This window comes from Camellia sinensis, chromosome 14, assembly GCF_055761805.1.
Source record: "Camellia sinensis isolate YWXY chromosome 14, ASM5576180v1, whole genome shotgun sequence".
In the NCBI taxonomy this organism is placed as follows: domain Eukaryota; kingdom Viridiplantae; phylum Streptophyta; class Magnoliopsida; order Ericales; family Theaceae; genus Camellia; species Camellia sinensis.
Window position 1 is genome coordinate 19,790,539 of NC_138974.1, and position 72,089 is coordinate 19,862,627.

At 37.9% G+C, this 72,089-nt stretch overlaps 1 protein-coding gene across 1 annotated transcript; it reads left to right on the forward strand.

The window, feature by feature from the left end:
• Window positions 1–4,849: 4,849 nt before the first annotated feature.
• Window positions 4,850–33,078, forward strand: LOC114257572 (hydroxymethylglutaryl-CoA lyase, mitochondrial). Its single transcript, XM_028197353.2, has 9 exons — window positions 4,850–5,122; window positions 8,590–8,782; window positions 19,434–19,629; window positions 20,042–20,224; window positions 23,280–23,360; window positions 23,453–23,616; window positions 24,695–24,831; window positions 32,258–32,373; window positions 32,478–33,078. Exons 2-9 carry the CDS (start codon window positions 8,616–8,618, stop codon window positions 32,727–32,729), a joined length of 1,296 nt encoding a protein of 431 aa, XP_028053154.1. The 5' UTR covers window positions 4,850–5,122; window positions 8,590–8,615; the 3' UTR covers window positions 32,730–33,078.
• The last annotated feature ends 39,011 nt before the right edge of the window (window positions 33,079–72,089 follow it).

The window sequence follows — 72,089 nt, forward strand, 5'->3', positions numbered from 1 at the left end:
CATCAAACTTTGTTTGACCAAACTAAAGCAACCCAAGCCAGCCTCTACGAAAATCAACTCAAAAATCGAACAGGTGCAGTGCAGTTCTCCAGAGTCAGAGAAGGTAATAAATAGCAACACTCATTTAGATAAATAGTTTGAAAGTTTTACCATTACATAATAAAACCTAAAGATGTTTAAGCATAAGATAATTTAAATATACTAAATAACTGACATAGGGGGTTTTTTTGCGTGTTTCTGTGTGTCAAGGCTGATGCTAATTGCTGATGTGTTGCTCTTCCAAATCAGTGCTTCACTAAACATTTACTCATTATCCCCAGAATTAAGCGGTAGAGATGCGGAGGACTGGAGAGGCAGACACAGCCCGACAGAGAGAGAAGGGGAACAGAGAGAGAAGGAGAGTGGCAGAAATCTTACCTTGCAAGCCGAGTTCGAGAGGCAGAAGGAGTTGCTGTCGGTGGAGATCGGAGGAGAGAGAAGATCTGAGAGAAAACCAAAGTCTTCTTCATGCCAATCACAGTGGTTCCCCTCAGAGACCTGATAGACCTATCCTTACCCGTGGCCTTCCAGGACCCAGCTAGAGTCGCTCTGTTCAATCGCTCCCCATTCTGATACTTGCGATCTTTAGGACAGAAAAAGAACCACTCTTCATCAGTCGCTGCCCGATTTATCTGCTCATCAGAAAAAGAACCGCTCTGTTCAATCGCTGCCCGATTTATCTGCATAAAATTAGATCAAAGCAAACCCAAAATTAGGGCTTGTTGTGGGTGGGTGGGACGGAGGGAGAGGAAGAGAGAGAGATCTGAGAAGTTGGAGAGAGAGAGAGAGAAGTGCAAATATGTTTGGGTTTGTTGTGGGTGGGTGGGACGCTCCAGAGACAGCGAGAGAGGGATTGTTTTGGGCGGGAATGCGAAAATGTCACAAAGGATCTCAGCCTTTAAAAAATAAAAACAAATCATCCCAGCCCTTAATTCAAAATGTATCTCTCATACATTTTAACACATTTTCAAAAAACCTCCTCCCTTATTATATAGATATATACATATATATAATCTGACATTGCATTGTTCTGAGATGAAAATGTAAACATTTGACAAATGACATGCATATGCATTCACGTTATAATTTTGTTAAGATTCATAGTTTGTGTTAAAGTATCTTTATTGGGTTTTAGCTCACGCTATGTGGAACACAACTTTCAGGCATTGATGGCATACCTCCACCAAAGACAGTTTGGAAGGACTTGGAACCAAAAAATATTTGATATGAAATTTATTTAATGTGAAATTTTTTTGATATGAAATTTTTTTGACAGTGTGAATGTTTTCTGATATGAACATTTATACTAGTATCAAATTTATTTAATGTGAATATTCACATCACTAAGTTGTTAGGAATTCAAAAAATATTTGTAAGATTAAAATTATTTATAAAATAACTTAAATATAAAAATTAAAATTTAATTAATCAAATGTCCAAAATAATATGACTTATTAAAATGTAATAATATCTTATAGATTAACTAAAATACAAATACTTTAAAAAAAAATCTTATAAAAAATTATATAAAATAAATTATTTAAATTAACGAAACCGACCAACAAGTCGAGAAGCCGGCCCAATCTAATAGAAAAATAACTAAATAGTTTGTGTGGCCCCAAAAAAAAATTATTCAGTTTGTTTGGTTTCAATTTTCAGAAAAATAAATTTTAAAAAGTTTATTTTTTATTTTCATATTTTAATGTTTTTAATGAATTTTTCTAATATTTTATACAATTTTTTTTTTAATTTTTGAACACACCTAATATAAATATACTTAAAAAGTATAATATTTGTGAAAAAAAACTTTAAAAAATACACTAAATACCAAAAAAAATTGAAAATTTAGTACATTTTTGTATTTTTGTATATTTATTAATTTTTAAAAATATTTTACTATTTAGATACATTTAAGTAAAGTACATCTAAAAAATTTAAAAAAAAAACTTCAAATTTTAAAAATATTCACTAAAAATAAAAATATGAAAAATAAAAAACTCGTTTTCAAAAAACTGAATTCAAAAAATTGAAACCAAATACATTGATTACAGTTATTTTTCTAGGAAAATTTACTAGTAAATCCTATGTGAGAGAAAGTTGAACCATTTAGTCTTAAGAGTTTTCTTTTGGACCAATTAGTCCTTTGTTTTTGGTAAGTGTCATTTATTATTTTTTGGTTATTTTTCAATTTACATTAATACCCTTGAAGTGATTCATTTTTCTATTAGGGGTGATTCGTGTTTGTTTGGGAATGGAAATGTTAATGTTTGTAAGAATTTTGATTGTTTAACATTGAATGGTGGGGGCTAACGTCTGCAACATTTGTGAGTGTTGTGTTGTTAATTGTGTTCTGTTACCTTTTTTTGTAGGCGTGGTATGCTTGCCGATTAGTGTTGGGTTTGCATTTGGTGTGAGGTGCACCCGGAGTGTAACAGGTGTGTTTGGAGGTGAGTGGGTGTTTACATTAAATTCTTAGTGTATTTTTTTTAAATGTAACACTCTAATGTAATATTAAAAAAAAAAAAGATGTGAGATTTTTCAAACCATTTAAAAATGAGTACAAATATTCCTTAATAAATTTGAGACAAATGTATAATTTCAAACTGTGAGTGTTACGTTTAGAAAAAATACACTAAGAAATTTTTTTTTAGTGTTTTTGTGTGTTATATTAGAGTATGTTACATTGAAGTGTTACGTTTGGAAAAAGTACTAAGAATTTTTTTTTTTGGTTGCATTAGAGCGTTAAGTTTGGGAAAAGTAGACCAAAGTACACTTCAATATTAGGGGTGTGCATAATACCGCCGAAATCGTCAAAACCGCACCAAACCGCACCGCCAAGGCAAATTCGTTATTATTTGCCAATCGAACCACCTGTTTTTTGTAAGAAAAATGGCAAATTCTAGTGACACTTTTATTAATCCGTCGGTTTCTATTTTTCTTCCAAACCGCACCGACCCGCACCGCTATTAAATCATGTTTTATAAGATTCTAAAAATTCTTTTTTACTTAAGTTTGCTTGTTGTTCTATACCTTAGAATATAGTATTACATTACTGCTCGAGGGGAATTCAAGATGTCAGTAATCCAAAATAAAGTTAGATTCCAATTCATTTTTCAATCTTTTTTTTTTTTTTCCTGGCCATGTTGCAAACTTGCATCAGCTCACTTTTCAATCTAAATACTTTTCAACAGTAAACATTTTCAATATATTGTAAACCCTAAATGATATTAATTTTATGTATTATATTTGATCATTGTAGCTTACACAGATGCTTGTAATGAACTGATGGCATAGTCGTTGATATTATCATGTTGTTGCTACACTTGCTGTATTAGAAGAAAGTTTCGCAAGATGCTTAACATCACGGTATCTCTCGTCTTTTTTTTACTCTAAGTTTTGTAATTTGAATTATATTTTTTATAAACTGCCAATTTGCCCGAACCGTCTAGGTAAATCCGCCATTATTTGCCAACCGAACTGCTGATTTTTGATAAGGAAAATAGCAAATTCTAATGACACTTTTATCAATCCGCTACCCGCCATACGGTTTTTATTTTTCTCTCAAACCGCACCGACTCGTACCGCGCACACCCCTATTCAATATAACACTCAATTTTTTTTTCTTAGTGTAACACTTTAATGCAACAAAAAAAAAAAAAAAAACTCTTTGGTATACTTTTTCCAAACGTAACACTCCAATGTAACACATACAAAAAAAATTAAAATTCTTAGTGTAATTTTCCTAAACGTAAGACTCCAATGTAGAATTAAAAAAAAAAAGGATGTGAGATTTTTCAAACCATTCAAAAATTAGTATAAATATTCCTTAGTAAGTTTTAGGCAAACGTACAATTTCAAACTGTGAGTGTTACGTTTGAAAAAAGTACACTAAGAAGTTTTTTTAGTATTTTTGTAAATTATATTGGAGTATGTTACATTGAAGTGTTACGTTTGGAATTACACTGATCGGAGTGTTACGTTTGGAAAAAGTACACTAAGGATTTTTTTTTTAGTTACATTGGAGTGTTACGTTTGAGAAAAGTACACCAAAGAATATATATATATTTTTTTTGAGTGTTACGTTGTTATATTTGGGAAAAGTACACCAATGAGTTTTTTAATGTGTTACATTGAAGTATTACGTTATTAAAGTGTTACATTAGAGTGTCGTAATGTGGGATTTGTTATAGAATAAGGAAAAATCCAAAATTTCTATAATGCAAATTGCCTAAATGTGTAATTTTACATTTTGAAAAACCCAACTTTATCCTTAAAAAATTAAATCCAAATATGTCAGTGACTACACTTTTATGTAATTTTCACTTTAATAAAACTTTTAAATTCATAAGAAAAAAAGAAAGAACTAAACAGTTGGTAAGATCCTATTTTGAGACTTATTGGTGATTCACCCATTTTTCTATTAAACATATTTTTATAATTTTTTATTTTTTGTCCCCGCCGTGGTTACTTTTCCGAATCTAATAAGCAGTGGAGAAGACAGCGAGCAAGGATCCTCTAGAGTTTTTTTTTTCTAAAATTTCTTAGAGTGGCGTATTGTGTGATTGAGATTTAATGATAAGTCACATCAATTTTTCAGCATTAAATCTCAACCATACAATACACAAAATCCTCGGTGGAAAGACAACAACCAACCAACCATTTGATCCGTGAATCGCACGGCTTCACTCTGTTCCTTCCACATGCATAAAGAAAATGACCAACCTCCCAACTGATAACCACCTACCACCCTTTTCCTCTGTATTCAATTCGAGTTAGGGCATATAACACAACACAAGTAATTGAATATGTCAATGTCACACATCACACACACATAATAATAATAATAATAATAATAATACCTACATATAAACGTATACATAGACAAATACGTATAGCTGACTCTACCAAACAAGGCTTGTGAAGGGCTCTCCGTCACGTTTTGTTACCTTCTCTTCCTACTCTTACCCACCACCCAAACACCCCTCCATATTTTGGAAGCCACGCAAAAATTTCAAAAAAAAAAAAAAATTCTAGGGTTTCTGCTTTCCCTTCTCCGAAACCCTATTCCTCTCCAGGAATTCAGGTTTGTTTTCTTTTCTTTCTTTGGTATTTCTTCCTGTCTCTCTCTTTCAATTTGTTTGTTTTCTGTTTGGTTGCCGACAATTTCGAGGAAATTTTGAGAATTTTGGACTTCAATTGTCTTAATTTTTTCAGGAACTAAGTGGGTAGTTCAATGTTTTGTTTTTGATTGTTCTGATGAGAAGTTAATTGGGAGAAAGTTTGGTTCTTTATTTCATTTGTCTGAGTCAAGTTGGGGTTCTTTGTTTTTGGGCGCGAACCAAGTGGTAAAAAATTCTGGGTTTGGTAAATGCTATTGTGATAATTGGGTTTGTTTTTGTTTGACTTCTTTGCAACTAAACTGGTTGTTATGGTTATCTCTTTGGGAATTTAACACCTTCTTTGCATTTGCTAGTTATTGATTATTTCTGTATTTTTATTGAATTCCTGTCCCATTTATTTCTAACTATGGCCTTTAGTTAGTTCATTGGTGATAATGAATTAATGCTTATATTTTGAACAAATCTGGTACTCTTCTAAAATTTCCATATTTGCTGCATTAGACTTGAGCATTTATGTTATGATGAAAGCTTGAGTTGAACATACTCGCTGAGAAAAGGGGAAGGTGCTCTGTGTCTAGAAAATGTGATAGAGTGCTGCAGACTTGCACTGGCACATAATTTGAAATGGTACATTATGGGTTTGTTTGTAGCAACATGTGTTATACAATTTGGTTTGTCATTATCAATCATGATTCTGTCTATCCGTTCTGTTGGCCTCACAGAAGAGTTCAAATGGGTACTTCATTGGAATATGGTATATTTTGTAACAAATTATATTCGGTCATCTGCACTAATTTAGATGCTGTGAAGGGTGAGGATGGGTGAAGGAATTAATAAATTTGAGAGATGGGTACACTTGTAATTCTTTTAATGGAGGACCAAGATTTTTTTTGGATAATGGAGGACCAGCATTAAGGTGGGCCTTTTGGGAGTTAGTAACAAAAGCATGTTACTTACCCAAAAAAAAAAAAAAAGAAAAAAAAAAAGCCCGATAATTATGAATTTGCAATATTTGGTGTACATTTCCTTCTTGATTGTCTGAAGGCAGGTTGTTTGTATTCAAATCAAGACTAGTATTTCTATGGCCCTCTGGTTGTCACGGTTTATTATATTAACTGTGAGTTACTTGAGAAATCAGTGCCAATGAAATGAGAATGTTAGGTGAATGAGTGCCATGACAAGAAATGATAAAATTAGAACTGAATACCGATCCTATAATTTGAAGGTGAACAAGATGACAGACAATCTGTGAAAGGTAGAGTTGGTTATTTGCCAATTGTAATGAAATTTATTTACTACCTGGTAGTGATTTGGTTTAGCTTCTCAATGTTGGTTGAATCTTTGAGAAAAGATGTAGTTGTTAGTATTAGGACTAGCGTATGTTGGCAATTTCATTACTTGTATGTGTAACTTGAGGTAGGAACCCTAACCACTATTGTTGGAAGGACATGGGCAAGCTGAATCACCTTGGAAACTTGAAGTGTTATGGAAGAACTTCATCGGCATGGAATAAGGACCATGGAAGATATTCATCGGAAGGAAAAAATTTTGGACAAGTATTGGACCAAGAATACCATGAATAATGGGCTCTATCCACTCTACAGTCCATTTGGTCAGCTTGGTTAACCAGACCAACATTGGAGGTTTGTTGACCAAGGCAGTTTGAGGCACTTATGGTCAATCTGGCGACTAAAAGCATGACTGGTTGACTGGAGCAGGTGCAATTAGGTTTGTCATACTCACAATTTGGGTCTGCCAAACAATTGAGTTTGGCCGATCAAAGTGAGATCCTGAGAAAGTAATCTTTGTAGAAACAGGTTGGGCCGACCAACTAGATCTCTGTTTTTGCCCAACTAGCTGGGCCGAGCAACATTTGAAGTTGGCTTGGCCAAACTATGATAGTTTTGGAAACTATCCATTGGGCAAGATGGTTATAAATTAAATACCAAATTGCCCCCTTTTGGTATTCTTGATGAGAAACCAGCCACTTGAAAATTTTAGCTTCGCTATACACTTCAGATCATATCTCATAGGGATTTCCCACATTGTGTGTGTGAGTGTGTGCTTGCGAGGCCTTCAACTGAAGTTGTTTAAGAGCTCGTTCTGAGGGACTCTCGAAACTTGTTTCTTGTGGAAGGTATTATCTCTCATCTTAGTGTTATACTACATTGTTGTATACACTATTTTCATTACATACACCTACACTTTGGTCTCCTATATACAAGGAAAATCAAATACTTGAACAATTTAACCAAAAGCTATGAGTTGCGGAACTAGGACTCTGAAGACTAAGAAAATTAAAAAAAAAAAAAAAAAAAATTTAAAATTGTTCTATACTCTTATTCACCCTCCCCCTTGAGGACATTTTCAGTAGTAGCCTATGATTTAACAAAGATAAGAAACTTCCCTGTTTTATTGGAAGAATGTTTATCATTGAGACCCCAAAAAATATTAAACTTTCTTGAGTTGATTTAAGCTTGAGCATGGTCAACTGGACCAAAATTTTGCAAACTAATTTTATTGAATAACTAACTGTAGGCACCATGGTTTTTCTAATGATGATTAATTTGTGAGACACCTTTATTCTTTTAATTTTGTCGAATATCTAAAATCATGCACGGTTTGGTTAACCATGCATGAATAAGCCTTTACCCCATAGTGTAGCTGTTGGACTGACCTGCAGATACATCTTCTTGGCAGACCATCTCATTCAAAGTTTGTTCATTATTTTTGTTCCCTTGTTTATTCTCTCTCTCTCTCTCTTTTTTTTTTTTTAGGTATTAAATTAAACACGTTTGTTCTAAGCCTCTTTGCTTTTTTATCATAAAAAACAAGTGGTTTCACAAAAAAGCATGGACATTTAAATTTAATTATTATATTTCAGATATAGTGCCCACCCATGCAATAAAATGCATTCTGTGTTCCTGAATTTTTTTCTGTGAGTAGTGAATTTAGTTACAGAAATCCTGTTTGTGCATTCTTACTTCTGGTACATAGAATTTGGAATATATCAGTAACTATCAACCTGAAGATAGTTCACAGCCAGATTTAGCAGTTCCTGCTTTTGATATCTCTGTTTGTAAAATTCCTCAAAAGCTGCTAAAAAGTTTCAGGGTGTTTCTTCTTTTGACTAGAACCATGTTTCAATAGATATTTTATTTTGTTTTCTTAAGTGTTTCAATTGGAATGAGTTCCTTGTAAGCCTATAGGAAATGTTTAAGTTTTAGAGTACATGTTGAGATCAATATTTTAACCTCTGAAAACATTTTTTCTTGTACTTGGATCAGATGTTTGAATAATCAAAACTAATTTGAATAGTCTTTGAGATGAATAAATTCTTCATGCTCTGCTGTTGATCTAATGCTAGCAACAAAGGCCTTATGCAAGTGTTTGTGGTGGTGCACTCACTTCTATTGTGCATATTTTTCAGTTTCTCTCACTGCATCCACTTCCACAATGTCGAGCTTGGAAGAGCCACTAGGTCTGGACAAATTGCCAAGCCTGAGCACCATTGATCAGTTTAGTAGGTTTTCATCTAGTGCTTGCAGGTCCAGAGGAGATGACATGGGAATGGGAAATTGCTGGATTGAAGGGAGAAACTGCAGCTCATCCAACAGCTGTGAGTAAGTGTCTTCATAAAGCTGAACTTTTTAGTTTTTAGGATAGCCTTTTCCCTTACGTGTTGTCATAAAATTTCTTTTTTTCTTGTTCTTTAAAAATTCCTAAATTTTCCTTTTGTTTAGTCTCTCTCTCTCTCTCTCTCTCTCTCAGAATTGTTGCAGGTTCTCTCAATTTTGCTGTTTTTTCATTTTCTTTTCCTCTATTTTTTTAAGAATAGACTGTTTCACTGAAGAACAATCATAATGTGAGGTCACAATTTTGGGCCTTTCCCATGCAATTTTAGCAAGTTAAGGTAGAAACATAACTTGCCCATCACTTTTTTACATGGGTGGAATTTCTTGGTTGAACTCTGTTTGTCATTCCAATGCATTAATGTGTATTTCATTAAGACTACTCCTATTGCTTGCCTCTACTATACATTTAACCTTGTACATTCTGCATTGCGAATATGAAAGTGTTATATCAGAAGGAAACTTGTGCCTTAAGTGGATTTTTAATATCTGTACCTTTTATCAGTGTCTTTCTTTTGCTTTTGTTAACACTGATTTGATTAACAAAGATAAGCATGATCCCCTGCAAATATTTTTCATAATTTCTTACATTCAGTTCAGCAGTTGCTTCCTCAATTGCTTAGTAAATTATACTTGTGTTAGGGAACCCTTGAAAGGTATGGTCAAAAGTTCACTTTATCATCCATGAAAATGAAGCAGCACTGTTGATTGTTTATTACTACAGTTGTTATTCTCCAGTTTCCTTAGAGTGCTTTCAGTACTGCTGTGCAAACAAAAATTGAAAAAGTGACTAGGGAAATTGGTTTTTATTTTTTCTTATTTTCATTGTCATTATTTTTATTCATTTATTTATATTTACTCTTGTCTAGTCAAACAAACAGCACTGCAACATGTAAAAGGTTAAATGTGGAAGATCCTAGATTTCTGTCTCTGTCTCTCTATAGCGACCCCGGTCTTTTCTCTTTAAATTATTGTATCCGGACTTAGGTTCCGTGGATCCTGTCATTACTTATTGGTTGTCGTTGTCCTTTAATCTCTTTGTATTTGAAGTATAGGTTGGGTTGGGCGGGTCTGTTACAGGTTGGTTGATTTTAGATGCCAATAGGTGATGCCCAGATTTTGGCCTTCACGCTCGAGCGGAAGTTTTAACGCTCGAGCGGTCCCTTCGTTGTTGCTTCTCCGCTCGAGCGGGAATTTTGACGCTCGAGCGTGATTTCCATCTCCCAGTATTTTGCTCTGTAGTTCTTCCGCTCGAGCGGTAGTTTTTACGCTCGAGCGTGATCCCTTGTTTTTGCTCCTCCGCTCGAGCGGGGCGTTTGACGCTCGAGCGGGTGCCAGCGCCTGCAAAACTTCTGGAAGGGTGCAATCGACGCTCGAGCGGCTTTCTTCACGCTCGAGCATGATTCTGTGTCTTACGCTCGAGCGGAGCTTTCTACGCTCGAGCGTAGAGTCGATTATATCAGTCCGTGATTTCACTTTTTGGATCACTTTTTGACCTACTTTTCCTTCATAACTTTTTAAAAACCGCCCCTGGAGTGTTTTTATCTCTCTCTCTCCCTCTACACACCTTCTCTCTTTCGATTGATCTACTTAGAGTGAGTTTCTACCTTAGATCCTTTATTAAAAAGTTAGAGTGAGTTGAGGGCTTCGTTTTAATCTGAGAAACTTGGGATTTGGAGCACGTTGGTCTTTGGTCTTCATCTCCATCTTCTCCATACAGGTTATTTTCTTCGAGGTAGGGATTTTCCTACTCCATTTTATATGCTTTGTTCTAAGTTTGGTATTTCGATAGGTTGGGGACACTTTGAAAATTTTGGGAAAAAAACCCTAGTTGAATTGCTAAATTGATTTGAGTAATTAATTTAAGGAAATTGGGGAATTTGGTTAAATCCATGAAATTGGGGAATTTATTGATTAAATGGTGTAGTTGGATAATATAAATCACTCGCCTATTGAATTGTTGGTATATTTATTTTTCGAGTCTAGAAATAACTGTTTTGGGCTATCGGTGGAGGATAGTCGTGCTTGTTGTAGACATTGCATGCGGATTAGGGAAAATTGAAACTAATCAATTTGTTTAAGTCATAAATTTAGACTATTGAATTAATACAGAAATTACATGTATTGATTGAGCATTGCATATGCATATTGTTTGGGAGGAGATAGGGGATGTACTCCACGGTTTAGGGGAAGATAGGGGATGGACCTCTAAACCGGATTTTTGTTTGGGAGGAGATAGGGGATGGACTCCATTAGCACCATTTTTATGTGTGCTTATTATATTGAAGTGTTTTTACATGATTATTGATACAGCACTAAAATGTGTATCAAATGGGAAGTATGAAGTGTTTTGATATGAGCATGAGTCTCATTTGTTTTGTTGATATTGGAAGTAATATGAATATGATATACAATTCACTGTTGTAAGTTTGGCCAGGTTCTGAGCCATGTTGAGAATAATGGAAAGTGAAATGTGTCTTAGACATTAGTGTCATGAGACTGTTTAATGATAAAATTGATTATCTTGGTTAACCATCTATTGAATGCTATAGCTTTATTCAATGCTTATATTTGGTTTAGTATTTTTCTACTGGGCTGTGGCTCACCCTTTATGGGAACATCATTTTCAGGTTCAGGTGATAAGCTACCTCCACGGACTTAGCCTGGAAGGATTTGATGTTTGGGATTTTGAAGACTTGTCTTTAGTTATATGTTTTATTCTGTTATTTTTGAGATTTCATGTAAACATTCAAGCCTAGGGCTTAACTTGTAAATGAGTTAGTACTCATCCTTTTTGTGTTCAAGTGTTAGCTTGGAAAGATGTAAGCCCTTAGGGCATTTATTTTGATGTTGCAGGATATTACATGTGATGTCTTTCAATAAGAATACTCTAATGAATAACTCAAATGATTCGTTTTCTTTTATAAATGCATGTTAATGTTATGGTCAATATGGGTTTATTTTGAGGGCGTCACAACTTGGTATCAAAGCGTACCGGGTTCGAATACTTTGGGTACGTGGGAAGTGATTAGTATCACAATGGGTTCGTCTCGCTTGATAGAGACTTAGATGTACTGTTATGTGCTTATATGATAGCATGTTTATGTGATTATGTGAGTATGGAACGTAGTTTCTAGGATGTTAATTGGACCCTTGAGTTTCTAATAGTCTTGTTGGAAAGGCACTTGATCAATGCTGTTTCCAACCGGAACTATAGTAACGCTTCGGGACTATTATTATCCAGGAATGAAATTCGTAGGTGCTTATGTGATTATGTGCTTACGTGGAATGAATTATTTTTTGTCCAATGCATTAGGACGCGAGTGTTTAGTTTCGGCACATTTATTAATGTGCTAACGTCTTTGTTTGTTTCCTTTATTAGGATGTCAGGACGAGGACGAGGACGCGGTAGGCGTGGTAGGCCGGGTAGGCAGGAGGTACCGGTGCCAGAGGAGATTCCGGCAGTTCATGAGGGAATTGGCCAGGCCAATGTGGCCGAGCCAGTAGGCCAGCAGGTTATGGGCGCTTTAGCCCGAGAGATAGCAGGGGCATTCAGGGAGTCAGTAGGCATTCTTAGGGCTGAGAATCAAGCCCAGGTTGTTGTTGCGGATTCAGGACCTTCCTTTCTGAAGAGGGAGTTCTTTCGGTCTAATCCGGATGAATTTGTGGGTGATCCTAAAGAGCCGCTTAAGGCAGATGAATGGCTCGAACAGACAACGAAGACGTTTGAGATGCTTGGCATCGAAGACGAGGGGTTGAAGGTGACCTTGGCATCATTCCAGTTGAAGGGGGATGCGGGTCAGTGGTGGAAGTTCACTAAGGGGCGTATAGGAGGTACATGGGAGGCTTTTGTGAATGCTTTCCAGGAGAAGTTCTTATCTCCAGCAGTTAGGGAGAAGCTGAGACCAGTTCTGCCAGCTTAAGCAGTCGAGTTCTTCAGTGGCCGAGTTTGAGGCTGCATTTACTAGTTTGTCCAGGTTTGCACCTGAATTGGTGGCGTCTGAGGAACGCCGTTGTATTGAGTTTGAGAGGAAGTTGAGGCGTGGCCTCAAGCTGAGAGTTGGGGGAACTATGATTCGGGATTATGGGCGGTTGGTTGATGCTGCAGCCCACATGGAAATCATGATGCAGGAGGAGGAGGAAGGACAGAAGGGCTCCAAGAGGAGTCAGGATGGTCAGAGTGATGGTAGGAGACAGAAGGGTTTTAATCCCCAACAGTCTAAGAGTAGCTTTTCTAGATCGACTTTTCCTGTGCCGAGTGCTAGTTCGGGGAAAGGCAGTCAAGGAGACATTACCTGCTTCAAGTGTGGCCAGCTGGGCCACAAGTCTCCAGTTTGTCCTCAGAGAGGAGGAGTGCAGAGAGCAGCATCATCTTCGGCTCGATCTCAGAGCCAGAGTCAGGGTAGAGGCCAGCCACTCTCGTGTTATCAGTGTGGTCAGCCAGGGCATATGAAGAGGTATTGCCCGCAGTTGGGTGGCACACCTGGTGCATCTGGTTTGAGGCAGATTCAGGTTCAACAGCCAGCTCAGTCGGGTCAGGCCTCGAGGGCCAATCAGGGGGCTTCATCGTCTCAGTCGGTGCAGCAATCTTATGCTCCTAGGGGTGAGCAGGTTGATCAGAGGTCATCTGGGCGCGTGTATGCTGTTACCGCGCAGGATCTTGTACCGGCTCCATCTGTTGTGAGAGGTACTTTCTTGTTTTGCAACTCGGTTGCTAATGTTTTGATTGATACGGGTGCATCTCATTCCTTTGTGTCTGCTGCATTTGCATCTGTTTTGGAGTTGGAGTTAGCACAGTTAGCATCTCCTATTTGTGTAGTGTCGCCTCTTGGGGGTGAATTGATTTTGAAACACGGTGTTAGGGGTTGTGATATAGAGGTTGATTACCATAGAATCCCATTTTCCTTTGTAGTTATGCCTATGAGAGGTTTCGATGTTATTTTGGGTATGGACTGGTTATCGTCATACCGGGCAGTTATTGATTGCTATCGCCAGAGAGTCACTTGTTGTACCGTGAATGGTGAGTGTTTTCATTTTCTGGGGGACCGTGTTGGTAGTGTTTTGCCACCGGGGTATGTTCCGCGAGGACGGAGTGAGCTTAGTGGTCTACTTGCTAACCTTTCGATTAGTGAGGACGGTGAGACTCAGATCGTGTTGCCAAGGGTGGTGTGTGAGTACTCGGACGTTTTTCCCGAGGATCTTGTTGGTTTGCCACCGCATCGAGAGATTGAATTCTCTATTGACTTAGTGCCCGGCACGGCGCCGATTTCTATGGCACCTTATCGTTTTGCCCCAGCTGAGTTAGTTGAGTTGAAGATCCAACTCCAGGAGTTGCTAGATAAAGGCTTTATACGTCCTAGTGTTTCGCCTTGGGGAGCACCGGCCCTCTTTGTTAAAAAGAAAGGTGGTGCTTTGAGACTTTGTATAGATTATCGGAAATTGAATCGGGCTACGGTTAAGAATAAGTACCCTATGCCCCGTATAGATGATCTGTTCGATCAGTTGAAAGGTTCCCGTTGTTTCTCGAAGATAGACTTGAGATCAGGTTATCATCAGTTGAGAGTCAGGGAGGAGGATATTCCAAGGACGGCATTCCGTACGCGGTATGGCCACTATGAGTTTTTGGTGATGCCATTTGGGCTTACCAATGCACCGGCAGTATTTATGGATTTGATGAACCGGATATTCCGGGAATTTCTAGATCGTTTTGTAGTCGTCTTCGTGGACGACATCCTTATCTATTCACCTTCAGAGGAAGAGCACGAGGAACACTTGAGGGTGGTGCTTGATTTACTTAGAGCCCATCAGCTTTATGCTAAGTTTGGGAAGTGTGAGTTCTGGCTAGAGGAGGTGAAGTTCTTAGGCCATGTAGTTTCTAGGGAAGGGGTGTCTGTTGATACATCCAAGACAGAGGCAGTGCAAGATTGGGTACAGCCTAAGAGTGTGTTTGAGATCCGCAGTTTTCTGGGATTAGCTGGGTATTATCGCCGGTTTGTAAGAGATTTCTCCAGATTAGCTTCGCCTTTGACTAGATTGACTCGGAAGGGAGTCAAATTTGTTTGGAGTGAGACTTGTGAAAAATCGTTCCAGGAGTTGAAAGTTAGACTGACCACTGCTCCAGTCTTGATTATTCCGGAGAGAGGGTTGGGTTATGCAGTCTATTGTGACGCCTCACGAGAGGGTCTTGGTTGTGTGTTGATGCAAGAGGGGAAAGTGGTTGCCTATGGCTCACGTCAGTTAAAAGTTCACGAGAAGAATTACCCTACGCATGATTTAGAGTTAGCAGCTGTGATATTTGCCTTGAAGATTTGGAGACATTATCTTTACGGTGAGAGGTTCGAGGTATTCTCGGATCATAAGAGTCTGAAATATCTGTTCACACAGAAAGACTTGAACTTGAGGCAGAGGAGGTGGATGGAATTCATTGAGGATTATGACTTTGAATTGCATTATCATCCGGGAAAGGCCAATGTTGTGGCCGACGCCCTTAGCAGGAAACCTGTTGGTGACATAGCTAGTATAGCCATCCGAGAGTGGGAGATGTTAGGTGCACTTGGAGAGTTTGATTTGCTTCTGGGCGAATCCGTTGAGGCTGCGGCCTTGTTTTCTGTTGTTGCGCAACCTACACTTGTGACTCGAGTGTTAGAGGCTCAGAGGGGCGACCTTGAGGTAGAATCCCTCCGTGAGAAGATTTCTGATGGGAAGGTTGAGAAAGGTTTGACGGTGTATCCCGACCTGAGTGTGAGATACCGAGACCGTCTGTTTGTGCCGGAGTCTCATCGAGAGGAGGTACTTCGAGAGTTTCATCATTCACGCCTTGCAGTGCATCCGGGAGGTACTAAGATGTATCGGGATTTGGGTCGCCAGTTTTGGTGGCGAGGTATGAAGAGAGATGTGGCAGCTTTCGTGTCTAAGTGCCTTACTTGTCAGCAAGTGAAGGCCGAACATCAGAGGCCAGCGGGTTTGTTGCAACCCTTGCCTATTGCCGAGTGGAAGTGGGAGCATGTCACTATGGACTTCGTTGTAGGTCTTCCGAGGACTCAGCGGGGCAGTGATGCTATTTGGGTGGTTGTAGACCGGTTGACTAAGTCGGCGCACTTCATTCCTATGCGCGTTAGAGATTCAGTAGATCATCTTGCCGACTTGTATATTCGGGACATAGTGAGGTTGCACGGGGTTCCAGTGACGATCGTCTCCGATAGGGACCCTCGTTTTACTGCCAGATTGTGGCAGAGCTTGCAGAGCGCCTTAGGTACTAAGTTGACCTTTAGCACAGCTTATCATCCTCAGACTGACGGGCAGTCCGAGCGTACTATTCAGATCCTTGAAGATATGCTTCGGGGTTGTGTTCTTGACTTTAGCGGGTCATGGGAGAGGCACTTGCCATTAGTGGAGTTTGCCTACAACAACAGCTTCCAGTCTAGTATCGGTATGGCACCGTTTGAGGCCTTATACGGCCGACCGTGTAGGTCTCCTGTTTGTTGGGCCGAGGTGGGTGACGCACCTCTGTTGGGTCCGGAGTTAGTGAGGGAAACGACGGAGAAAGTTGAACTTATCCGTAAGAGGCTTGTTACAGCCCAGAGTCGTCAGAAATCTTATGCCGACCGTAGGAGGAGACCTTTGGTGTTTGAGGTGAGTGATCATGTCTTTTTGAAGATATCACCAAGACGGGGATTGATGAGGTTTGGGAAGAGCGGGAAGTTGTCCCCTCGATTCATTGGTCCTTTTGAGATCCTTGAGAGGATTGGCGAGACTGCTTATCGTTTAGCTTTGCCGCCGCAGTTGTCCGGAGTACATGACGTGTTTCATGTGAGTATGCTTCGGAAGTATGAGCCGGATCCATCACATGTATTGGATTGGACCGATTTAGTAGTTGATGAGGATGTCTCGTATGAGGAGAGACCGGTTAGGGTCTTGGATAAGCGGGATCAAGTCTTGCGAGGCAAGACCATTCCTTTGGTGAAAGTTTTGTGGAAACATCACGGGGTGGAGGAAGCCACATGGGAACGTGAGTTGGAAGTCCGCGAGAAATATCCGGACATGTTTATTGATTTGTAATCTTGTAGTTAGATTTTGTAATATTGTCGAACTTTAAAGCTTTTTATATATGTCTTAAGCTGTAAAACATTTAGAATGTTTTGGTTAATGGAAATATTTTGGAACTTGCCTCGAAATGGAAGTTTAATGGAACATTGTATATATTGAATATATTGAAAATTGTTGAAATTGAAAGAAAATTGCATAGTGTTAATGCAGGTTGAAATATATGGTTGTTTTGCATATTGTGGCATGCCTCTTTGTTAAGAGATGGAATGGCCGGTGTTGGGTCAAGTTGTTTATTAGTGAGTTATCATATTGTTGGAATTTGAGAAAAACTTGTTTTCGAAACCTTGTGCTTAATTTCGGGGACGAAATTCTTTTAAGGAGGGGAGGTTATAGCGACCCCGGTCTTTTCTCTTTAAATTATTGTATCCGGACTTAGGTTCCGTGGATCCTGTCATTACTTATTGGTTGTCGTTGTCCTTTAATCTCTTTGTATTTGAAGTATAGGTTGGGTTGGGCGGGTCTGTTACAGGTTGGTTGATTTTAGATGCCAATAGGTGATGCCCAGATTTTGGCCTTCACGCTCGAGCGGAAGTTTTAACGCTCGAGCGGTCCCTTCGTTGTTGCTTCTCCGCTCGAGCGGGAATTTTGACGCTCGAGCGTGATTTCCATCTCCCAGTATTTTGCTCTGTAGTTCTTCCGCTCGAGCGGTAGTTTTTACGCTCGAGCGTGATCCCTTGTTTTTGCTCCTCCGCTCGAGCGGGGCGTTTGACGCTCGAGCGGGTGCCAGCGCCTGCAAAACTTCTGGAAGGGTGCAATCGACGCTCGAGCGGCTTTCTTCACGCTCGAGCATGATTCTGTGTCTTACGCTCGAGCGGAGCTTTCTACGCTCGAGCGTAGAGTCGATTATATCAGTCCGTGATTTCACTTTTTGGATCACTTTTTGACCTACTTTTCCTTCATAACTTTTTAAAAACCGCCCCTGGAGTGTTTTTATCTCTCTCTCTCCCTCTACACACCTTCTCTCTTTCGATTGATCTACTTAGAGTGAGTTTCTACCTTAGATCCTTTATTAAAAAGTTAGAGTGAGTTGAGGGCTTCGTTTTAATCTGAGAAACTTGGGATTTGGAGCACGTTGGTCTTTGGTCTTCATCTCCATCTTCTCCATACGGGTTATTTTCTTCGAGGTAGGGATTTTCCTACTCCATTTTATATGCTTTGTTCTAAGTTTGGTATTTCGATAGGTTGGGGACACTTTGAAAATTTTGGGAAAAAAACCCTAGTTGAATTGCTAAATTGATTTGAGTAATTAATTTAAGGAAATTGGGGAATTTGGTTAAATCCATGAAATTGGGGAATTTATTGATTAAATGGTGTAGTTGGATAATATAAATCACTCGCCTATTGAATTGTTGGTATATTTATTTTTCGAGTCTAGAAATAACTGTTTTGGGCTATCGGTGGAGGATAGTCGTGCTTGTTGTAGACATTGCATGCGGATTAGGGAAAATTGAAACTAATCAATTTGTTTAAGTCATAAATTTAGACTATTGAATTAATACAGAAATTACATGTATTGATTGAGCATTGCATATGCATATTGTTTGGGAGGAGATAGGGGATGTACTCCACGGTTTAGGGGAAGATAGGGGATGGACCTCTAAACCGGATTTTTGTTTGGGAGGAGATAGGGGATGGACTCCATTAGCACCATTTTTATGTGTGCTTATTATATTGAAGTGTTTTTACATGATTATTGATACAGCACTAAAATGTGTATCAAATGGGAAGTATGAAGTGTTTTGATATGAGCATGAGTCTCATTTGTTTTGTTGATATTGGAAGTAATATGAATATGATATACAATTCACTGTTGTAAGTTTGGCCAGGTTCTGAGCCATGTTGAGAATAATGGAAAGTGAAATGTGTCTTAGACATTAGTGTCATGAGACTGTTTAATGATAAAATTGATTATCTTGGTTAACCATCTATTGAATGCTATAGCTTTATTCAATGCTTATATTTGGTTTAGTATTTTTCTACTGGGCTGTGGCTCACCCTTTATGGGAACATCATTTTCAGGTTCAGGTGATAAGCTACCTCCACGGACTTAGCCTGGAAGGATTTGATGTTTGGGATTTTGAAGACTTGTCTTTAGTTATATGTTTTATTCTGTTATTTTTGAGATTTCATGTAAACATTCAAGCCTAGGGCTTAACTTGTAAATGAGTTAGTACTCATCCTTTTTGTGTTCAAGTGTTAGCTTGGAAAGATGTAAGCCCTTAGGGCATTTATTTTGATGTTGCAGGATATTACATGTGATGTCTTTCAATAAGAATACTCTGATGAATAACTCAAATGATTCGTTTTCTTTTATAAATGCATGTTAATGTTATGGTCAATATGGGTTTATTTTGAGGGCGTCATCTCTCTCTCTTTTATTTATTTATAATTAAAATGATTATTATCATCAGGTAAACCACTTACATCGTCAATACACTATTAATCATTATCAAATGAGCATAGCGTGCAAACATATTTCATCCATCATGTTACAATTTTGTGAAATACACTCAAATGCACGCTTGTTCAAATGCAGTGAAGACTTTGAAGAGTATGCAAGAGAATCATTCGCATGGAGAAGACGAAAGAGTTGTGACATATCCAATCGAAGGACTTCAAGCCTAGGCAGGAATCATGTGGTGTATGGAACTCTGTGTGATTCACGGTATTTTCCTGACCATCCGTATAGCTCCTACTGCAGTGACAATGGCATGAGGGACATAACAAACAAGGTATATCTCAAAGAAATGAAACTTCTTGTTTGATCTATTCCTTCAAACTAAGTCGGTTTCAACTTGTTAATCACATTATTACGCTTTTTGATGTGTCATTTTTTTTTTTTCATCTGCAAAATGTCCCAACCATCCTTAATTCCCCACCCCTTCCAAACAACCATGCCCATACTGGGCTTGAACTCCCAACCTTCCCTATGGAAGTGTTGGGGTGATGCCAGTAGGGCACAACTCAACGTGCCCTTTCATCGTGCAAAATGCTGATCAACAAGTTATCTAGTGCAATATATCCATTACTAAAATTGTCTTTGGTGTTCTACAATTTGTTGGCTTCAAATTTTTTATTATTGATTGTCCTTTCTTTGATATTGGGATTGCTTGCTCTAACCTTTCAATTGAAATTTGGATTCAGCAATTTTTTAAAGGTATACCAAAGTATGTGAAGATAGTCGAAGTTGGTCCAAGGGATGGGTTACAAAATGAGAAGAATGTTGTACCTACGTCTGTGAAGGTAGAACTGATACGTAGGCTAGTTTCTTCTGGATTGTCAGTTGTTGAGGCCACAAGTTTTGTCTCGCCAAAATGGGTACCTCAAGTAAGTTTGATAATGTTTTTTTTCCCCTTGAAAATGCACTGCTTTCATTTTTTGTCCCCTGACTTCATGCCATACTTACTATGTGGGTGAACCATAGATTTGATGTGGTTGGGAAGCTTTTACATATACATCTTTGTACTCAAATGATAAATTTAGTTGGTGTTTACTAGCTAAATGATTAAACAATGGCATTTCTATATCTTCAACTTGATTTAGATTATAAAAACAAATTCCGCATATGGATGATGAGACAACTGAAACAAAACTGTGGCACTAATCAGTTTCTTCTATCTTTGTTTCTTGTGACAAGGTAAAAACTTGGATTTGTTTGCGCACCAGTCCAATTGAGTTAATTTAGTTCTTCTTACCGTTTTCTTAATTAAGATTGTTGTTCTGCTTAGTAAAGGAAAAAGAGCTGGGCTACTAGTTCTATTCCTTTTTTTAATTTTTTTTTTTTAAATCTTTTTTGGGTATGCTTGCAGTGAAATTGACTAGCAACTCTTATTTCAATTTTGAGGTATCTAATTGAGTTCTATCACTGAAATTTTGTTTCCATTTTACACTCAAACCCTTAGCTTTAGTTGTTTCTAAGAAGAGAATGTCTTGTGCCGCTCAAGGTTTTAGGCAAGAGGGAGTGAGGTGACTTCCAATTGACTATCACGAGAAACAGTTGTGATTAGAAATTTGTGTCAAGCGCCAAGCTAACATCAGACAGCATGCAATTGAGATCTCAAAAAACATTTTCAAGGTATAAATTATATCAGCAGCGAGTTTCTTTCAGCAGGTTTATGCAATCAACACCCAACTAGGGTTTCTGCAATTTATGACACAATAAAAGATGCTCTTGGAATATTCAGGAAGAAATAAATTTTAGGGCCTTAATATTTTTGACTTCACTACCTAATCATTTAATGTAACTTATTTTGAGGGGGAAAAAATGTGGTTTCCCGTAGTGGAATACTTTCCTAGCTTGTATTCTTCTGGGTTACTCGTGCAGTTGAAGAAAGATCGGAACTGAAAACTTAACTCTTGTATAGTCAAAATTAAAAATTAATTATCTTTTATGTCTGCGACTTTACTTCAAACAGATAAGATCAATACAAAAGCTATCCCATAAGCCATGCTTCCAATGAAAGTATCTTAAGGGAAAGAATTGTATAGCTATCTTTCAGAATAATTGTCTATTAATTTTTGGATCTCAAATGCAGATGTTGGATTGTGAAGGTAGTACCACATATGTGGTAACTTTTGCTTGAAGTTGATGCAAGGTGGTCATGTGGCCTGCCCAACCCAGCCCGATATTTCTAGGGCTTGGGAAAAATATTTAGCCCATAGGGCCGGGTTGGGTTGAGATTTGTAGCCCATTTAATTTTTGGTCTGGCTTAGGATTAGGAGCTCCCTGCCCATCCCATTTATAAAATATTAATATTAATTTTATATTATTTTGTTACAAAATAAACTAAAAAAATAATAAATGATAAGAAAAATATATATTTTTCTTTTTAGGGCTTAAATTAAACCGTTTGTTAAAAGGCCATATTTATTTTACAATTGAATTTTGTTAATGTTCCAAACTAAAATAATTATTAAAAATATCTAAAAAATTTAATAGCCCTTCAAGACAAAATAAAAATAAAAATTAATAGTCCATATCTATTGGGTTAAGTGGGTGGGCTTGGGATTTAAAATTTTTTTAGGATTGATCTTGGGATGGCTAGGTTAGGCCCAATGTTGAGTTGGTCTGGGTTTGGGATGACATATATGCGCTTACTATATAGTGCAAGCCTGGCTCAAACTTGGCTCGGCTCCAATGATAATACAGGTTGCCTTAAGGAAAGCGGTGGCCATAGATTTTAGGGAAGATTTATGAAAGTCAAGAAAAGAGGAAAGAAGGATAACAAAGATTCTTACCTAGAAACTACTAGGATTTGTGTTGGTTATTCCAATTAAGAAAGATAAACACATATTCATTTACAACCTTACGTTTTGCTTGTAAGACGCATAGCCTAGCCCCCAGCTGGAAATATTGTCTGCTATGCCTAACCCAATAGCCGATATCATGGGTTTGTCCCCTTGGGTTCCAAATCGAAAACACGCCTCCAAGATAGAAGTGTCTTATGCTGTCTTATAAGGCCATTTGGACATCATCCTCATCCAATGTGAATGCCTACATCCCCATCTCAACGTAGGTATGACCGTGGCTTTGATACCTTGTAAGACGTGCGGCCCAACCTTGACCTGGAAGTATTTTTTCATTATGGCCCAGTCCAACAACCGGCCTCACAGATTTGTCCCTTTGGCTCCAAGCCTAAATGACCCCTCCAAGATAGAAGTGTTTTGCCCTATCTTATGAGTCCATTTTGGATACTGTTTGCATCCGATGTAGGATGCTAACATAGCCTAATGGGGTTAATTGAGAGTGAAATACTTAAGAATGAAATAACGTATTTGGTGGCAATGAGGTGGCCAGCAGTTGACAATTAGTAGTCTATTAAGTTAAGGCTTAGAAAACTAAAGTCACTTTAACACCTGGTCTGATGGACAGTACTTTCTTTGTTTCTTGTGCTGTGTGTATCAAAGATGAGTGGCAGGTCTGGGGGGCCCAAATTAAAATCTTTGCTTCCCCTCTGGTGGAAGAGTAAACTTCTGATGGACAATGCTTTCCAGTGAGGAGGTAAGGAAGAACATACTTCATGTGCCTTTTCTGGTCATAAGTGTTGGATTCGAGATGAATATACAGAATGTGAGAAAAGGGGTATGTTTGTTAAAGTCATTTCCACTAGTAATAGACTTCATAATTTCATTTGCTGTATTTTGTGTAAGGTGGAATATCAATTGACTGGCCAGAGGTTTTGCCACTCTTTCATCCTTATCCCGTCTTCCCATTTCTTTGATGTTGCATGTTTGTATGCAGTGTAAAGGGGTTGATTTTGTGTGTCTTCCTTGATTTTAAAATTGAACCTTGCATTTTTTTTCCCCATTTAGCTGAAAAGTAACATGCTTTTAATTGTTATCTCTTTGTTTTTTTTCTTCTTTTTCTTTTTTGTTTTAATAGCTTGCGGATGCGAAGGATGTAATGGAAGCAGTTAGAAATGTGGAGGGTGCAAGATTGCCTGTTTTGACACCTAATTTAAAAGTGGGTGACATTGTTTGGGAAAAACATGAGTTCAAATAGTGTCATAATTATGTGAAGGGAGTTTTCTAATTTGTTGTGCAAATCACTGCCAGGGTTTTGAAGCAGCTGTTGCAGCTGGGGCAAAGGAAGTAGCTATCTTTGCATCAGCTTCTGAATCGTTTTCAAAGTCGAACATTAATTGTAGCATTGAGGAGAGTCTTGCTCGTTATCGCGCAGTTGCTCAGGCTGCTAAAAAGCTATCAATTCCTGTTCGGGGGTATGTATTTGTTTTCTTTTTTGTTGAAACTCTTAAACCAAATAGTAAGTCATATTCTCTTATGTTTCACTGCTAAGTCTTATTTGAGTTGTGTGCAAAGCATCGTCAATAAAAAAAACCTACATAACTTGAATCATACTAGTTTACAAATTTGCAGTCTTGCAATGGATGGGTTTATTGCAAAATTGTAGTTGCTAGTTTCTGTCAGCTAAGCTACATGACTGCTATCTAGTGCTTGGATTTTACATTGTCTTCTTGGACATATTATCTGTATTTCACTGATTGTTAAGGAACTTAATAACCCCTTTTTTTTTTTCCATTAGGTCTTTGGTTTTCAATTACATCAGTTCTGCGCTCTAAAGTTTTAGCTATGTCAGTCAAATGGTCAGTGTTTTGTTTTGCCTTTAATTGACACTCACCATTGGTACAAGCCTTTTCTTTCAGTACTCTTGTGCATGGTTCTATTCTATCATCACAAACACACATTAATGTGTTCTATTTGGGCATTGTTTTTTACTGGTTCTGTCACAAGTAATATGTTCCTGCAAGTGTCTTTATCTTCTTCGTGATCGTTTTGCTGAATTTTTAGTTAAGTCTTTTATCAGTTTTACAATCTCGTACAATTTTCTGAACTCTTTGTATTTATTTATTTTAATTTTATTGTTAAGGGCTGTAACCGTATTTCTGTATTCCACGTGCTTAAGCAGATTTAACTACTGGATGATAATGGTTTACTTGCTTATTAACAATTTTCTGAGATAATGATTCCAGGGGCAACACTTTTGTTTATATTTTATGATTAAATGTTTCTTCAGTTACCAACAAAGTTAAGATACAACTTCTTTGTCATTGCTAACTGAGTTGGAAATTAGGTTATAAACTCTATAGATAGTCATTTGTTGAATCAAGTCAGATTTTTCATGCCAGTTACCATTCTGTTTTTGAATTTCAGAAAACAGATTTAAGTCATTTTTTCTTTAGTTGTATTCACATCTGAATACTCCACTAAAAGAAAAGCTATGTTTTGAATAATTGTAGCTGTCACTAAGACAAAAAATTGGTCTCAAATTTTAAATAGGTATGTCTCATGCGTGGTTGGGTGCCCAGTGGAAGGAGCTATTTCTCCTTCAAAAGTGGCACACGTGGCAAAAGAACTTCACGATATGGGCTGCTTTGAAATCTCCCTTGGTGATACCATAGGAGTTGGAACACCTGGTAATGTTATATAATTAATTCATATTTTATTAATTTGACCACATGATTTGTCTGGACTGCATGACACATTTATAATTAGTCTATATCTGCCTCTGGAGTTTGTTTCCATTCAACAAACAAATAATGTAATCCTCTTGTGAACTGTTTTGAAGTGGTGATTCAGATGCATCACTTTTATCTGTTTTTATGAAAAGTAAATTTGTGTATATGTTTAGATACTATTTGCCTCCAAATAACCATGGCTTCATACTCTTCTGATGTTTTTAAATTTCTATGATCTTTCCTTCTACCAATAATATAGTTTGCATGTGACAACATATGTATTTCTTTTCTTTGTAATTGAGTATCATGAATTTCCACACTTGTAAACACAAAGTAATCCCTAGGTAGATACTTCTCAGGATCTGTGGTCATCACAACAAATCTGTGGCTGATCACATTTCGATTCCAAACCACCTAATCGCTATATTGCTTTGATAGGCTCACTTAGTTACTACAAATAGCTCGTATGTTACCTTGGAACATCTTTGTTATTGATATCGTGTGTATTTGGATCACTCTCGCTACATGGCAATGAGTCAAAGCACAGGGAGCCCCTAGCTGTGGTCCAGAGCACTACTCGGCCAAGCTGAGGTACTCTTGCTCGACTAAGCCCACTCAACAACATCATGGCTCAGTACTCCCATGTCTTGGCCAGATGAGTCTTCCAAGTCATGACCTGCCATGCCTCTTTCCCATTTGGAATGGTTGCTCAGATACCTTTGCTCGGTCACGCTTACTCGGTGGTAGCATGACCCTCATGTTGGGTCATGACTCCCTAATGCCTTCTACATCCTTTTAGTTTGGAATTCGCACTAACGATTACCATGTTACCTTAGGTTGGGAGCAAGGCCTAGGCATTCATCGTTTGTGATTGCTGGAACCCAAAGGTAGGCGTGATACCTCTATTTTGTTGAAAAAAGGAAGTTGGCCACGTGTACCAGTGAGATGGCAACGGTTTATAACCTTATATTAGGGGTTCATCCATGCAACATTGATCACGACCTTCATCTTTTTGGCCCCCTTACTCCATCAATAGGTCTCTCTGCATTGCCATTCTCTCTCTCTCTCTCTCTCTCTCTCTCTCTCTCAGGCCACCTTGATTTTCTCCTCCAATGACTCCTTGGCCATTGAAGTGCCCACCATCTTCCACGAAGGCTAAAACCGACCACGTCACCAGTCACTACCCACAGAATTTTAATAAACCGCTCACCTTCAAATTTTTCAACTACCCGATAACTTTGAGTTTTGCCACCCTAGATATCATCTTGGATTGCTTTACCTTTGAGGCCAAGGAAATGTTCTATGCTGCTAAGCAGTCATATATTTTCCATTGCTTACAATGATCTTTCAGTGATAATCTTAGGATTATCAATATATTGTTTCAACTTATTTGCCTTTTAATTTAATTGACAGACATATATACACATATGGCCAAGGTGTACATAAAAGTATCTCTGTCATCCATTACTAGTAATTTGAGTAAATTATAATGTTTATAATTTTTTGGTTCATCGAGCTCAAATTAAGAAAACATTATCCTACTTAACTGCCTCTTTTGGCAGCTAGTGTCCTTTGTCACCGTTTAGTTTTATCTACATGCAAATATATATATATATTTTTTTGTTTTGTTTAAGTATTGGTTTTCATGTCTTTCTTCACAACATTGATCCATGCCTTCTTTGGCATTCTTTGTTGCATTCCAAATTTTGTGATCTTTGGGCTTCTCATCATCGACCTTCTTAGTGATGTAGGATGGCTGGAAAAAGAGAACAAAACTAAGAGCTCATTTGGTAACTTGGCCTTTTTAGTGGCTTTTTGGCTTTTTTATGAGATATAAAAAGTTAGTGTGTTTGGGATAGTTTTTTGGTTGAATAGATGGTTGTATGCGAAAAAGTGATTGATTAATGTGTAAAAATGTGACATTTTGGCTTTCTTTGTGACTTTTTGGCTATCTTAGCCAAAAAGCTTTATCTCAACCCCCCCAAAAGAAACGAAAAACTACACCCAAAGAAAATAAAAATAAACCTAAATTTCAATACTCAATATCTCAATTTCATAATCAAACCTAAATAATTTTGTACATAATGGCCTATTTATAGGCAACTAAAGAAGACCCTAATTTAAAAGTTTCCAAAATAAAACAAGACAATAATTAATTTCTATACTAAAATCTAAACGACATTCTAATATTGTGGTGCGGGGGTGAAATCCGCAAGGTGTGTGATGGAGCTCTGAAACTGGTCTAGGTGGTCCGGACAAGAATTTCCTACAAAAAGGAACACCAATTAGTGTGTTTGGTTTGAGTGTTTTGGATTAAGTTATTTGAAAACTGAGTTTTTGGGTTTTTGGGTTTTCGTGTTTTTTTGTTTTTAGTGAATGTTTTTAAAATTTTAAACATTTTTTTTTTACTTTTTTAGATACACCTTACTTAGATGTATCTAAAAAGTAAAAAATTTGTGAAAAAATATTTTAAAAAAATAATAAATACATAAAAATACAAAAAATGTACTGAATTCTTTTTTTTTTTTTTTTTGTATTTTTGGTATTTAGTGAATTTTTAAAAGGTTTTTTTCACAATTTTTTTACTTTTTAGGTATATTTATGTTAGGTTTGTCTAAAAAGTAAAAAAAAAAAACTGTTTAAAATATTAAAAAAATTCAGTAAAAACAAAAAAATACGGAAAACAATAAAGTAAAATTTTTTGAAAAGTGTTTTTGGAAAAATGGAACCAAGCAAAGTACCTGGCCGGGCATCTGGCTAAAAAAGCCCCTCCGATGCTCAAGTTGGGAAATTGGTAGAGAGGAAGTATGGAAGCAAGAGCTGGGGTTTGTTCAATACCTTGTAGCTGGTCTAAGGTCTCTGCTTTATAGGCTTGTCTCTCTCTCTCTCTCTCTCTCTCTCTCTCCATGATGTCCGCCTGAGTATCTGCCATGTGCGCCTCCCATTGAGAGACTGGCTCTTCTACTTTGATCATGGTGAGGATGATGCGCGATAAACCCAATTCCCAGCTCCTTTGACTTTTCTCTAATGACCCCTGGCATGACCTGGTCACTTCTAGTCCACATTAGAACCAGTGTAGAGCGTCGCGCAGCCTCATCTAGCTCGGGATGGCCAACGTTGGCCAGGGGCTGCTCAGTCGGGCTCTCATCAAGCCGACCAAACCTTGCATAGTTGGGAACAATGTACATGCTCAGTCATACTTGGGCTGCTTGGCCCAATTTGGTCGTTTGGTGTTGGCCCTATCATCTAGGACCCATAAGCATTCAGCCCTGTTCGGCTTGAGCCCTTTCAATTGTAATAATTCCTAAAATTCTAAATTTTCGAAAAGTTTTCAAATCTTCCTCAAGCAGTGCCTTTTTTGTCTTTGTCATGGACATTATCACCGTGTTTGTAAATGGGAATGCATAAGATATGTTATGCTTCAAATGCAAGTTAAGCTTCGAAGCTTTTAGTTTACTTATAATTATTATGGAGATATCCTTGTCTTAAAATAACTTTGATATATCAATATTTATTGGGCTTTGGCTCACCACTCTTCCCTATATATATAGGTGATGATGGTTGCTTCAAGGCTTTAAGATTCAAGCTTTGTGAATATGTGAATATGATGTAAAGACTTGTGTGCTCTTGCCTTAGCATTGTGAAGTTTGTGTTGTATTTCCTTTTCATTTAAGATTGCACTAATGTAAAAAGAACCTAGGTTGGCTTTGTAATAAGAAATATTTTTGTTTTATTTCATTAAATTACGCACTTACTCTGAATGGATGATGGTGGGATAAACAGATTCAAGAATTGTGTGCTTCTGTTATAAAAACAGATTATATCCTAAAAACTTACAGGAGTACTTCATATTTATTTAGTAACGCCTTTGGTAGTCCATGACTGCTAGCCCGTCACGACTTTATCTTAGTGTGGGTGGGATAGGATTGTGACATAATCTCTCTTTTTTCTTTTTCTTTTTTTATTTTTTATTTTTTATTTTTTATTTTTTTAAAACACTTGTTAAGTTGATATCATGTCACTTCAAGTTTCGCCGTCTACTTAATGGGCAACAACTCTCTCCTTCAGTTCTACATCTCTTAGTACATAACTCTGTGGGAAGTGAGGAATGAGCTGGTTGAGACTCTGTGAAAGCGGCAGACCAACAGAAGAGGAAGAGAAGAGAGCCAAGGACAACCTTAGTGGAGAGAGAGGATGGTACTGGAGAGCTGGTGGTCCAGAGAGCAAGATCGTTGTGCCATAGCCTACATGGAGGTCCCCATATATAGGGTGGTGAGCCAGGGGGAGGCAATTTAAGTACATGTGGTGTGATCCCCTTGGCTAGGAAAAATGGAGGAAAACATGGCCAACATTGTAACCTCTATTGTTGGCCTCAAGGGGTGTCTCATATGTGGACAGGAAGTGTAGGTATGACACATCTATTTCTGGGCATGCTAGAGCGGTTTAGAGGTTGGTATGATACAATCATTGAGACCTCAGTTCTTGGTTAGAGCCCCCCTCTCTCTAAGACTACTTTGAACTCGCCTCATCTCCTAAGGGGAACTGGGCGAGCATCTGAACAAACCTTTGGGTCTAATTTTCAATCCACAAGTCCTCTAGTGGTCCCAAGCACGGTACTTGGACCCTACTCCTAGCCCAAATAATCGTGGTTGGAGCATCTGTTCTTTTAGATTGGAGATCTCACTTGGTGGGCTTACTGATGAGCCAAGTGATAGAGATAGAGCAAGTTAGTGGCAAGTGTGGGGGAATCTGACTCGCTCAATGCGGCTACTTAGTTACACGAAGCGGGATCGGGAGCGTGGATATTTCAAGAATCGTTGGTTGGGAGTGTTTCTATATATTTTATATAATATATAAAAATATATTGTAAGATTATATTTTTTATGGAACTATATGTGTTATAAATAAATAAAAAGTATAAAAAATCATATGTTAAAATATTCTAATCATATACTTTTATTAGAATTTTTTTCATTTATTCTAAAATATCTTTATTACTTTTTAATCTATTTATTTTAAAATATTTTTGTTAAAAATTATTTGTTTTATGTTATTTTCTTACAAAAATAACATAATAACGTTAATTCAATAAATATAATATATAAATAAATGCACATAAATTTATAAAAGCAATATATAATATATAAATTAAAATAGATATATATATATAATTTATAAAGGTTATATATAATCTATAAATAAAAACATATATATACATATATATGTATAATTTATAAAAACATAAATAAAAATATCTATATACATACATATTTCATATATATCTTTATATTTATATAATCTGAGAAGAGAAGTAAGATTGAAGAGAGAGAGAGAGAGAGAGAGATAGGAGAGTCGTAATGCCTGGCGAAGAGGGAGAGAGAAGTTGTGAACCACTTGCAGAGAGAGAGAGACGTTGCGAAGACCAGCGAAGAGGAGAGAGAAGTCGCGGTGGCCTATGTGCGACTTGCGAAGACCAGCGAAGAGGAAGGGAGAAGTCTGCAATGGCTTGTGAAGGTCTTGCGATGGCCCGCGATGGAGCTCGTATTGAGAAGAAGACAGATTCGTGATTAAATTCGCGTCTCTCTCGCATCAAACTCATGATTCTTCTACGAATATGAGTTAGAAGTGCAAAATCGCTCTTCTGAGGAAGAATCGTGAGCAACTCGAATGATTCCTTCTACTAAGGAGCTATTGAGGGAAACGACCCTAGTGCGGGTGAACCTGGCAAGGTGTCACGGGTTGCCTTGCAAGGCTAACTCCGTGACGTTTCGCTCGCGGTGGTGTGGCCATTTGAGTTCTCAACAGTGGCCATTGGAAGTGCCCCAACGTGGCCTAACATTGGCCCCAAGTAGCCCAAGGCATGTATGCCACCAATAGCCAACAAAAGACAAAGCCACAGCCCATATAAGTCATTATGACTCCTCAGACATGTATGATGTTTCCTCCTGCCAGATGAAGAAGGGCTTAACAAGCTACTATAAAGGGGTATGGTGTGCTACCTACCAACCTCCCCGCCCAAACTGGGTTTGAAATGAGCAACCTTGGGGCAACTCAAGGGCGGGCTGTAGGCATCCAGAGTGGTGTCTAGAGTCTCCATGTGGGTTTGGGAGCCCCGTGGACGGTGCGAAGATGTAGGCACTGCGCGTCTCTCCCGGGTGAGAGGTCCTCTACGTTGTTTCCACTATGCCACGCAATCTGGTATCTTTGGGACTCGTTTTGGACCGAATGGGCTATCGAGGCACCACTAAAGGCCTCGTGTGCCAACTCTAGTGCTTGGTTTGGGTTCGACCTTGCACGAGGGGATCCCGTGGCTTAAGCTAAGCGGTTGGAAGGCGACACCGCATATGTGTGCTATCGAACGAAGGCATCAAGCTACGCAATGACTACGTCCATTGAGGGACTACATTATGCTGTGAGCAAGCTACGGATTGAGACGTCGCCTTACTCATGCTACACGTTGGTGCAACGCTAAGGTGCGCAATGGCCTTAGGCGGAATCTAGCACACGTGTGGGCACGAGGACTACGCCGTGGGCACGAGATTGGCCCTCGGTGGCTTGTGGGCTTCGCATGACCAAGCGACCATCCAATATGCATCTATTGAGGCATGCTAGACCCTACGACACTTCGGGATGCTATTAAAGACCCAACAAGCAATGTTGGCTTGTCAACTAAGTTGAGGACCTTTGCTAGCACATTGTTGTGTAGCTAGGCACCTTGATGACATAAACCTAAGTTGGGCGAGCACCTTGCTTGAAGTAAGCTTGGCGCTATGAAGCGACTTATGCCGTGCTTGGTGCACTTGAGGCATCAGGCCTACTTGTGGCATCCGGGTGAAGACGGAGCTTCCTTGTGAAGTTGTTTTGCTTGACCAAGCATTGGGACCTAATGTTCAAACGGGTGAGATAATCAACACTCGATTTGTCAACGAGCTATGGCGGGCTTAAACTTGGTGGAGTTTGAGCGCCACACGGGCAAAAATTGATCCGCTGCGCCTCTAAAAGAGTCGGCCCGTGACACAAGGCCAAGCATGGTCGAGGAGCTTGACTTGGTGATTGGCCCACTTGTCCACTGGCAGCAGATGCATGTGTGCAAGGCTTGTGGAGGAAGCCATGATGTGGCATGGCCAGGAGGTGCCATGTATGAGGGCTAAGACCCATATACTGTACAACCTCAAGTATGACACATGCTTTTCTTGAATAGTCTTCTTTGTTGTATTGATTCTATGGATGTATTAATAGCTGATTATAGGATTAGGAAAATCAGTAAGAGAGTCACTTTATGCATTGAACAATTTTTTCCATTCTAGTTGGTGTATATCTTAGAATATCAAATTTGTTATGCTTATTTATGTCCTTACCTTGTTTTGATTTTTCTTTGGTGCAGGTAATGTTCTTCCATTGCTTGAAGCTGTAATGGCTGTCGTTCCTGTTGAGAAGCTTGCAGTCCACTTCCATGATACTTATGGCCAGTCCCTTCCCAATATTTTAGTGTCCCTCCAAGTGAGCTACCTTCTCCATGAAATACAAGCGTGCACACATAAGCTATGCACGCCCGCGCAAACACACACATTGAACTAAATTGCCTTTGTGATTTTTGTAAACAGATGGGGATTAGCACAGTCGACTCCTCTATTGCGGGCCTAGGAGGGTGTCCATATGCCAAGGGAGCTTCAGGGAATGTTGCAACAGAGGATGTTGTGTACATGCTTCATGGGCTTGGTGTGAAAACCAATGTTGATATATGGAAGCTCTTACAGGCTGGGGAGTTCATTAGCAAGTATCTGGGCCGCCCATCAGGTTCCAAGACTGCCATTGCCTTGAGCCGAGTTTCAACAACTGATGCCTCTAAGATATAAAAATTGCACTTATATACTCTTATATATCAATTGGACCAATAATCATGGAAAAAGGGAAATATTTAATTCTTGTATGATTATCTGTACGCAGCTTCATATATATAGAAATATAAGAACTGTGACCTGCTGTTCCAGTAATAATAATTGTTGTGGAAACTAAATATTCATTGTGTTTAGATCTCAGTCCTTTTTGAGGGAAAGCTGATACATGAAGTTGAAAAGAAAAATATATTGTATTTAAGTACATAGATTATAGAAGAATATGATGTTGAATTGGGTTGAGTTTAGGTGGACAATCAGTGGAAGAGAAGAATGAAAATGCTATAAAATTGATATGCGTTTTTGCTTTTGTTTTTGTTTTTGTTTTCATTTCAGGGACAGTATTAGCCTAATCTGTTGAATCAAAATTTGAGTGATATTTTGGCAGTTAATAATCTTTGGACCGAAGTTTGGAGCTAGCATATCATTGTCGGAATCTTATTAAAAATTATCTGGTGCTTTTGTTGGTGGGTAATTTCTAACCCACTATTGCTGAAATGGTGTGGCAAAGTATTTGTACTTTTACTAGAATTTCAAACATTGGGGGTTGATTCCATCTTTCTCCCTCCTGTGGTTTGCTGATCTTATGCTCATTCTTTAATTACAATTTTATCTTAAAATACTCTTTATCTTTTCCATCCCAAACATTAGTCCCCAAACCACCACAGCTGCCTGCCTGCCACCACCCTAGACACACTTAGTTGTCAGCCACCCCACCAACCTTCCCCCAACAGTACCAACCCTCCCTCACCCAGTGTTATTAAAGGCATGCCTAGGCGTGCGCCTAGGCCCAGTCCCATCCAGGCCCAAGATAGTGTTCTAGGCCAGGCGACTTCGATAAGGCGCGCTTAGGTCTAAGTCCCATCCAGTCCCAAGGTTTGTGCCTTGTAGTGTTCTAGGCCAAACAGCTGTGATAAGGTGCCTGATTAGCCCAAGACTTGCATCTTGAGGAGTTTTTTTATTGTTGTTTTAATTGGTTTTGATTAAAATCTAACCATTGATTTAATATGGTGCAGCTACAAAAGATTTTTATTCTTATCAAAGATGACAATACATTGGGCATTCAACCCAGATCAATGATAAAAGAAAAATTAGCCCTAATTCATAATCTCCAAAAAACACTACATTTCATTTTGTTTATGTTGAATTCTAAATTATTTACTTATATTAAATTATATGTTTTTTTCTGTACAAGATGCGTCTCATTTCGGTGAAGCTCGCGCCTCGTCTTGCGCATTGAGCCTAGGCTCCAGGAGACCTTGGCGCCTTGGTGCGCCTATCACCTTTAATAACACTGCCTTCACAACAATCCAATAGATCACACACACCATTACCCCAAAATTGTGACCCCACCATCTCTAGTTGCCACTAGGAAAACTATGGTTGAACCTGTGGATTTAGTTCGGTTTTCAACAATCGAATAGTTGGAGTTTGTTCAATTATTGACTGTTGAAGTGAAGTAGTTTAATTTTTGACCTCAAAGAGGGTAGGCGACTTGGGTTTTGTCGGGTGCAACTTGTGGTGTTAAATTTAGAGTTTGGGGTGCAGTAGGGAGACCACAGTAGAGGATGGGGGCCTTCAAGGGAAGGGTGCGGGAGGAAAGGAAAGAGTTGTGGATGGTAGAGTGATGGGGAGAGGAGGTAGGTTGTGGTTACTAGCAGGAATGGTGATAGGTGGTGGCTAGGCGTGTTTAGGATTAGAGTTTGCATGTAGTGGCTAGCTAGGGTTAGGATTTGAAGAAGGTGAAAGTATTTTTGAGATGGTGGGTTATAAAATTTTAAAATCCTTTGTCTGTATAGTAAGAGAATGTGCGCTAAAAATTTTTGGTATGTGAAATAGAAGCTCCCTAAAGCATTTTAAATAGACGTTACACAGTAGGTTGTGCTGTGATGTAGCTTTTGGACATTTTCTTTTTGGGTAAATTAAATTTAAAAAAAAATACAGTAAGTCTCTAGCAATCTGCTGTAAGTCTTGTCAAAATTAAATTTGGCAAGAACTCAAAAAAATTCATTCCTAACCATAAGTTAAAACTATGGTTAAATTTTAGCATAGTCAAAACTTGCATCAAATTTGGCACAAAGTTTGACACTAGCTAAAATTTGGCAAAACTTATTTCTCTTTACATCTCTCGTGATGAGATCCACAATATTTTCATTTGAATTTTAGTGAAGAAAAATAGAAAAATAACATTTTGCACCATTATTGCTAGATTGCCGAATTGTAATATTTTGACAGTAAAACATCTCCAATTAATGCATTGTCAAAGAAGCTGCTAAACTCAAAATATAGCACAATTCTTATTTTGTGGCTCTCCAATGCACTGCCAAACACTATAAGAGCATCTCCCATGCATTGTCAAAGAAGCTGCTAAACTCAAAATATAGCACAATTCTTATTTTGTGGCTCTCCAATGCACTGCCAAACACTATAAGAGCATCTCCAATGCATTGTCAAAGAAGCTCCTAAACTCAAAAATATAGCACACTTCTTATTTTGTGATCTCCAATGTCCTGCCAAACAAGTTATCAAAATTTGACAATGCCAAATCTTGTGCGGAATTTAGCACTAGGTTTGGCTGCTATCATACTTGCCACATCTGCGTCATAAACCAATTTCAACCCCAACATAAATGCACTGGTGCATCTCAATCGCAACAAGGAATTGATGGGTTTCTTCCAGCAAAGCACATATGATGATTGGGTCAAATTTTGACAATTGTAACGTTGAAATTTAAATGTCAAAATATGATATTTTGGACACGATGACTTGTTAATATTTGACTTTTGGATAGTTAAACATTTGGATTATCTCAATCGCAACAAGGAGTTGATGGTGTCTTCTCACAGAGCTAATATGATGATTGGGTCAAATTTTGACAATTGTAACGTTGGAGTTTAAATGCCAAAATATAATATTTTGTACACGATGACTTGTTAATATTTGACTTTTGGGCAGTTAAAATAACATTCTGCATTGGAGTTGCTCTAACCTAACAAAATTTGAATTTGATATTATTTTTATAATATCAATGATTTGAAGATGCTCTTGAGAGTATGAAAAATTAAAGCTAGTTGACATGAATTTTATGTTTTTTTTTTTTTTATTTGACAAGAATATGAATTTCATAAGTTGGAAGGACAATTTGGGAGCTCTTGGTGCTGCATGGGTCCCTAATAAATATCCTAAACTATGATTGAAAGGTGGACATAATTTGGTTCCCATGAGAGTATGAGGGAAAAAAAGAGAGAAAGAAATGGACTTTAGGTGTCACAGTTGATGGATGGAAACAGTTGAGATCCCAATGATGGTATGTATGGTAGCCCACAATAACTTTTTGACCACCCAAAACAAAAGTTAAAAAAAGCAAAGCAACAACTTCTCATTGCTTTGCAAACACATATATTGCCAGGTCTTATGTAAATTATTCAGTGTATTTTACGGTAATGTTATAAATACATTTTTTACCTTTAATTTTTATGAGATTCATGTGGGTTTCATAAAAAATTAAAATCAAGATATCTTTCTGACATTATTACATATGTCATCAATAATACTAAATAATTGCTAGATCTTTTGATTGTTTTGTTGGTAAAAGCTATTTTGCACTCTCAAAGTGTTTTACAGAGCTCCCAATTTCTCCACTTTAAGAGGAGTTTTGGGTGAGTCATCATAAGAAATGTAAGTTCATTTAAATTTTATTTAGATCTTGAAAAGTAATTTGTGGAGAAATAACAAAAGTGAAGGAAATTTGAATAAAATACGAACAAAAATTGATCCTAAGTTGTGTTGATAGTCAGTCGACTGAGGCATGGCTTCATGACAAAATTTTGTGAATTTTTTTTACAAAAACTCTTAGTGTTTGAAATTGAACTGTCTCGAATGGTTTCGATTTGTGTTTACCGGTCGATGAACTGGACGATCGGGTGAAACACATGTCTACCGCGATCGTTACCTTGTCGATCGTAACTGTCAACTTTTTTACCGAACGACCAACAAAATGAAATTCAAGCCATTCAAGACAAATTCAAATTCCAGATCCGCTTTTTTTTTTTTAATTGTCTCTGCAGTTTCAAATTTCTTATTAGGATAGGAAAAAAAATTATGCAAAAGAGAGCAGGAGATGAGAATGTGGGACCCCGAGAGGGTGGGACAAATTGCAATGGTAGGCTAAAAGCCTCAAGTAAATGAAATTTATTTTTTTTCAACTGTTTTTGTTAATGGTTAAGAGTGTAATTATTATAAATATAAAGACTTAAATGCCCCAGCCTCTATTGATTATTTTTAAAATAATTTTTTAATTTTTGAAAAAAAATTTGTAAAAAATAAAGAGAATAAATTGACAGCAACTTTTTAATCTTTTAATTAAAATTTTAACTTCTCAAAATCTATATAATAAAGTAAGATGATTTTTGAATTTATTCTACACACATTTGTCCTTCTAGGACATTTGGACGGTTTAGATCTGTTCAAATTATAAAACAAACAATGACTGAGATATACTTTTCAAAAAATATCCTACATGTACATTTCTATTTTCCCGCTTCTCTCTCTTACTTTTTCTTTTTCTCACCCGTCCTTCTATAATCCCATGATCCAATCTTCCTCCTTTTTTTTTTCTTTTTTTTTTCTCTCATTTTTATTTTTCTTTCTATTTGTTTATTTTTTTTTTATTTTTTCCTTTTTGTTCAATATATTTTACACATATTTTTATACAATGTATTTATGTCCGTAATACACTAGGACATTACGGGCATACATACAATTTCCGTATAATTATATAAGCAAAACCAATATTGTATATATGCTAGTGGAAACTGTGTGTATGCCAGACACATCTATCTATCTAGATATATATTATATAAGTAAAAGTGAATTTTCATGAGGAGTTTTGTGAGAATTCTAAAATTTTAAAATAAATTTGTAATTTTATCAAATTAAAAAATAAATTTAAATAGTGTTAAAATTATAATTATATTCTAATCCGAACATTATTTACATCGTACCTTCAGACACGAGCATACGCTAGTAGGCCTGTACTACCTCAAGCTTGAATGCCAAACATTAGGAGGAAGCAAGGCTCATTTGGGAATAGAATTTTTTTTTTAGTAATTTTTTGGTTAAAATATAAGATGAAAAAAAATTATTTGAAATGATTTTTTAATAAAAAAAATGTGTAAAAAATAAAAATGAATAAAAAAAAATGGCATCGTTTGGGATTATGCTATTTTAATAAATTTTTTACTTTTTATGAAAAAATATACAAAAAATAAAGAGTAATATAATAACTTATAATAACTTTTAAATTTTTTAACTAAAATATATAATTGACAAATAAATTTTATTAATTTTTTAATTATTGTAATAACTTCTCTTTTTTTTTAACTTTTAGGTTAGAATCTGAACTTTTAGGTTAAGGGGGGTGTTTGGCAAGAAAAAAAATAGATTAGTTTAGGCTAAATTTACAAAAAAGACAAAATAGGCTAAAATAGTTAATAAGACAAAATATCACATTAAACTCATAATCATTTCACTTTTTTTCTCACAAACATCACATCCAACCACAAAAAAATCCAATTATCTTCCCAAACATAAAAATTTTAACCTACTAAAATAGCAAAAAACTAAAATAACTTACTAAAATAACGGCCTTGTTTGGTTTGTGTTTTTCAAAAAATTTTGAGAAAAATTCTCTACAAATAAGTTTTCAAAAGCAATCAAATCAAACAAATTTTTTCAAATTTTTTTTCCAAAACTTGTTTGGTTTACAAATTTTTCAAACAAATCTCTCTCTCATACACATCAAATCAATCACTTTTTTTAAAACTCTCTTTCAAAATAATTTTTCAAAATATCTTAAAAAAAAAAAAACGAAACTAAACAAACTTTTATACTTTTTATCTCAAAATATGTTTCTTAAATACAAACCAAACAAAGCCAACGGCTTCCCAAACAAAGCCAATATCTGTCTCTCGTATCCGACACTTTCTGCAAGAAATTTATTTACAACTGGTAGGCACCAAAACCAATGTATTTTGACTCTCAACTCTCTCATTTGACCAAATAAGTCTTTACTTCTTCTTCACTCATCAAACTGTATCTAATATATGTAGTACAACACTCCTTTCCTTTTCTCACCTTTCTCTTCTCCCATTGCCTTTTCCATTCCTACCTTTCCAAGGCTTGTTTTCAAACTTTGAAGCCTGCCTTGAGATCCAAAAGAGAAAAGTGGTTGCTTAATTGTCTTCTTCTCATCAGAAGAAGGTTTCCACTTTTTCCATGCCATGTTTTGGGTACTACAAGAGGAAGCAAATGGGGATCAATATGATGAGACTGGAGTTTACCTGCCTTTCCTTCTCTGTCCTGCTCATCCTCATGTTTATAATAACAAACACTTCACATTGTGTTGATGGGTTTTCAAGATTTGGAAGCTTTGAAACTGGGTATGCTTCCCAGACTCAGATGATTAGGCCTGTTGAATCAACTCATGGTGGTTTTGGAGGAAAACAAGATGAAGATGGTAATGACAAGAGGAAAATTCCTACAGGTCCCAATCCCCTACACAACAGATGATTACATTACATAAACAATTGCTTGTTTTCTCCTCTCATTTCAAACCATGATCTCTCTCTCTCTCTCTCTCTCCTTTTTGTAAGATTCTTGTTTTTTTTATTTATTTTTATTTTATTTTTGCACTTTTGCTTGATATTTGGATGTACTGTTGATAGGCATATGCTTGAGGCAAGCTTACATATGTTGCATGTAAAATTCATGAATATGAGGTTATTTATTATATGTTAAAGGAAAATTTGCAAATATGTGGCGTTTAGATAAAATATTTATAAATTCATGAAAAAAATCATAACTTTAATTATTAAAAAAAAAATTCACTTATTACTAATTAATTTTTGAAACTTTTTTTTTTAATATTTAAATTATGTAAGATATTCTCGGCCAATTTACATTGTAATTTCCCCTATATTAAATGTTAGGAAGAAAAGTTCAAAGGAAATTCAGATCATTATACTACTGAGAATAATGTTAGAGGTACCGGTTAATATACCAATTAGTATATTAATTATTGATGTGATATAATTTTAAAAATTTTAAATATTTATAATTTGTATAATAAGTAAGATTAATAATAATAATATATCATTAATTGATATATTAATATATATATTAATTAATATATTAATATGTATATTAATTGATACATATAGCACCACGGTATTACTAATTACTACTCCAACCATTAATGGTGTCTTGGCATTAATGGAGTAGTTGGCATGTGTTTCCTGGTTGCTTTAATTGGTTGATTTATTTTATAGGAATGGCTGCTCTTCGGTTTAGTCATTAAATTGGACGATATTGTTCGGATTTGTGAGGGTTACATTACATTATAGGTGGACATTGATCGGTTGGTCTATTTAATCTATCCGCTTTAATTTTATTTTTTTAGGGTTTGAAAATGTATCATACCTCATGAGATCAAGTTGGGCTAATATTTTTAATCCCAAATATTAATAGATTGAGTTTGGGATTAATACTTTCAATTTGACCCGCCGTTATTAAATAAATTAATTATTTAGTTACACATTTATAATATATTAAAAAATATATATTTTTTATTAAGATATAAACTTTATCTTTATTATTTGGGTAAATTATATTGACACCTCTTGAGATTTATATTTATTATAATTTCTCCCTCACCTTTTGAAAATTACATCTCTCCCCTGAAGTTTAAAGTTTCATTACAGATTCCCCTTTCAGCCCTTTTAATTTTTTTAAATACCAATTTTACTCTCATTGGGTAAATTACATTGACACCCCTCACATTTTAGAAATTACAATTCTCTCCCTAAGGTTTAAAGTAATATTACCAATTGCCCCATAGGTTAGTATTAGTTGGAAAAAAAAATTCATTGAAAAAAAAAATTCATTAGAAAAAATATTAATTGAAAAAAAAATTTGTTAGTAAAATTGTTAAATTTTTGTTTAAAAACCAACTTAAACTCATTTTTTTGAATTTACGTTTTTTCCTCAAATTTACAAACTAAGACAATTATTTATAAACCAAAAAAATTATCAAACAAGTTTTTATGACAATTTTTAAATTTTTGTAAATATAATTGAAAACTGAAAACGAAATGGTTACCAAACAAGTTTCAGATGGTAAAAATATCGTAAAATTAATAAATAATTAAATAAGTTACTAACTAAGAGATGATTTATCAAAAGATTCTTAGACTATGTATGGTTTGATTTTTAGAAATTTCTTTTAAAAATTAAAAATTAAAAATTAATTTGGTTAAGAAATAAAAAATAAAAAAATAATTTTAAAAAAATAATTTTGTTTAAAAAATAATTTTTTATTTTTTATTTCTTAACCAAATTAATTTTTAATTTTTTTAAAAAAATTCTAAAAATCAAACAATACATAGCCTAAGAATCTTTTGATAAGTCATTTCTTACGTTAGCAACTTATTTAATTATTTGTTAATTTTACGACATTTTTACCATCTGAGACCTGTTTGGTAACCATTTCATTTTCAGTTTTCAATTTATATTTACAAAAATTTTAAAAACTGTCATAAAAACTTATTTGATAATTTTTTTGGTTTATAAATGGTTGTCTCAGTTTGTAAATTTGAGAAGAAAACGTAAATTTAAAAAATGAGTTTACGTTGGTTTTTAAACAAAAATTTAAAAATTGTACTAACAATTTTTTTTTTAATGAATTTTTTTATTCAATGAATTTTTTTCCAACTAATACTAACCGAGGGGGTAATTGGTAATGCTACTTTAAACCTTAGGGAGGGGATTGTAATTTCTAAAATGTAAGGGGTGTCAATGTAATTTACCCAATGAAGGTAAAATTGGTATTTAAAAAAATTAAAAGGGTTGAGGGGAGAATTTGTAACGAAACTTTAAATCTCAGGGCGGGAGATATAATTTCCAAAAGGTTGGGAGAAATTGTAATAAACATAAACCTCAGGGGGTGTCAGTGTAATTTATCTTATTATTTTATTCAAACTTATATTTATGGTAATTTGTGATTGAATTTATTTAAGAAATTTTTTAATTTATACCCAAAATCTTTCAATTTGTAATTTAATTATGAAATGTTTTAATTTTTTTAACATATAGCCTGATAGGTGGGGTTGAGATTTATAATTATTTTTTGGATCGGACTTAGATAGATATAAAGGTCTGATGTTAAGGTAGGACCGAACTTAGATAGACACAAAATCCCTTATTATGTAGTGTGTGGCCCGGCCCGATGTTTGTCCACCCCTAGCTTACATGAGTTCTATTTTCCTTATTCTGAGTCGTTTTTTTGGGTTAATTGTTGAAAAGTCCAAGTTAAGGAGGGTATAAGACATTAGGCCCAGTGAATATTTTTATTGGTAAAAGATCCAACATTTGTAATTATTTTGGTGAGAAGTCATTTTGTTTGTTTTGAAAGACATTTTATTTTCAATTTTATCTCTTAATGTATTTGTTAACTTTCGTTGACTATCTATTAAAAAAAAATTTATTTGTTCAAATTTTTCTTTATCTATTGATAACTTTCATTGATTATTTATTCAATTTTTTTTTTATTTGTTCAAATTTTTCCTTATCTAATCAAATTATTTTTTAGTTGTCAATTTTTTTGACTACCTGTTTAAAAATTTTCCCTATCTGTTCAATTTTTTCCTTATCTGTTCAATTTTTTGACTCTTTGTTTTCAATTTTTTTTTCCTTGTTTGCTCCATTTATTCTCATATATACACAGATAGATAGATATACCTTCCTTATCTATTTAAATTATTTTTTAATTGTCAATTTTTTTGACTATTTGTTCAAAAATTTTCCTTATCTATTCAATTTTTTGAGTATATGTTTTCAATTTTTTACCTTATTTGTTCCATTTATTCTCGTACATACACAGATAGATAGATAGATATACAAGAGAGGTCTTACAATTTTATCTGTTCAAATTCGCAACAATGAACATCTGATCAATTTTTTAAACGGTGTTTGACTGAGGCCTTGCTTGTCATAATTTAAAAAAATTAAAAAGTCACTATTTTATTTAAGTCACATTATCTTATTTAAATCACATTACTTCAAACTCAATCCATACCCGACCTATATTTCATAAAAAATAAAAAAAATACATTTATTTAGATCATCCTAAACAATTTCTAAAATCATAAATCACAGCCACAAAAAAAAAAATAAATAAAAAAAAAATTTCTGGAGAGAGACTATGGTTGCGTTTGGTTGTATTTTGTAAATGTAATTTGAGAGTATGAGTTGTATTTTGAGTTTGTGTGTTGTAGAATTATGATTTGAGTGTAAAAAATTTGTTTGGTAAAGAGTTTTGAAAATAGTTTTGAAAAAGAAGTTTGATTTGAGTGGGGAATTATTGATGTGATATTTGATATGTGATACAAAAATTTACAACTCCTAACTAAACATACAACTCAAAATTATTTTAAAGTACATTAAAAATTAAAAAAATTTCAGAAAATATTTTCCCCAATTATAGAAAGAAAAAAAAAAAAATCTGTACAACAGAGGACATCCGGATGGATGTCCCCAAGGACGTCCGGGCGGTAGTCCCTAGGGACGACCGGGGGTCTTCCCCTGATAAAAAAGTTGCAAGAAACGTGCAGAATGGACAAAGCTTTCGACAGAATTTTAAAAAATTAATTCCAAAACTAGCATGTAGAATCACATTTCAAAAGCACAACCAAACACACCCTATATGTATACAACACAAGTGTGTGGAGTGTATGTATGGATTCAAAATCATTTCTCCAATCATTAAGTTGGATGGGGAGAGACTGCATCTCCAGAAAATTTTTATTATCTGTTCAATTACCTTCCAGATCTGCATCTCCACTACACTACTATAACAGAGATCTGAGCCATTTTTGAACAAATCCAACAATAACATATTTGTTTCAATGCTATTAGAGATTTGTTTCATCATCAACAACAACAGTTTCAAAACAACAAATACAAAAACAAAAAAGAAAGAAAAAAAGAAAGAAAAAAAGAAAAGAAAAACAGAACTAGGTACTAGAGAGAGAGAGAGGTGGGAGATCGAAACCCTAACAAATCTGTTATTGTTGCCGAACCAGATCTGTTATCGAAACCCTAACAAAACCAGGCACTTCAGAACCAGGTACTGAAGTGCTAAACCTAGAGAGAGAAACAGAGCCTCGTCTCCCACAATCGTCCGATCGCGATCTCTGTTCGAACCCTCAGCTCTGGCAAGGCGTTGCTTTCTCAGCAATCGCACCAATCTTATCCGAAGATGTCGACCGTGAATGACGCCATGGAGAAGAATTTTTGCGAAGAGGATTTTGAAAGAGTTGATCTTGAGGACGATGTGAATGAAGATATGCGCATCCGTCGCTAAAGCTCTTGATGGTGGAGGATGAAAGCGGCGCGACAGGTTGAGATCGACGAGAGATCTGAGATATGAGATCGGAGAGAGAGGACCTGAGATCGAATAGAGAAGAGAGAGATATTCTGATGAGATAGGTTGCTGCCGACGGTGATGGAGGAGAGAGAGAATTGAAACTGAGAGGATTGACAAACAAAATATTTTAGTAATTTTTTAATTTTTATAAAAGGGTATATAAAAAAATAGAAAGTGTGATATGATAATTTATAATAATTTTTTAATTTTTGATATTAAAATGTATAATTGACAAAAGTCGAGATGGCTAGGGGTATTTTGGTCATTTTGTAAGAGATTGTCCTTTTTGGATCTTGGGACAAAGAAAATTCAAAATTGAATTTATGTACCGAGTGCCATTTATTTTTTAAGTTACTTTGTGTAGATTATTCATATAAAAAATAAGTCGATTTGATATACGTAACTATATATTTTATCACATTTGTCTTTAAAAAATGTATAATTTATTTTTAAAATCATTCAATTTTTGAACACAAATGTGATAAAATTATATAGTTACGGATATTGGATTAATTTTTTTTTGTGTGTGAGGGTGATCTATACAAAGTGACTTATGCTATGTTTGGCATAGGTTATTTTGGCTATTTTAGTTACAAAAAAATAAAATAGACTAAAAAAATTAATAAGACAAAATGTCACATTCAAATCATAATCATTAGGGTATGTTTGATTTGCATTTGGGAGATGAGTTTTAGAAAAAAATTTCTAAAAAATTGTTTGGTTTGAGTTTTTTTCAAAAAATTTCTAAAATCACTTTCTCTCTTTTACACATCAATCAATCACTTTTTCTCTCTCCTCTCTTCTTCTCAATCACTTTTTCTCTCACACACATCTACTCAAATTCTCCAAAAATATCAAATCATCCCAAACTCTCAAAAAAACAACTCTACCAAAATATACAACCAAACAAACCAAAAAAATTTCTAAACTCTCTCCCTAAATTTTTTTTCAAAAACAACTCTCCCAAAAACAAACCAAACAAAGCCCTATATTTTTTTTCTCAAAAAAGTCAAAAAAATCAAAAAATTCATCCTAAATAAACTTTTTAGCCCAGGTTAAAATAGTTAAAAAGTTAAAAAGTCAATCCACATCTCAAACAAAGGTTAAATAATGAATGATTTGAATGATCAAAGCGACACCTATAATGGTTTTCTTTTTTTTCTTTTTATTTGTTTATTTATTTTATGATGGTTACGAATTTCTAAGCATTTAGAATAATCTAAGTAATTGTATTTTTTAACTTTTTATGAAAAGATGTACTAAAAAAATAGAGAGGTGATATGACTAAAAAAAAATAAAAATATAAAAAGTGTACTTATATAGTATACCCAAACTAATAATTTATCCAAATTTTTTACTATTTATTAATTTTCTATGTAACATGATAACATTTATTAAATATTGTTAGTCTTACACACACACACACATATATATATATATATATATATATATATATATATATATATATTATAGGGGTGTGATTGGTGTGACTCAGGCGATTTGAAAATAAAATTACAAACCGAATCGTGGATTGGCAGATTAGCAGATTAACAAATTGCGGTTTGGGCGATTTTTAACAGATTGGCAGATTGAAGAATATTCTAACTAATTATCATATATTTGTATAATATATGTACGGGGAGCAAATATTCCGGCAAGCCCGTACTCCTTTCTTCCGAGCTCCGTCAGTGTCCGATCACCTGCGAGCAAGTAACGGTGAGCTACCCGGCGGTGTGTGGCCGGAAAAACCCTCTGACGGTCAAGTTAGCACACACCTTAGGATAGAGAGAGAGAGTGAGAGAGAGAGGAGTGTTTGAGTGTAAGAATTCCTTACAGAGATGTTCATGTGTCGCGTATGGGGGGCGCAGACATGCTTATATACCCTCTGCGCCCCATATCCACTCCCAGTCATCTCCTGACACGTGGCTCCGCTATCCCATCTGTCAACATAAACCATGCCAATCATCACCTAATCTCAACTGCCTTTCATCACAGCTGGAGCTCGGCAGCCGAGCTGCTTTATCCGTTATTGTGCCGTGCCGTGGTTCATACCCCAGCACTATAATGGCTAACAAGGAGGACCGGGCTAGGCGACATCTCGGCAGGGCCTAGCCCGAGGCTCCTCCTAAGGTCGGCCTTCCTGCCGGTCAAACAACTACCTCGGCTGACTACGCCTTTCCGGGCGCCGGTCACTCGGCCTGTCTGGCTTCGACCATCCTCGGACCGAACATCCTGGTCCGACCGGGCACTGCCTTGCCGAGCAGTTTCTGTACGGCCCGGGGTGGCACACACTCAGTCCAAACTCTGCCCGGCCCAAGTTTTGGCAGCCAATCTACGGGCGGATAGTTGATCATCTCGGCCCCATGCGCCATTGGGCTCTCAGCCTGCTCGGCCGTTACCTCGGCCCAATTCCAGATCATAAATTTCCCTCTCAATTGCCCCTTAATTCCGTCCGCGAAAGCGTGACTGGGATTACTCACTTTGACCGAGATGACGTTTCTCCGGTTCCCATGACGCCAAAGCTTCACCGGGCTAATCTGCAATCCTGCCCAGTCATGTTCCTCGGCTTACATCCTTTTCCTCAAAAGTAGCTCGGTTGGCTCTTCGTCTCTTCAACCCGTCACTTCAGTCCTGACGTAGCCATAAATGGGGACACGTGGCGGGCTGCCATTGGTCATCGGGCAGCCAACCCGCCGTCCGTGCCAGAGTTTTGAATTTTGGCGGCCTTTCGTTCTTACATATACACGACCCTCCTAACGCCATTTCTTCCTACTGCCTTTCTACTACCTGACGATCCAAAGCTCAAGCCACCTCTTCTATCTCGACTGCCATTCTTCGTGCTTGGAAGGACAGCTCGAGCCCTTCACAGGTAAGATCTTCATTCCTTCTTAAGTTGCTATTTTCTTTCATAATACACACATCAGGGCACAAAAACATAGCTTTTAGGGCATAGGTCGTAGAATCCGCACCTAACCTCCCATTGTTCTTGGTGTTCTTCATCTTCATGAAGAACACTGAAAAACTGGGGTGAACCGGGCTCCAGGTCCTCTTTTGATCCAAAAAACCAGTCCAACCGAGCAAATAACAAGTTTGTCTCGACCCTAGCAAAGACCGAGATAACAAAAGGACTTGGTCGCTCAACCGGGCTAACATCTGGTCTGCTTGGGCGACCGGGCTCCTTAGATAGAATTAGACAACCGAGGTGGTTTGGCACTCTAAATGACCGAGCTAAAATCCAGCTCCTTTTGTGCGACTGCGCTAACACTTAACACTTGCCATCCTTTTCCTGCAGAGTCCAAGGGGACCACTGTCATTCCTGAGGCTCTCAGGACCGAGCAGCATCCAATAACCAGTGCCAAACCCCTCAGCCGGGATACACTAAGCCGGCCACAAATGGGGAAATTTCGCTTCTTAGTGGATACTCCGGCCGCGTTAGCTGCTTTCAGAGAGGATTACGGCATCTCGGCCGATGTTCATCTCGAACTAGCTGAAGAGGAGACCACACCTTGGGGCAGACTTGACCAATGCCCCTTCACCGTGCTCTCTATTGTTGAAGGGGGCCTCCGTTTCCCGCTCAACCCTCTTATAAACGAGTTCCTTCGCCGCACCGGGTTGGCACCCACACAAGTGTCCACCAACACTTATAGAATAATCAACGGCGTTCACGAATTGAACAATCGGCTAGGCACCAACTTAGGCCTAGCCGAGATACTGAGGCAATACACAATGGGCCACACCGGGGACGACCTAGCTTATTACCTGAAGATAAGGCCGGGCAAGGAAAAAATTGTAACCGGCACCCCGGATAAAGATCTTCACGACGACGATTTTTTCTAGGTGTCGGGCAATTATGAAACAGCCGAGGTGCCGGGCTGGTTTATAAACAAGGACTTCGGTTCTTCGTGTAAGCCACTCAAACTTGCTCGGTCAGTTTAACTCTTTACTCTGTAACTAACCGGTTTTCCTGTTTCTTTTGCAGCAATCCAAGCCTTGCAAGCCAATTACCAATTTCCCAACGTTGAGGCCATTCGGACCGTGCTTCGGTATTCCCACCGAGATTGCAACGACTTACTTGGCTACACGCCGACTTACAGATATTCTGCTCCGCGCCGGAGTAGAGTAACCGACTTCCTCAGAGCTCCTTCACCACCGCCAGATCCAACCTTACCCGACGTCCCGTTAATCCGGTTAACAGACGAGCAAGAAATGGCCAAAAGAAGTCGAATCAAGAACTTGCTCACCGCCACATCCGCCGAGGTGCCGAGCATAGTAACCCGGTCGCCAGCCGCCGGTCAATCCAGTGGCGCCGTGGTCGCCCTTGCTACTCAATCCGCTGGGCAATCCAGCCGAGAACCCTCTGCACGTCGTGCCGGAAAAAGAGCTCGGGCTGACCCGTCCGCCGAGCTAGTCACCGAGCTTACCACCGAGCACCCAACAGACGCCCCTACTCTAGTGCCGGCCTGGCGCCCACATTTGAAGCACCGGGGTCAAGATATCCCGGCGACGGCTTCGATCAAGGCGGATAAAGAGCATCTGCTCGCCTTCGATCTGTCCAAAGCCCTGCTACTACCGAGCGACGTGGTCGGCAGCGACCATGTCCCCGACACTCGGTTGGTCAAATCGTCGATGAAGTCTATGGCCAGGGTAAGTCGATGTTCCTTTGAAAGTTTCACAAGTGTTTGCTCAGTTCCTTCTTTACTCGGTCTCTTATCTAATCAACGTTGCTTCTGTTTTTGCAGGCCATTCAAAAACAACACCTGGTTTTGGAGCGTATCCACAGACTTAGGCAGAAAGCCAACGACACAGCCAGTCAGGTTGAAAGTCTTCAAGCCGAGCTCGGTCGGGCTAAGTCTTCTCTTGAGATGGCCAACTCTGACAATAACAGATTGCTCGGTCAGTTGGATGTGGCCGAGAAAAAACAAAATGAGCTCGAGACCGATGTGGCTACACTGAAGAAATCGAAGAAGAAAGCTTGCCGGGCTGCAAACACCGCCGGCTTTAACGAGGCCGAGGAGAGCTACAAGAAGCAAGTCTTTGCAACGCAAGACATCTACTTCAAAGCAGGCTGGAAGTCTGCCTGCGAGCACCTCGGCCAAGGCTCCGACACCGACATATTTGCCAACCCTCCTCCAGCTTCGCTACCGGTCTACCTTGTGCCTTACGCCAACGACGTATTCAGTGCTCTGCAAGCGGAGGCCGAGGAAGGACTTGAAGATGGAGAGGATGACACAGATTCTGAGGCAGAGGAGGCCGAGGTGCAAGAGCAGCCCGGCAATGCTGAGCCCGGTGCCCAAGACGTCAGTCCTACCATCAACCTTGATGCTGGCGAGGACGAGTTCACCAATCTCTCCCCCCTAGTTTAGTTCTCTTTTTCCTTGTTTTTGTATTTTTGCCTCCAACTCTTTTGATGTAACCGGGCTCTGTCCCCACCTTTTGTAATGATTTTCCTTTTCAATGAGGAACTCAAATTTTCCCAAGTGTTTGCACGGTAGTAATCAATTCCATCTTCAGCAAAATATCTCGGTATAACTCATCGTTTGAACACTTTGTCGACCGGAATCCATAACACGGTCGAAGCACTTCAGTATAACAAAACAAATTCATGAACCGATATACCCATCTCGATTGTACCAAAGTTGAACAAATAAACACTTCCAACAGGAGTACATCGTCTGGGTTGGGAATCCTAAGTTGGACAAGAAACCAACTCTTCCAACCGGAGTACATCATCTCGGTTGGGAATGCGAAGTTGGACCAGACACCAACTCTTCCAACCGGAGTACATCATCTCGGTTAGGAATCCGAAGTTGGACAAGACACCAACTCTTCCAACCGGAGTACATCATCTCGGTTGGGAATCCGAAGTTGGACAAGACACCAACTCTTCCAACCGGAGTACATCATCTCGGTTGGGAATCCTAAGTTGGACAAGACACCAACTCTTCCAACCGGAGTACATCATCTCGGTTGGGAATCCGAAGTTGGACAAGACACCAACTCTTCCAACCGGAGTACATCATCTCGGTTGGGAATCCGAAGTTGGACAAGACACCAACTCTTCCAACCGGAGTACATCATCTCGGTCCGTAACAATAAAACAACAGTCCAAGTGCTAAAGCAAAATTTCTTCTATAAATTGACAAAAAGAATTACATGCTGTGGTGCAAGCCAAAAAATTTCTTTGCACAAGAAAAGAAGGTAGAAGCTTAAAAATAATACAGTTTCAAGTTGGCCGCATTCCATGGCCGGGGTATTGCTCTTCCTTCTAAATCCTCCAAGTGGTAAGCCCCCTTGCCCGCCAGACCAGTGATCTTGTAGGGTCCTTCCCAATTTGCCCCTAGTTTGCCTTCTCTTGGCACCAGGGTGTTGCCCATAATCTTCCTCAAAACCCAATCACCAACTTTGAACGGTCTGGAGTGCACCGTCTTGTTATACTTCTTTGAGAGCTCCTGTTGGTAGGCGGCCACATGGATGAGGGCCTTCTCCCGACGCTCGTCCCCTAGGTCCAGCTCCAAGGCAATAGCCTCGGTGTTCAGCTCGGGCTCAAAACTCTCGCTTCTGAGGGTGGGCATTTCAACTTCCAAGGGAATGACTGCCTCCATGCCGTAAGCCAAAGCAAATGGAGTTTCCCCGGTGGAACGTCGCGGGGTTGTTCTGTATGCCCAAAGGACGCTAGGTAATTCCCCAGCCCATTTGCCCTTGGCCTTTTCCAGCCGTTTCTTCAACCCATCCAGTATAGTCTTGTTCGATGCTTCGGCTTGACCATTGGACTGCGGGTAAGCCGGGGTGGAGTTGTAGAATTCTATCTTCAAATCTTCACAAAATCCTCTAAATAAGCGACCGTCAAACTGGGTGCCATTGTCAGAGATCAAAATCTTGGGGACGCCAAACCGCGTGACCACGTTCTTCCAGACAAATCGCTTCACGTCTTTCTCTTTGATGGTTGCCAAGGGCTCTGCTTCAACCCACTTTGTGAAGTAATCAGTGGCCGCGATAAAGAATTTCCGGTTGCCCGGTGCGGTTGGCAGTGGTCCCACTATATCTAGCCCCCACATGGCGAAGGGCCAAGGACTGGTGAGGGGAAGAAGTTCCCTGGCAGGCTGGTGGATCTGATGGGCGAATTTCTAGCATTTTTCGCACTTGCGGACATATTTTTGTGCGTCGGCCTGCATGCACGGCCACCAGTATCCCTGCGAAATAGCACGGTAGGCCAAGGACCTGCCTCCTATGTGGCTGCCACAAATGCCTTCATGAATTTCATACAAGAGGGCCTCCACACTATTCGGGTGCACGCACTTCAGATAAGGGCCAGTGAAGGACTTTTTGTACAGCGCGCGATAGAGAGAGCCAAAACCGCTCTGACTTCACCCGGATTTTGTGGGCTTCTTTCTTGTCGGTAGGTAGAGTTCGGTCTCTGAGGAATAAGATCAGGGGGTCCATCCAAGAAGGACCTAGCGCGGCGCAGAGTACATCTGTCTGCCCGGCGTCTTCGATGCTTGGCCGCGGAAGAAAGTCAATCAACAAGGGATTTGGAGACGTACTATCTACCATGGTTGCGAGGCCGGCCAGCTCATCAGCTCGGTTGTTTTCTTCACGACCAATTTGTTGGACTCTGATTGCCTCAAACTGCTTGATATGCTCCCTGACCAGAGCTTGGTACTTCGCCATTCTGTCGTCCTTTGCTTCGTAAATCCCAGAAACTTGGTTAACCACAAGCTGGGAATCACTGTATACCAGAAGCTCGGCAGCCTTCATTTGAATTGCGCTTTTTTGCCCGGCAAGAAGGGCCTCGTACTCAGCCTCGTTGTTAGATGCCGGGAAGCCAAGCGTGATAGAATGTTCAATAGTTAGGCCATCCGGGGAGATAATAACGATACCTAGGCCGGCACCATGACGGTTGGACGCTCCATCAACAAAAAGCTTCCACATTTCCCCCACAAAAAGCTTCTAGCAATCTGATGGGTCCTGTGAGTTGCGAAGAGCAATGGGATCACAACTGCTTGGCTGTGCGGTTGCAATTTCTGTGTTGACCGGTTCCAATTCAGTTCCCATTGGCAATTCGGCACCGGACTCAGCAAGTTGATCGGTACTGCTCAAGTCCGTAGGCGAATCACCAAGTTGCGGTGTTAAGCCGGCCGCAGGTTCTGAGCTGTATGGTTCAATTTCTTCCCCCCTTGGTAATGCGGGACCGGACAGAGCGGGTGGGTTGGTAATACACAACTTTGTCATCGCATCACCGGGTGGTATGACCGTGCAAACGGAGGGAACTTCGATGGTGCGCGCTAACTCTGCGGCGCTACCTCCTTCAACTGGTTGTACCTCGGTTGGAATTGCATGCATCCCATCATCTGCCTTGGCAATGTTGACCGGGCATACCGGATGAGTGCCAGGTGAGAACTCGGCGACAAAATCTGCCAAGGTTTGAGCTTTGATTGCGGTGCGCGGCTGGAACTTCACATCAAAATGTCCCAACTCGACCGCCCACTTTAGAATTCGGCCTGAAAAGTCCGCGCGTTCAAACAAAGCCTTGAGGGGAAACTCGGTTAGTACGATGATGGTATTGGCGTGGAAATAGTGCGCCAACTTTCTTGAAGCCATCAGCAAAGCCAGAGCAAGCTTCTCCAACGGCAAGTATCTTGATTCTGCTGGTAACAAAGTTTTGCTGACATAAAAAATTGGGAGGTGCTTGATTCCTTCAGCTCGGACTAACACCGCACTTACTGCGTGCTGGGAGACGGCAAGGTAAAGGTAGAGTTCCTCACCCGGCTCTAGTGTGACCAACAGCGGCGGAGAAGACAAATAGTCCTTGAGCTCGGCCAAAGCTCGGTCACACTCGTCATCCCATGAGAACTTTGACTTCAATGCTTGAAAGAAAGGGCGGCAGCGATCTGATGACCGGCTTATAAATCGATTAAGCGCGGCGGCCATCCCGGCCAGATGCTGCACGTCCTTAGCCGAGCTGGGCTGCTTCAACTTTTGCACGGCTCTGATCTGAGTAGGGTCTGCTTCGATGCCTCGGTTCGTGACTAAGAATCCCAGAAATTTCCCGGATCCCACGCTAAAGGCACACTTTGACGCGTTCAAGCGCAACTTGTGCTTCTTTAGAATGGCAAACATCTCGGCTAAGTCGGACAAATGGTTTGCTTCAAGTCGGCTTTTTACCACCATATCATCGATGTAAGCTTCCATTGTCCGGCCAAGCAAAGGAGCAAACATTTTGGTCACCATCCTCTGAAAGGTTGCCCCGGCGTTCTTCAAACCAAAAGGCATCACTCAGTAGCAGAAGAGTCCCCTTGGAGTTGTGAAAGAGGTGATCTCTCGGTCAGGCCCATGCATGGCAATCTGATGGTAGCCGCGGTAGGCATCCAAGAAACTGAGCCTGTTGTGTCCAGCCGTCAAGTCCACAAGCTGGTCAATTCGTGGTAAAGGGAAGCTATCTTTGGGACAAGCTCGGTTGACTGTCTTATAGTCGACGCAAACTCGCCACTTTCCATTCTTTTTAGGCACCACTACTGTGTTGGAAATCCACCGAGGATAGTGCACTTCCTGAATTGCTCGTGCCTCAAGCAGGTTCTTTACCTCCTCAGCAACTACCTCGGCGTGATGCAACGCCGATCTCCTTGTTCGCTGGATGACTGGCTTTGCTCCAGGGAAAACATTGAGGTGATGGCAGATAAAACTTGGGTCGAGGCCAGGCATGTCGTAAGGCGACCATGCAAAGACTTCGATATTTGCCATCAAAAACTCAATCATCTCGGTCCTCTCTGTGGCCGTGAGACTTGAACCGAGCAAGAAGAATTTGTCCGGCTGCTCGGTATCAATCCGCACCTCGACCAACTCCTCAACAGCCTTATCCTCGGCATTGGTGCCCACATCTTCCAAGACACCCTGGTCCTCCGGTCCTTCAATCATTTGAACGAATCCTTTGGCAGCCCGGCTTCCGTTGACCGCCACGAAGCACTGTTTGGACATGACCTGACCGCCCCAAATCTCCTCAATTGCCCACATAGCCGAGGGGAATCTCATTACTTGGTGAAAAGTTGATGCCACGGCTTGCATGGCGTGTAGCCATCCTCTTCCAAGGATAAAGTTGTACGTTGAAGGCACTTGTAGCAACCAGAATTCAACTTGTTTGACCACTGATCCCGCTTTGACCGGCAGGATAATCTTTCCCAAAGGCCACTCTGGTTGTGAGTTGAACCCGACCAGTGGCGAAGTTGCCGGAGCCAAGTCTGTCTCCCGTAGTTTAAGCTGCTTGAACGCATCATAATACATGATTTCGACCGAGCTTCCTTGATCGATCAAAATCCGTTTAACATCAAATTCCTTGACGCGTAGCGTGACCACCAGGGCATCGTTGTGCGGCGTCTGGATACGCTCTAGGTCCCTTGAGGTGAAACTAATCACTTCTTTTTCTTCTGTCTTCCCCCTTTTGATGGCAGGATGTACCGACAAAACTTCCCTCATATGCTCTGCCTTTTTTATCATGCCCCGGAGTTCGCAAACACGCTCCGGTTCCACGATGCCGTGGATGACATTAATAACTCCTTGTGGTGGTGCATCTCGGTCATCCTGTCCCCTGGGATCGACCGGAGCCTGATTCGGTTTCACGCCGCCATCAATGTAAAGGTCCAGATGCCCGGCCGCAACCAGTTCTTCCAAGTGTTGCCGCAAAGGCAAACAATCCTCAGTTCGGTGGCCTCTCTCCCGGTGGAACGTGCAACGATACCGCGGATTATAGCCCTTCTGTCCATCGCCCAACTTAGCAGGAAACCAGACATACTCCTCGTCTCGGATTTCACTAAGTATGCGGTAGATTGGAATCTTAAAGACCGTGGTTATGCCAGTCCTAGCCTTCAACCTTCGGTTTGCGTCCGCTACGTCATCTCGGGGGTAGTCATCCCGGTCATTCCGACGTCCTCTACCCCGGTTTTTGCGGTTTGAACCTCGGTCTGATTCCTCTGCTTGGTCACTTGAGCGGCTGGGCTCTTGCCCAACTGCGTGTACTTTGCCTGCTGTCTTCTTGTCTGTTGCTACCGGAGTAGCCTTCACGGCAGAAGCTGACGCGTCATCCTCTACTCGGATGTGTTCATTGATGCGCTGCATGAGTTGGCCCATGGAGGTCGGCTGGTGCATGGTAAGCGAGTCCTGCAGTCTATGTCCGATCGGGAGACCTTGCTTGTACTGTGTGATTGCAAGGTTGACCGGGAAGTCCAAGATTTCGTTGAAGGTTTCCCAGTACCTTGAGTTGTACGCCTTCAGTGTGTCGCACGGCTCCATCTTGACACTTAGCAAGTGATCGACTTCCTTTGGGGTTTTTGTGTTGGTTTTGAAGTGCGTAACAAACGCCTCGGCCAACTGATGCCACCTTTGTATGCTCCCTTCCGGCAACCTCTCAAACCACTTTAAGCCCAGCTCCCCTAAACTTGACGGGAAAATTAGACACATAAGTCCGTCGTTGCGCCTATGTCCGGCCATGACCTGTCGGAAGTGGCTCACATGCATGTAAGGATCGGTTTTTCCGTCGTAAAGTGTGAACTTAGGCTGGTGGAAGCCTGCTGGGAGCGGTGTTGTTTCTATTTCCAGGGAAAAGGGGGTGGCGCTCAGCCTGGCCAAGTCTGTATCTTCAAAGAGTGGCACTGCTTGGCGGGGTGGAGGCATTCCGACCTCCTCGCTGGTGTGAACCCCGTAGGATAACCGCTGGAACGCCGGTATTCTCTGGGCTTCTCGCCGGCGTGCCCGCTCCCTGAGGACTGCCCGCAAATCCTCTGACTGAGCAGAATAAGAGTACCTCGACGTTGTCTCCGGACGTGAGGGTTTGTAGGTGCTGTCTTGCGCGCTAGACTTCTCTGCACCCGCGTCGGAATCACCAGCCTGGTAACTTCTGGTAATGGATATGGACTGAGTACGTCGCTGACTCTGTCCGCCTGAACGGCGGGAGGGGGTGCGCTCACTGTGGTCTCCCACTCCAGGTACACCTTTCCCTTTGACATGCCGCTTCAAATCCTCCATCTCCGCCGCCATTCGCCGGATGACAGCATCTTGGTCCCTCAACTTGCTTTCCAGTCGCCTGGCGTGCGAATCTCTCCTCCGCCTGTGACCGTCTGGACTCCGTGAATGTCCATGACTTCGTCCGCGCTTGTCCCGCGCGTCTCCTGACTGTCCGCCAGCAGGCGTTCCCAAGTCAGCCATTGGGTGGACAGCAAGAGGTCCCTCTCTCCTTCGGGTATACTCCGGGGTGGCTCCGTCGATGGCGGACAACGGAAACTCGTCGTTGTTCGCCATGGACGGCGATCAGATGAACCTGGAAGACAAGGTTTTGTCTGTCGAGTTTCCCACAGACGGCGCCAATTGTACGGGGAGCAAATATTCCGGCAAGCCTGTACTCCTTTCTTCCGAGCTCCGTCGGTGTCCGATCACCTGCGAGCAAGTAACGGTGAGCTACCCGGCGGTGTGTGGCCGGAAAAACCCTCCGACGGTCAAGTTAGCACACACCTTAGGATAGAGAGAGAGAGAGAGGAGTGTTTGAGTGTAAGAATTCCTTACAGAGATGTTCGTGTGTCGCGTATGGGGGGCGCAGACATGCTTATATACCCTCTGCGCCCCATATCCACTCCCAGTCATCTCCTGACACGTGGCTCCGCTATCCCATCTGTCAGCATAAACCATGTCAATCATCACCTAATCTCAACTGCCTTTCATCACAGCTGGAGCTCGGCAGCCAAGCTGCTTTATCCGTTATTGTGCCGTGCCGTGGTTCATACCCCAGCACTATAATGGCTAACAAGGAGGACCGGGCTAAGCGGCATCTCGGCAGGGCCTAGCCCGAGGCTCCTCCTAAGGTCGGCCTTCCTGCCGGTCAAACAACTACCTCGGCTGACTACGCCTTTCCGGGCGCCGGTCACTCGGCCTGTCTGGCTTCGACCATCCTCGGACCGAACATCCTGGTCCGACCGGGCACTGCCTTGCCGAGCAGTTTCTGTACGGCCCGGGGTGGCACACACTCAGTCCAAACTCTGCCCGGCCCAAGTTCTGGCAGCCAATCTACGGGCGGATAGTTGATCATCTCGGCCCCATGCGCCATTGGGCTCTCAGCCTGCTCGGCCGTTACCTCGGCCCAATTCCAGATTATAAATTTCCCTCTCAATATATAATACTAATTTGTATTACATTTTTTAGATATATAACACAAAGTAATTTTACATAACATGTTTCATATATATAACTACTAATTTGTAATAAATTTCATGTCTTAAATCTCTCCCACACTCATTTTTACATTGATATTTCATTAGAGGTTAAAAAATACATATGTATTAATTAGAGCGGAGCGGTTCGGTTAGCGGATTATAAATTTTAAAGTTTAAACTGCGGTTAGCGGTTAGAGCGGTACGGATTGATACAGATCGATGCGATTTTAGCAGATTGTGCGAATGGCCCTATATATATATATATATATATATATGTATATAACTTTTATTAGATCAATACATTCAAGTGTTGAAACAAAATGATGAAATGAAACCGGAAACAAATAATATTTGTTCGACTTGATAAAAGAAATATTTTAAAAAATAAAAATATTTGAAAACTCTAAAACAAGAGCTCTAGGGGGTGGGCATCACCTATTAATGTGGTGTTTTGACCCTTTTTTTTTCTTTTTTTTTTTTCTGTGATATATTAAGAATTCAATTAAAATTTCAAAATTACGAGATGTATCATTGTTCTTAAAAAAAATATTCAAACTCTTGTTTTTAACAAATGAATTTAGCTTAAATAAATTTAAAATGAGTTGAGTTTGACATATGTATTAACAACTCAATTTGTGGCCTGATGAGCAATATGATGAGGTAAGACAAATAGCATGTTAATGTAATTTATTTTATCTTAATAATTAATTATTAAAAAAATATTTCTCTCCCAACTTTATGTTGGAAAAATAGTTTTATATAGGTATATTTTTTAGCCCAAAATTAAGTGGGCCCCAAACGTCTTTTGGGATGAGTCCGAAGAGGTGACATGTTCTTTATCGCGTGGCAAATTACACGGTGAAGACGGAACGTCAAAACCATTTTCGAGTGAATGGAAAGTTGACGTCGTTTTCGGGTCTAACATTAATTTTTTAGATAAAATTCATTTGAATTTTGTCAATAAAAATTATTATGGGAATTTAATTTAATTCTAAATTCAAATTTTGGTTTCCTAGTGGTTTCTTAAAATTTGTAATTGTGGAAATTTAATTTAATTCTAAATTCAAATTTTAGGTTCTTAAGTAATTTCCCAAAGTTTGTACATTTTTATTTATTTATTAAACTATTCAATTTGTTTAATATATATATATATATATATATATATTCAAATGGTTTAATATGTATATATATATATTCAAAATAGTTTATGTAATAAAATTGAAACAGTTGCTTTAACGGACAAATGTTTTACACTAACGGACAAAACCACTATTCAAATAGTGAGTGCACTGTTTAAAGTTTGGTATGCACCTTTTCACTTAATTATGGTACTTGTTCGGATCAAATTGGTTGCCTATAAATACAATCATTTTCAGTAGTCCTTTTGATCCGAAAATCAGTGAGAATTTGTTCCTTTGTGCTGTCCAGATTTTATTTTGCATTTTAATCTTCATTCTAGTTTAAGGAAAAATAAAAGAGAGTTTAGAACACAAGGTTTGGTTCGCCGAACAAATTGTTTGGAGTGCTACTACAATTTGTGAAGATCATTGTATTTTGGGAGATAGACGCCACTTAACCGTAAGCACCGTAGCTGGGCGAATCTGTCTTAAGGACAGAGTGTCACACACTCGACTTGGTCTTTAATTATTGATTCAGTTCAACAAAATAATTTCTGTAAGTTTATTTTATTTTGTTTGAATTTTTTTTTTCAGTTTTTTATTTACACAGAAGATTGTTCCAACAATCTTAAGACAGATTCGAATTATTCTGTTTACAGAATTTTTCGTTTGTTTTCTTTTCTAAGAAAATTATTTTCTGTGGATTTACAAAATAATATTCTGGTTGGAAAAACAAATAGTGATTATATGCTATTTGACAGATAGTAGTAATATACTATCTATTTTCTTTGACAACTAGTAGTACGATACTGGTGTCATTAACAATTTAGAATATATTTTTGTGGAATTTTGTCAGAAAATTAATTTTGGTTTTTAGAAACTATTTTCTGAGTTTTCATTAATTAAAATACTGTTTCAGCATTTTAATTATTGGAGTGTTACAAGAGATTTAAGTTTCTGTGTGAAATTAATTTGGTTAAATTAAATTTTATTTTATTTTCAAATTAATTGAAAAATAAAAGTTATATTCTTGTTTCATTTATTTTTATAGAATTTAATTTTTTGTGTGGAGTTAATTTGTTTAAATAAAATTTTTATTTTCAAATTAATTGGAAATAAAAGTTATATTCTTATTTCTTTTATTTTACAGAATTCAATTTTCTGTGTGGAATTATTTTGGTTAAATAAAATTTTATTTTATTTCCAACTTAATTGAAAATTAAAAGTTACATTCTTGTTTCTTTTATTTTTACAGAATTTAATTCTATGAATTTAGATTAGTTTTCTGTGTGGAATTAATTTGGTTAAATAAAATTTTTATTTTATTTTATTTCCAAATTAATTGAAAATAAAAGTTACATTTTGTTTTGTTTCTTTTATTTTAACAGAATTTGTTTATGTAGTTTTGGTTTAATTTGTTTAAATAAAAATTTTATTTTATTTTCAAATTAATTGGAAATAAAAGATACAATTCTTGTTTCTTTTATTTTTACAGAATTTAAAATTCTGTGTTTATGGTTTAATTTTCTGTGTAGTATAAAATTCTAATTATAATTTTATTTTATAATTTAGAATTTATGGCTACTAAAACTGGTCAAACTTATGTTTAAACCAGTACTAGTATGGTAATTGCCATTACGCCAACTTCTTCTTATGTTGGGACTGTGCCAGTGAATCATGGTGGAAAACCAGAGAAGTTCTTAGGAACTGTTTTTAAAAGATGGCATAAAAGAATGCTATCTAAAGGGGAGGAAACTAAGAAGTACAAGTTTAATGACATGTGTTACATTTGTAACAAAGAGGGACATCGGGCCAAAGTTGCCGTTACAAACGTAAAGGCAAATGAAGATCAAGTAAGAAGGTTGCTAAAGCCAAAATGACCGAAATGGATAAAATTTTTGATGGTGTAGATGTCATCAATCTTTCTGCAGTTATTTCCGAGGCAAATCTTGTCGGAAATCCTAAAGAATGGTGGGTGGACACTGGTGCTACTCGCCATATCTGTGCCGACAAAAAGATATTCACATCTTATTCTATAGTGGACAATGGTGAACAACTTTTTATGGGCAACTCCTCAACTTCTAAAGTTGAAGGACAAGGAAAGATTATTCTGAAAATGACATCAGGAAAGGAACTTACTCTCAACAATGTGCTGCATGTACCGGAAATTCGCAAGAATTTAGTTTCCGGATCATTGTTGAGTAAGAATGGGTTTAGGCTAGTTTTTGAAAGTGACAAGTTTGTACTTACTAAAAACGGGATTTATGTAGGAAAATGTTACATGTCTGATGGCATTTTCAAGATAAATGTAATGACTGTTGTACCCTCAGTCATTAATAAAAATACATTTTCTTCTTATTTGCTTGAGTCTTCAAATTTATGGCATGATAGACTAGGACATGTTAATTATGGATCTTTACGTAGATTAATTAATATGGAATGTTTACCTAAATTTGATATTGATTCAAATAATAAATGTGAAATTTGTGTTGAGGCAAAATTATCTAAAACTCATTTTCATTCAATTGAAAGAAGTACAGAACCACATGAATTAATTCATAGTGACATTTGTGATTTTAAATCAATTCAAACTAGATGTGGGAAAAAGTATTTTATTACTTTTATAGATGACTATACTAGATATAGTTATGTTTATTTAATTCGAACCAAAGATGAAGCTTTGGAAACTTTCATTCAATATAAGAATGAAGTTGAAAATTAACTTGGTAAGAAAATCAAGAAACTTAGAAGTGATAGAGGTGGTGAATATGAATCACCTTTTGGTGAGTTATGTAAAGAATATGGAATAATTCATCAAACCACCGCTCCTTACTCACTTCAGCAAAATGGAATTGCTGAAAGAAAAAATAGGACTTTAAAAGAAATGATGAATGCCATGTTAATCAGTTCTGCATTACCTCAGAACTTGTGGGGGGAAGCAATACTTTCTGCTAATTATATTTTAAATAAAGTACCCCGAAAGAAAGTGAATCAAACACCTTATGAAATGTGGCATGATAGAGTACCATCCTACAATACTTAAAAGCGTGGGGGTATTTGGCTAAAGTGGCTATTCCTAGTCCTAAAAAGACTAAGATAGGTCCTAAGACCATTGATTGCATTTTCATTGGTTATGCTAAGAATAGTAGTGCATATCGGTTTTTGATTCATAAATTAGAACATACCGAAATGCATATAAATACTATTATTGAGTCTCAGAATGCATCATTTTTTGAACATGTATTTCCAAAGAAGACTGGACAAGAGACTAGTAACAATAAAAGATCTTTTGATGCTATTACTAGTAATGATCAAGAACATGATCAAGAGCAAGAGTTAGATCAAAATGAGGAAGAGGAACCTAGGCGTAGTAAACGTGCTAGAACCTCAAAATCTTTTGATCTAGATTTTCTAACATTTTTATTAGAAAATGAGCCTTTAACTTTTAAAGAGGTTATGTCCAGTCCTGAAGCTCCTTTATGGAAAGAAGCTGTCAACAGTGAAGTTGAATCCATCTTGCAAAATCACACTTGAGAATTAGTGGACTTGCCACCAGGTTGTAAACCTCTTGGGTACAAGTGGATTTTCAAAAGAAAATTGAAAACGGATGGATCAATAGACAAATACAAGGCAAGACTTGTAGTCAAAGGTTTTAGACAAAAAGAAGGTCCAGATTACTTTGGCACATACTCATCGGTTACTAGAATAACATCCATTAAAATGCTAATTGTCATTGCATCTCTATACAATCTTGAAATTCATCAAATGGATCTGAAAACTGCTTTCTTAAATGGTGAGTTAAATGAAGAAATTTACATGGAATAACCAGAAGGTTTTTCTGTTCCAGGAAAAGAAAAGAAAGTGTATAAATTGGTTAAATCATTATATGGTTTAAAACAAGTACCAAAGCAATGGCATGAGAAATTTGACAATGCAATGATGTCAAATGGATTTAAAATTAATGAGTGTGACAAATGCGTTTACATTAAGAACATAGACAAATGTTATGTCATTGTATGTCTTTATGTAGATGATATACTCATCATAGGTAGTAATAATGACATGATTAAAACTACCAAGAAAATGTTGAATAAACATTTTGACATGAAAGACATGGGCATTGCTGATGTAATTCTTGGTATGAAAATTACCAAAACTTCAGAAGGATATGCTTTGTCACAATCTCATTACATTGAGAAAATACTTGACAAATTCAGCAAAGATGATGATCATCTTGCTAGAACACCTGTAGATGTTAATTTGTATCTTTCTAAAAATGTACAGGAAAGTATTTCTCAATTAGAGTATGCCCAAATTATTAGAAACTTAATGTACTTGATGAACTGCACTCGCCTAAATATAGCTTATGCAGTAAGTAAAATAAGTAGGCATACGAGTAATTCGGGAGTAGAACACTGGAAAGTAATTATAGGGGTTCTTAGATATCTCCGATTTACTCGTAACATTGGGCTTAATTATACTAGATATCCAGCAGTACTTGAAGAATACTGTGATGCAAATTGGATATCGGATACAAGAGACTCAAAGTCCACTAGTGGATATGTCTTTACTCTTGGTGGGGCGGCTGTATCTTGAAAATCTTCCAAATAGACTTGCATTGCTAGGTCTACTATGGAATCAGAATTCATAACCTTAGACAAAGCAGGGGAAGAGGCTGAATGGCTTCGCCACTTCTTTGAAGATATTCCAATTTGGCCAAAACCGGTGCTTGCTATATGCATACATTGTGATAGTCAATCAGCAATTGGTAGAGCATAGAGTCGTATGTATAACGGTAAGTCACGACACATTCATCGTCGACATAACACCGTAAGACAAACTCTCTAATGGAATTATTTCCATAGAATATGTTAAGTCTAAAGACAACATAGCGGATCCACTAACCAAAGGGTTAGCAAGAGAGTTAGTTGAGAATTCATCGAGGGGAATGAGACTTAAGCCTATTAAATAAGAGTTACCACAACGGCAACCCAACCTAGTTGACTGGAGATCTCAAGATCTAGGTTCAAAGGGACAACTGAGTTGTGAATGACTCAGAAGGATCACTGGGAAGTCTAACTCCTACCCATTCCTTTGATGAAATAGTGATGTCTGCAGCGTTTACGGTTAAGGAAAATTTTAATGATTCTTATATCTAGGTAAACCTAGTGGAGTATGGCAGGATACTCTTCATAAGAATCACCTATGTGAGTGTAAACTGGGCCGGTTCTATAAGATTTGTGAAGGGCTACAAGTCTTTAGAGCACTCATGAAAAAACCAGGTTGTTCAGGGCCAAAATGAACACAATAGTGATAACTAAACTGTGTCTGGGAATATACTGTGTGAGTTCTATTGTCTTGGTTTACACAAACGGTTGAACAGTTCAAGACATCATGTTCACTGTTTAGCTAGTAAATCCGATAGTGTCTCACAAGGGAAGGTTCAAAGCCAAAAGTTACCTATCCTTTGCAGAATATTACCAATTTCTGTACTCTCTGTTATTAGGTCATGTTGTTGCATTTTCTCTCCGTCAAATTCCATTCATGTGGGGGATTGTTGGAAAAATAGTTTTATATAGGCATATTTTTTAGCCCAAAATTAAGTGGGCCCCAAACGTTTTTTGGGGTGGGTCCGAAGAGGTGACTTGTTCCTTGTCGTGTGGCAAGTCACACGGTGAAGACGGAATATCAAAACCATTTTTGAGTGAATGGAAAGTTGACGTCGTTTTCGGGTCTAACATTAATTTTTTAGATAAAATTCATTTGAATTTTTTCAATAAAAATTATTGTGGGAATTTAATTTAATTTTAAATTCAAATTTTAGGTTCCTAAGTGATTTCCTAAAGTTTGTACCTTTTCATTTATTTATTAAACTATTCAATTTGTTTAATATATATATATTCAAAATAGTTTATGTAATAAAATTGAAACAGTTGCTCTAACGGACAAATGTTTTCCACTAACGGACAAAACCACTATTCAAGTAGTGAGTGCACTGTTTAAAGTTTGGTGTGCACCTTTTCACTTAATTGTGGTACCTATTCGGATCAAATTGGTTGCCTATAAATACAATCATTTTCAGCAGTCTTTTTGATCCAAAAATCAGTGAGAATTTGTTCCTTTATGCTGTCCAGATTTTATTTTGCATTTTAATCTTCATTCTAGTTTAAGGAAAAATAAAAGAGAGTTTAGAACACAAGGTTTGGTTCGCCGAACAAATTGTTTGGAGTGCTACTACAATTTGTGAAGATCATTGTATTCTGGGAGATAGACGCCACTCAACCGTAAGCACCGTAGCGGGGCGAATCTGCCTTAAGAACAGAGTGTCACACACTCGACTTGGTCTTTAATTATTGATTCGGTTCAACAAAATAATTTCTGTAAGTTTATTTTATTTTTTTTGAATTTTTTTTTTCAGTTTTTTATTTACACTGAAGATTGTTCCAACACTTCATAATCATAGCCCGTGTTGAACACACAAAGAGCATATTTGGTACGATTAAATGGAATAACATGGGAACATAATGAGAGTAAGAATAAAATACAAGTTTGAATGAAATGGAATGTCTATTCCCATTCTATTGTTGGGTTGTCAACATTGAATGACAACCGAATATAATGATAAATCTCATTCTCATGTTAGGTTATACCTATTAAATTCATGAAATGAAATAAATTTTTATTATTTATTTGTTTTACTAACAAGTTAGTAACAAATAAATTAAAAATTTATGTAAATCATGATAATATTAATAGTTGTGAAAGTGATGGTGTGAATCGTAGCGGCGACGGTAGTAGCGTCATCGGTGGGGTGGTTATAGCAATGACAATTGGATGGTGGTATTAGATTGTTGTGACCTTACTTGACCACCACCTTGTGGTTGTGATGGTATTGGTGGAGGCGGCTGACACTAAAACAAAAAACACATTTGGCGACCCAAAAATTGGTTGCCAAAAGTACAAATTTCGTCGCCAAAAGAATCGGCGACAAGTATACAATTGGTCGCCAAAGGCCTGTCACTAAAAGTATTGGCGACGAAATCAAAAATTGTCACCGTATGTAGACATTTAGCGACAAGCAAAATTGGTCGCCAAAAATCATATATTTTGTCGCTATAAAATTATAATTTGTCGCTAAAAGGTTAAATTTTGGATAGGCTATGTAGTTTTAGCGACAAATAAATGCGTCGTCAAAAGTACTATTTAACGACAAAATTAATTTGGTCGCTAAAAATCACGTTTTTAGCGACGAGTAAGTTTTGGTTGCTAAAAGTTCTTGAAATAACCACTAACTTTTAGTGACAAAAATAATATGTTGTCGCCAAATATATTAACAACTACCAAAATACCACCTGTCACTAAAATTTCACTACACAAATTTTGATTTTAATAATTTTCCTGTTCAAAATAATCCAAAACACCTATTTTCCTGTGCACAATATATGCACAAATGTAATGTAAATAATAATACACCTGTGCAATACATTCATAATAATTCAAAATTAATAGCTATGAAAAATCCCAATAAACATAATTACAATTTTCTAACAATCTAAAACATGTATACCAAAGTACTTACAAACTATTAAACACAAAATCAAATCTTTTGATGCAGCCCGAACTGTTTTCCACCATTGCCAATTTGTCACATGAAAAAAGAAAAAACAATATTAGATTGACAAAAAAAAAAAAAAAAACCTTGATATGAATTTCACAATTTTGATTTTAATTTTGTAATGGGAAGTCCAATCGGGTGCTGTTTGCTCATACAAGTTTGCTCATACAAGTCTATTTAGGCTTAAACAAGCTGCCCGTGCCAAGTTTCGGTGGTTTCAGTAGTCATTTTACAATTTCGGCCCCCGAACGGGCCTTTTAAGTCTTGTATTTTACAATTTTCCTTTTAATTTTCTAACTGGAGATCCAATCGAAGTCCCCGTTTGTTCCTACAAGTCTTTTTAGGCTTGAACAAGCTGTCCGTGCCAAGTTTTGGGGGTTTCGGTGGTCATTTCGCAATTTCGGCCCCTGAACGAGCCTTTTAAGTCTTGTATTTTACAATTTTTCTTTTAATTTTCTAACTGGAGATCCAATCGAGGTCCCGTTTGTTCCTACAAGTCTATTTAGGCTTGAAAAAGCTGTCTGTGCCAAGTTTTGGTGGTCATTTCGCAATTTCAGCCCCCGAATGGGCATTTTAAGTTTTGTGTTTTACAATTTTCCTTCTAATTTTCTAACTGGAGATCCAATCGAGGTCCCGTTTGTTCGTATAAGTCTATTTAGGCTTGAACAAGCTCTCCGTGCCAAGTTTCGATGGTTTTGGTAGCCATTTCACAATTTCGGCCCCCGAACGGGCCTTTTAAGTCTTGTGTTTTACAATTTTCCTTCTAATTTTCTAACCGGAGATCCAATAGAGGTCCCGTTTGTTCCTACAAGTCTATTTAGGCTTGAAAAGGCTGTCCGTGCCAAGTTTCGGTGGTTTTGGTGGTCATTTCGAAATTTCGGCCCCCGAACGGGCCTTTTAAGTCTTGTGTTTTACATTTTTCCTTTTAATTTTTTACTCTAAAAGTCTTGACACGAACTCAGTCTTACCATCATAAAGTCGACTCCTCCGCCAAGGGTGGTCATTAGGCAGGTAACGACGAGCGTCTGTGTACCCTATCTTACCTCTCAACCGTTGTGAGGAAGCATTTTTGTTACGGTGGGACAAGCCAAATAACCTTTCGTACTCTATCCTGACAAGTTGCCATATGCAGGAAAGTCATTAATTGTCTACATAACAGCTGCATGCATTTGAAAACTTAATTCAATTGAGGCATCATAAGTAAGCACACCATCTTCCCACAACTCCTTCAACTCATCAATTAATGGTCGCATGTAAACATCAATATCTCTCCCCGGTGCTTGTGGTCTAAGGATGAGCAATGACAACATACTAAATGATTGTTTCATACATTTCCAAGGAGGCAAGTTGTAAGGCATAACAATCATAGGCCACATACTGTACGAGTTGCTCATGTTTCCAAAAGGATTGAAACCATCAGTGGCCAACCCTAACCTCACATTTCGACTCTCTTGGGAAAACAAAGGATGTTGCCTATCAAAATCCTTCCATGCCTCACTATTAGCCGGGTGTCTCAATATCCCATCATCTACTCGTTTCTCTTTGTGCCATCTCATATCTATTGCTGTTTTTCTCGACATATATAATCTCTGCAACCTTGATGTCAACAGGAAGTATCTTAAGGTCTTGTGAGGAATTTTTTTACCTTTTCCATCATTCAATTTGTATCTAGACTCTTGACAAATCGGACAATTCTCTAAATTTGCATTCTCTTTCCAGAAAAGTGCACAATCATACTTGCATGCATGAATCGACACATATCCTAAGCTTAAGTCACGTAAGAATTTTTTGGCTTCATAAAGGGTCCATGGAATCACTTGATCACTCATCGGTAGAAGGTCCTTTAATATCCCCAACAACATGTTGAAAGACTTATTGCTCCACTTGTTCAACACCTTCACATGAAGCATCTTAACAACAAATGATAAAAGAGAAAACTTACGACATCCAGGGTACAACTCTCTTTGAGCATCATTCAACAATTTGTTAAAGTTGGGCACACCCTCTTTTTCAACATTGTTAGCCACATCATTGTCATTGTCGTTCTCATTGTCATCGTCTTCCTCATCCTCTTAATTTTCATCATCATTTATGGTAGTCCCCATGTAAACATCTTCTAACAAATTTAGGCTTTCATCTTGATCTTCGCCTGTCTCTGCTTCCATTCTATCCCCAACACTTCCAAAGTCATTGTGGTTGTCATCATTCAATGCATGAGATTGATTCATGGGAACAGATTCCCTGTGATGCACCCAAGTCTTATAAGAAGGGGACATCCCTTTCACAACTAAATGATACTCCACAATTTTACTAGTATGTCGTTCACAATTCAAACAGTCCATACAAGGGCAACGAATCTTATCATTTGGCCCTACATTCATCATTGCAAATTGAACAAAAACCTTCACCCCATCTCGATACTAGGAACTCATCATATTCTTAAGTAACATCTAACTCTTGTCCATATTTGGTCACCTACAAAGCCATGGTTATGTGAAATTCCTTTGAATTAGAGAATTTATAAGATTATGGTTCCATATTTTTTCGTGACCCGCAAGACTATGGTTTCACATCCTTTTCATGACCAAATGATACATCACAATAGTAAGTGATAAACAAGAATTACTATTCAAGTAAAATATGCAATTTAGAGTAAAGGGTGAAAAAAAAATCATATAGTAAGCGATGAAATTGATATATAGATTATAATTGCTATATAAATTGTGGTCTTGAAATTGTTACATATTAGTTTAGTTATTCTTGGAAAAGCATATTCATCTATTTTAGCTATTTGACGTATTTCTTTGTTGAGTTAGACATGAAATTGAGATTTTGAAACCAAACACAACAGCCATCCCTAATCATCGCATTTGGTCTTATTTTGTTTACATGTCAAATAGTTCATTGAGTCATCTAAGTGTTTGTCATATTACGAATGCTCAAAACATTAGGTAAAAAATGTGAAGCTTCTAACAGCCACAAATTTAATAAAAAAAAAGTGCCAAAATTCTATAAATAAATTAAAAATGCCCTAAAATATTGTCAAAGCTTACTTGATGTAGTAATTGCCCCCAACGAATGATTGTAGCTTTTTTATCTCTTTGCATTAGCCAATAACCTATAACATTTGAATTGTAAATTAAAGTTTAAATTAAAATCGCACTATACATGAAATTAATGGAGAGTGGGGATGAAATGAATGTCAAATAACATATAAGGATACTCATGTCCTGTCTTTATTTTTTTACACATAATGAAAAAGGAAGAAGAAACTATGTTATCACCATCTTATTAATCATAAAATCTGATTCAATGGTTAAAATTTTAATTTTATTTATTTATTAGAAATTCAAAATTATGAAAGTAATATATATTCAAAACATTAGACAACAGCCCATACAGAATCAGACCTTACACCAAATCTATTAGTAGCCCTTAGACACATTCCTTAACCACAAAACAACAGCAACATCAAGCATCAAGCCAGATAGCAAACATCAAACAAACCAACAACCAACCATTCAAAAACAGAAACCTAATTGGTGAGACCAAACACAACACCTGAGCATATAATGATGATCCATTAAAAAGCTCAAATGGGCAAGTAGAGTCAAAGACTAGTGACCCTCTACACCTAACCAGGCATTTGTTACATGCCACTAAACCTAAGCCAAATCAATCATACCAGTGCAAAACTGATCAGACCATGACATCCACAAGGCAAATAGACAGAACAACAAAGACACCGAGACTCCAACAGCAGCATCATATATCAACATTATACAGTGCAGCACCACAGACTGAGCAACAACCAATCGGACATCAGCAGTGATGAGACCAGAGCATACATCAGTAGATTAGCACACAACACTAGCACCGAAGAAAGAATTCTTAAATATTTCCAAATCCCTAGTGATAACAAATCCCAAACTAGAAATTCTATTGATAGTGAATAATTCCAGGAATCAAAATTTATGACTAAAAGTGCATTTAGTTAAAATTTTAAAAGAACAACATATTCCAATGAAGGGGGGAAAAATTTAAACAGCGGCCTACCTATTTGGATGGGATGATTTGAAGATAAAATAAAAAGGAAAACAAAAAGACTCTGTTTAGAAAATTACACACAAATTTCATTAACCGATTAACAAGCAATTTCATTAAATTTCATTAATCGCTTAACAAACAAAACACATAAAAACAAAAACACAAACATAATCTGTCTCTACTCATATATATATATACATTGTAGTCTTTTATTTATCATATATTCAATGTAGAATTGCAGTCCCAAAATATATTTATCAATCCTAAAATCTATCTTTACTCATATATTTAAAAGACAGATTTTAATATATATATATAAATCGTTGAAGACAGATTTTAGGACTACAATCTGTCATATATTTATCATATACTCATATATATATATATATATATATTCAAAATATTAGAGAGAGAGTGAAGTGAATGCCGTCGGTGGAAATCAATCGGTGGCGAGAGAGAGCGAGAGGAAGAGAGATGAAAACGAAAAAGAGGAAGAGGGAGAGGGAGACATACATCTATTTTGCTGTGCGCCACTTGAGACTGTGGATTGAAAGAGAATTAGATGAACAATGGTTAGAGCTCATTTGTTTATTTAGTAAAAGGATCGGTCCAGTCTTTGAAAAAAAAAATTGAAAAATGCAAAACGACGTAGCTTCGTTTTCTAATTTATTAACGACAAAAATCCTTCGATCGCCATAAGTACCGTTCATCTTTTCCGCGACTATTTCATTTCTGTCGCCAAAACTTTACAATCGGCGACCAAAATTTTCGTCGCTATATGTTAATTTGGTTGCGAAAATATTTTTGGCGCTCCCGCCTAAAAAATTAAGTTGGCACCAAACCTTTTGGCGACAAAAAATCTTAACTTGTTGCCAATAATGTAATTTTTGGCGACCAACAATTATATTGTCACTGATTATATAAAATTGGTGACGAATTTCAGTTTGGTTGCTAAAAAACGTCGCCAAAAATGTTTTTTATTGTAGTGTTATGTGAACTTGTTTTATTTTTCTTTGCCAACGCAAGCTCCAAACCACCTTTTGTCTGCCTTCGTCCCTTGCTAGTGCACTCTCTTCTCTTGAGTCCTTTTGCTTGAACTACATTTGTATCCGCTACACCATCCACTTCAAAGCTTTCGGGGCATGTGTTGGGAGGGATTTCTTGTTCAATAGTATCTAAAAAAGGCATATTGAATTTGCGCTTAACATGCTTTCAATGTTTGTGATTAATTTATCTGCTTTCTCTACCGTCAAGTTATATATTTCCTCATTTTCGGAAGCTCTACATGATATTGCTCTGAAAATTGCCAACAATGATCTATAGCGTGAAGTTTGATGCAATCTTACATCAACCTTAATATCATGCCCCACCTGTCTTTCACATTTTCTGCTCTTGCTTTTTTAATCCATCTCTTCAGAATATATTGGGAAGGAATCTCTTTGAATTTGAGGGTGTCTCTAAGGATCTTCAAACAATGACTATACAAAATGCTCTTCATTTCAAACTTTCTACAATTGCAAGTGAGTAAACCATCACACTCTATTCTCACCTTCCTCACCTTTACACCATCACTATCACGAACCGTATAAACGGTACTCTCACCATCATGTTCAATTTCTTCAATGTTTACTTCAAGGGACTTGACATACTCATCTTGAAATTCTTCATAAATTTTATTTGTGTAAACATCTGTAGCTTGCTCCATAATCTTCACTTTAATATTCACCCTTGGCAACTTTTGGCATAGAGCATATTCGACTTGTACCTCTTCTCACAAAGAACTTGATCAAAATGCATGAAAAATTGCATTAAGTTATGATCAGACTGAATGGAAATCCTTCAAGAATGCATTAACGGATTCACTAAGTT

Bases quoted from the DNA above. Each gene is read 5' to 3' on its own strand.
- LOC114257572 (XM_028197353.2), top strand. From the start codon at position 8,616: ATGTCGAGCTTGGAAGAGCCACTAGGTCTGGACAAATTGCCAAGCCTG. The intron at 8,783-19,433 runs GTAAGTGTCTTC...GTTCAAATGCAG, and splicing joins AGCTCATCCAACAGCTGTGA to TGAAGACTTTGAAGAGTATG. The intron at 24,832-32,257 runs GTAATGTTATAT...TCTTTGGTGCAG, and splicing joins CATAGGAGTTGGAACACCTG to GTAATGTTCTTCCATTGCTT.